This window comes from Myxocyprinus asiaticus, chromosome 9, assembly GCF_019703515.2.
Source record: "Myxocyprinus asiaticus isolate MX2 ecotype Aquarium Trade chromosome 9, UBuf_Myxa_2, whole genome shotgun sequence".
NCBI lineage: Eukaryota > Metazoa > Chordata > Actinopteri > Cypriniformes > Catostomidae > Myxocyprinus > Myxocyprinus asiaticus.
In genome coordinates, this window is record NC_059352.1 from 17,399,363 (window position 1) to 17,467,061 (window position 67,699).

The following is a 67,699-nucleotide window of genomic DNA, read 5'->3' on the forward strand; positions in this document are numbered from 1 at the left end:
TGTGGTTGGCAAATTGTGTTTAGTGTAAAAGTAACTTGACAATTTATGTAAGGCCTAGTTGTTGACAGCAGGATTACAAAAGGACCTTATCAGGGAGTTCTTATGTAAAGGATCAGATCTGTTTGCTAGTCAGTGGTCATTGTCTATGCTCATCACAGTCCTGTTTTTTAAGACACATACAGTATCTCAAAATTTTAGCTTTCTGCAATTAACATAAAAAACATAGGACACAAAGAACTACCCTCTCTCCTACGCCTCCTCATCCAAGTTCACAAGATCAGGAACATTACTGTGGTCCATCTGAACTGGACACTGAACTGATATTCAGTATATCCGAAACCTACTGAGAGTCTTAATACAGTACCTGAATACTCCCTTTTAAGATAAACTATGCAAACTCTTTACAGCTGTTGTGAAAAATTTTAAGATGAGAAATTCCTCCATTTAAATTTGTCATCCAAAATGGGCTTTTAATTTTCATGTCCATGAATATTCTGTTATAAATCAACATCACAATTTCAAGTCAAAATTAGTATGAACGTATAAAGGAAAGTGTGAAATTTTACAGGAAATGGTCTTGTGCAGTGACAATTTAATTTTTAACAAACATACATACATACACATTCCAAGTAGTCTCTCAATTAATACTGCAATACAAACTGCATGCCCAAATAATGATAAAAGATAAGATACAGCTTGAGGCTTTACACAATGTGTGCTGGAAGGGTTTCCTCACCAGTGATGCTCTGTGAGGAACAGAGTGATGGAAGAGAAAAGATGATTAAGCAAAACTTGCATGTTTTTAGTTAAAGGCTACAACAACAACAAAAAAAAGAAAGAAAGAAAGAAAGAAAGAAATTATCTTAATATTAACAGCTGGCAGCCTGACAGTACCTAGTCTCTACCTCCACCTAGTGGTAGGGTCGACCGAGTACAGTTGTAACGGAGTACAATTGTAACACTAAATATTTCCATTCTCGTGCAAGTTATTTAAGGAACTGTCGTTATCAGTGTGCACATCTGCATTAGTGTCCTCTCTCCCTACGTGAGAAATTATTGCAAAAATATTTAAAAAAAAATCTTTGCTTGCGGTAGTTATTGATTTGTTTGCTTAAAATGAACGTGTTTTGGGACATGCTAGGATGCGACGTCACTGAGAAAATCAAGCAAACATGCAAGGTAGTCAGCGTGGGACAGATGTAACACTGTGTTATAACTGTACCGGTGGCATAAGAGACATGGTAGCAAAGAAAGAAAGAAAGAAAGAAAGAAAGAAAGAAAAAAGAACATGCAGTGGGATTTTTTTTTTTTTTTTTTTTTTAAAAAGGAGAGTTGACCCAAAAATGAAAATTCTCTCATCATTTACTCCCCCTCATGCCACCCCAGATGTGTATGACTTTCTTTCTTCTGCTAAACACAAACGAAGATTTTTAGAAAATATTTTCAATGCAAGTGAATGTTGGCCAGAACTTTGAAGGTCCAAAAGCATATAAAGGTAGCATAAAAGTAATGACTCTAAAGGTTAAATCCATGTCTTCAGAAGTGATATGATAGGTGTGGGTGAGAAACAGATAAATATTTAAGTCCTTTTTTTTAATACCATAAATCTCCACTTTCACTTTCACTTTCACATTATTCTTTTGTTTTTGGCGATTCTTTGTGCATATCGCCACCTACTGGGTAGGGAGAAGAATTTATACTAAAAATGATGAGAGAATTTCATTTTTGGGTGAACTATCCCTTTAAGTAGGTTTAGCTTGCTTGTGTGTGCATGTCACAGGATGCCTCATATCAGGGTTAGGAAAACCAGGAGAAGAGTTTCTGCTGATGTGTTAGAACTGATAAGCAAGCATTAGAAATATTTGAAAACAGAGTATAAAATGTGTTCGTATATTTCACTTAGGTTTTTAAACTACAGGCCTAATACGTTATTTAGCACATTACAAATGAGCATAATAACTGTGCCAATGCCGGCATGCGCTCCTTGTCTTCAATCACACTAATTGTGTAAAATAGGAACAATATATGGTGTCAGTTTTCTGGTCAGTATTTGTGCAGCATAGCAAAAAGCAAAGTGTTACAACTATACTCGGTCTAGTTTACCATTTTAAATGTCATTATTAAAAACATTTAAATTGCATATTCTAATATTCATATAGAAACACAGACAAATATGGACACAAATCTCAGTTCTTTACTATTTTGGATGCTTTTAACACTCATGAGTATTTCTTTTTTTTTTAATCATAGCCTACAATTAATATGGACCTAACACTGAAAACCTTTTTTGTAAATATATATATATATATATATATATATATATATATATATATTACATATACATAGAATACATAGAATTTATACATAGATACATATACATTTATACATAGAATTAATGTGTAATATGTTCACAATTTTCTTAGAAGGGTGAACACATTTTTGTTGTCAAGTTTTAATTATCGTATTAAGGAATGGTTACTTAGTTGGCCTAAAAAAGTCCTGCTTTTACACTATTACATGTTTTGGTAACACTTTACAATAAGGTTCCATTTGTTTACATTAAACAACATTAGTTAAAATTAGCTTACAATGAACAATACTTATTAAGAATATATTAATCTTAGTTAATGTTAATTTCAGCAGGAATAGGAATACATTTTTAGTTGTATACGTTAACATTAGTAAATGCACTGTGAACTTACATAAACTAACAATGCACAATAGTATTTTATTTACTAACCTTAACAAAGATTAATAATGTAAAAATTTGATATTGTTTGTTCATGAAACCTAATGCATTAACTAATGTTAACGAGTGGATCCTGTAGAGGGCAGTGATGTTAAACTTGGACAATGCGTTCTTCCCAAGAAGTGCTAATGGAATGAAAATGTTCCTAATCTTTACCTAATCTTTGCTCATCGATATCAGCAGGATTACACCGAACATTTTAAACATCAAAGGTAGTTTTAAAAGGCCAGATCATAACATAATTTTATCATATTAGAGTTAAAGGTATAAATGTTTACTTTAATGGCTGAATCTCTGACCATGTGTTTGGATGACCTTATCCTTCACCATTTACCAAGAAGCCAGAAAGTCCTTTGATCAGTATTCAAAGAAATAGCTTCCCATTTTAGACTGCTAAGGCTAAAATCTACTGTATAGGCTTCTAACATGTAATTATGCAGTGTATGTATAAGAGAAAACAGCCCTAAATTGGTGGAACCTCATTACTATGCATCTCCATGGAGCATACTAGAACATAATATATAACATTCGTGTGTGACTCAGTGAAATGGAGAGACACTAGATACATTTAGCTATTGTTTGTGGAATATAGCCTTGAAAACAGAGACCACAGAGAACAAGTGGCGTAGAAAATGAGTGTGTGGTACAATAGGTGGGTGTGTGCTGCTCAGAAGTGGGCAATAGGGTGCAGCACTCCATGCTTTTGTGTGGCTGCCATGGCAACTTAACAATTATAAAGGCCAGCTACATTTCTGCATGTCTTTTTTGAATACTAACCTCTTGAGTAAAATCGAATAAAACAATAGAAATAAATGCAAGTGTTTTCTAATTGTATATTTATGACCAAGTCCTGCTTTAGGAATTTCTCATAAATAATTAATTTTGAAATCAGTTTATGTGTGGAGAGGATGAGGAGCTCAGGGTTCATCATAAGAGACAGGTGAGGTACCAGGTGTGGTTATTAGGAGGAACCCACTCGAACAGATGGGATATATTTTCCCCATGACAACACAAAAGGAGATGTCGGGGAAAATGTTCGCCTTTCAGTAACCATTCACTTTCATTGTATGAAAAAAAAGATTCAATAAAAGTGAATTGTGACTTACGGCTAATAATCTGCCTGACATCTCCATTTGTCTTCTACAGTACATACGAAAGAATGACATATGGGTTTGGAACAACATGAAACTGAATATATGATGATAGAATTTTCATTTTCATTTAAAAGGATGGTTTACCCCAAAATGAAAATTCTCTCATTATTTACTCACCCCCTCATGCCATCCCAGATGTGTATAACTTTCTTTCTTCTGCAGAACACAAATATAATTTTTAGAAGACTATCTCAGCTCTGTAAGTCCATACAATGCAAGTGAATGGTGACCAGAACTCTGAATCTCTAAAAAGCACATAAAGGCAGCATAAAAGTAAACTATAAGACTCCAGTTGTTAAATCCAAAGCTTCAGGAGCGATATGATTGGTGTGGGTGAGAAACAGACCAATATTTAAGTCCTTTTTTTAAATTATTTTTTTTACCATAAATAATTCTTCATGCGTATCACCAACTACTGGTCAGGGCTGGTCAAAAGTGGATATTTATAGTAAAAAAGGACTCACCCACACTTATCATATCGCTTCTGAAGATATGGATTGAACCACTGGAGTCTTATGGATTAATTTTATTCAGCTTTTATGTAATTTTTGATCTACAGAGCTGAGATATTCTTCTAAAATAATCTGGGATGCTATGAGGGTGAGTTAATGATGAGAGAATTTTCATTTTTGGGTGAACTATTTCTTTAAGCTGTTTACATACTGAACATTGAAGTCAAGAAAGGAGTCACATGTAAATCCTTAATTTTATCCAGACCTTTAAGTATCTAATTTCACCATTCTTAGCTGTATATAAAGGTCATGATTTATTTTTATGACGTAAAAGCAGTCTTTACAATTGTAGTGATACTAGAAAGATGTGGTGCAGTGCAGATATGAAAGGATATGACACTGCTCTTGTCTCTGTCCAACACTTAAATGCTCCTCTGCTAGATTGCTCAAAAACACAATCACTCTATGAGTAATCAGGACAAAAGAACAAGAGAGAGGCTTGATGGTGAGGGCTAGGATTAGGGTTACACACAACCACACACACGACCACACACATACACACTTTACTGCAATTACTGTCTCCTTGAATTTGAAATGCAGAGTGATTGGTGTGATTACACTAATCTCTTCATCACTTTTACCTAAATCATAATAGAAAGAGGTGGGGGATGTTGGTTGGTGTCAAAAAGCATTTTGGAACATGATTCATAAAGACATTTTTTTCTAAGGGGTGTTCAGATATCCCAAAAAAGTTTACCAGATGTGGCTCAAAAATAACTTTCTCTTTCAGGAATCATTGCTTGAAGAACTTCCAGGAAGGTTTCTTTTTGGTGAAGGGTAAACTGTCAAACCTAAACATCTTGGATGTTGCAGTTCATTGACATTTAAATCTAAGTTCTGCTAAATCTCATTATAATTTTAATATGCATTCTTTGTACTTTGAAATCCAATATATTTTCAAAGTAGTCTTCCAATCAGCTTAGCTGAAATGAATTCCTGTGATGGGTTCATTTTGGTCACCGAGGGAAGGTCGAGGCAGGTGAGTGTGTACAGTCCTTGCGGTTGTCATGACAACCTCTCATCACCCTAAGAACACTGTTCTCGTAATCAGCAAGTACGTCAAAAGAGGGAGAGCCTTCACTTGTTCTGAGGTTTACATGGAAACACAAAGACAGACACATTAACAGTTTGTATCAGGTGTCTAATGCAAAATCATAGTAGATCTCCCAATTCCATGAAAATTCAGATCTTTAAAGTTAAGGTAAAAAAACATTTGATTTATAACTCTATCTATCAAATCTGAATTCTCATTAAATTATAAGTAATATTTATTGTGTTACAGGATAACTATTGGACACTTTAGGTCAATTATAGTGACAGTTTACATGTACATGTTTGCAAATATAAGACTGATATCTTTGGTCATATTCTGATTATTCATATATCATATACAGTTGTGCTCAAAAGTTTGCATACCCTGGCAGAAATTGTGAAATTTTGGCATTGATTTTGAAAATATGACTGATCGGCGCACTTTGCTAATTTTTAATTATTCTCATGTTATAATCTGGTGAAATTCGATACACCCAGTTACACATTTGCTCTTTGAGGTAAAACATGGCAAAGAAGTCAAAATCCTCGGGCTCTGGAGACATTAAAAGACTGACATGTTCAGGATGAAAGCCCCGACAGGCCTACAGACCGGGGACTCGATTTAGATGGCGTGGCGGGAGAGGAGATCCAGCGTCAGTTGTCCAACATGTCGGTGATGCTGACGAAGGTTCTTGCTGACTTGGAGGATCTCGCTGTAATACGTCGATCGATTACGGTGATGAAAATAAAATTCTCTGAGTTAGTTACAAGAGTGGCAGATGCTGAGAAACTAATCGATTATTTGGAGTCTTCGGAGAGGGAATCATCCGCTAATCCGCCCGCGACCAAAGCTGATTTGGAACGGGTTCTTGAAAAGCTTGAAGATCTTGAGAATAGAAGCCGCAGGAATAACGTTCGAATAGTTGGAATTCCTGAGCATGAGGAGGGCAGAGATATGGTGAAATTCCTGGACGAGCTCTTCCCGAGTCTGCTCGACATAACAGGTCACAAGCTGGAAATCGAGCGAGCTCACAGAGTCCCTGCTCGCAGATCTGCTGAGGGAGACAGGCCCCGATCAATCCTGGTCAGATTTCTGAGATCATCCGATAAAGATCTTGCGTTGCACCAGGCGAGGAGCAAAGGAAAGCTTTCTTGGAAGAATCATAATATTTTCTTGTTCCCGGACTTTGCGAGTTCGACAAGAGAGAAACGCGATCGGTTCAGGGAATGCAAGAAACTCTTGCGTCAATGTAAGATCACTTTTGCATTGATGTTTCTGGCCAAGCTGAGAATAGAAGCGAAGGACGGTCGCAAAGTATTTACATGTCCCAATCAGGCAATGTCTTTTATAGGATCAATGGGTGAGTAAACCATCAGATGTTTCTCATGTGAGTAGGTCGATTCGTTGTACTTACTCTGGCTTTTGAGGAAGCTGGGCATCATTTTGGTTTCTTTCAGCGTTGGCTCCACCTAGCGGCTGGAGTTTATTTTGTGAATAACACTTTTCCTTAAAGAAACTTTTGCACTGATGGAAGGTCACTTTTACATTTAAGTTCCCAGCCAGTTTGAAAGTGGACACTACGGATGACCGAAAAAAATATGTACATGCTGCTCACACAAAGGATGTCTTTCATAAAACTGACGGTTTGAGTAAGTCATGGTATATACTTTTATGCGGCTTCCGAGTGAATTGACTTGATCATCCGGGGAACTGGGATGCTGAATTTGTTTCTTTTTGCGTTGGTTCCACCTAGCAGCTGGAGTATGTTCTGTTGAATAACACTCCTTTGGAAGAGCTGGGGATTAATCTTTCGTTCTTCGTGCTTATGCCTCCTGCTGGCTGGAGTTTGTTTTGTTGAGTATTTTTACGGGACACTGGAATGATTACGTCATCTGCTGAACTCATAACAGCTGGCTCACTGATCATTCGTTTGTCTGTCCGAGGAATCTGAATGGTTTTATATTGGCTGGAATTTGTTTTGTGGAGGATCACACCTTTGAGACAGTTCTGTGAATGTATCTACATGTTCTTTGTGTTTATTCTGCCTATTGGCTGGGGTTTATTTTACAAAGTATTTTCCGTTATGTAATTTTGCCTCACAAATTTATGAGGCAAAATTGTGCACTCCGATGGCAAAGTTGTCGTGGGGGCTTGTGGGCGTTCATGGACCTTTTGAGTTTAGAGGGATCGTCGCCGGTTGGCGCTGTCGTGCGCGGGGTTAATGCGCATGTTTTTCTTTTTTCTGTTTGTTTTGTTTGGGGGGAAGTTCGGGGTTTGATTGTTTCACTAATGGGGAATGTGGTCTGTATTATTTTATTTTTGACACACAATTTATTTTTTCTACTATATCAAAATGTCAGATGTTAAAACCACATGGAATGTAAATGGGTTGGGGCACCCTATAAAAAGAAGGAAGATTATTATTTTTCTTAAACGTAAGAAATATGATATAGTGTTTATCCATGAAACGCATCTTTCCCCGCAGGAAGCTGAAAAATTTGGGAAGATATGGGGTGGACATGTTTTTTTTTAGTGCTGGCTCAAGTAAGAGCAAGGGAGTCATTATATTGGTAAATAAGCATCTACAACTCAAATGTCTCAAACAGATTAAAGATAAATTAGGGAGACTAATTATTGTTTTAGCTGAAATTCAGGGGCAAAGGTTTATTTTGGCTAATATTTACGCACCTAATGCTGATGATCACGGCTTTTATTTAAGATCTTGAAGGGATGTTGGAAGCCACTGGCACCCCTCATGATATAATATTGGGAGGAGTCTTTAATCTATTGATGGAGTCAGTCCCTGATCATAGTGAAGTAAAAGTGTGTAAGCCCCCTAGAGAAAAAAAAAAATGTATGCTTCACAGGATGTGTAAAAATCTTGGTCTTATAGATATTTGGAGACTTTTGAACCCATCCGGTAGGGACTATACATTTTTTTCATCAGTCCATAAGATTTATTCTAGAATAGATTTTATTATTTTTTTTTTTTATATCTAAGTCCCTCATTTCATCTGTTACTGATTGCTCAATTGGAAACATCTTAGTCTCAGATCATGCCCTGGTGAGTTTAGAGGTGTTGCCACATATAGAGAAAAAGAAATCATATAGTTGGCGCTTTAATGTATCCCTTTTGCAAAATCCTGATTTCCAACAAATGTTAAAGACTGAAATCAATGTTTATATGGAGACCAACTGGTCCTCAGTATCCTCTGTGGGCGTGGCTTGGGAGGCACTTAAGGCGGTTCTTAGGGGTCGGATGATACAGCATGCCTCATTCATCAAAAAATCCAAAGCACGAGAATTCATGGAGTTGGAAGGAAATATTAAAAGTGCAGAGGCAGAGCTGAAGCGCTGTTTGTCGTCTGATGGCCACAGAGAATTGACCCGATTGAAATATAGATATAATACTATTTTGTTGCAGAAAGTGGAGTTTTGGTTATTCAGGGCAAAACATTCATACTTTGAGTCGGGGGACAAAGCAGGAAAACTTTTGGCTAGATATATAAAGCAGAGAGAGTCTTTCTCTACCATTCCCTCAGTGAAATCTGCTGGTGGTGAAATATTTACCACGGCCATTGATATTAATAATGCTTTTAAAGAATTCTACCTTGATCTCTATAGTTCCACGTCTTCGTCTACTGATGAAGATATTAGAAAAATTGTGGAACCATTAGAACTCCCTAAATTGATGACTGAGCAAAAAAATTCTCTTGATTCTGAGATAACATTGGAGGAGCTTGATGAGGTAATTAAGGCCCTGCCTACAGGCAAAGCTCTGGGGACTGACGGCTTTGCCACTGAGTTTTTCAAATCTTATGTTACAGAACTGGCTCCACTTTTGTCAGAATTTTATACGGAATCATTAAAGAATGGAAAGCTCCCGCCAACCATGACACAAGCCCGGATCAGTCTGATTCTTAAAAAGGAAAAAGATCCAAGCGAGTGTAAAAGTTACCGTCCAATTTCACTGATCCAGTTAGATGTAAACATTTTGTCAAAAATTCTGGCTAACTGATTAAGTAAAGTTATGACATCACTTATACATATAGATCAGGTGGGGTTTATTCAGGGCTGTATCTCTTCTGATAACATTAGGCGTTTCATCAATATCATGTGGTCAGTAGCGAATGATCAATATCCGGTCGCTGCCAACTCATTTGACGCCGAAAAGGCTTTTGATATGGTAGAATGGGATTCTTTTTTTTAAGATTTTGGAAATGTATGGGTTTGGGAGTACTTTTATTGGTTGGATTAAGTTACTTTATAGACACCCTGTAGCAGCGGTACTAACAAATGGACTAATTTCAGATTATTTTACTCTGGATAGGGGCACCCGGCAGGGTTGCCCACTTTCCCCATTATTGTTCTGTCTTGCCCTGGAACCATTAGCAGCCGTGATAAGAAAGGAGGATGATTTTCCAGGGGTCGTTGCGGGAGGTGTGGCGCATAAGCTTCTGCTTTACACAGATAATATTTTTTTATTCGTCTCCGACCCCACTAGATCTATGCCTTGCCTCCACAGAATTATTGATTCCTTTTCCAAGTTCTCAGAATACAAAGTCAATTGGTCTAAATCCAAAGCTTTGGCTTTGACAGCGTACTGTCCAGTAACGGCCTTCCAGCCGGGCACCTTCCAGTGGCCCAAACAGGGCATTAAGTATTTGGGAATTTTATTCCCAGCAAATTTGTCTGATTTAGTCAGAGTTAATTTTGATCCTTTAATAAAAAGGTTTTTGAATGATGTGGACAGGTGGGCTTCATTACACTTATCGATGATTGGGAAGGTTAATGTAATTAAAATGAATTGTATTCCAAAATTCAACTACCTGTTACAATTTCTCCCTATAGATGTCCCCCTCTCTTATTTCAGGCAATTTGATAGCATAGCGAAGTCCTTCATTTGGAATGGTAAGCGTGCCAGGTTAAATTTCAATAAGTTACATAGGCCGATGGACAAAGGTGGGCAAGGCCTATCCAAGATTTTATTTTATTATTATGCATTCGGTCTCAGATATTTGGCTCATTGGTCACTTCCACCTGAAAGAGCCCCTCCCTGGTTTTGCATTGAACAAGAACTTCTTGCCCCTATTTTGCCATTGCAAAGCCTTTCCATCAAACTAACCAGAGAAGTTAAATCACACCCCGTTATTTCACATTTGCACTCAGTATGGACAAAAGTGTCCAGAGTGTTTAATTCAGATATTTATCTAAATGTTGCCTCGAGCCTATGGCTAAACCCCCAAACTATGCATTAATAAGTCCCCTTTTTGTTGGTCTAAGTGGATTGCGAGGGAGGTTAATACACTCTGTGATCTTTATGAGTGTTGTGATGAGATCCTTTGAAAATTTAGTTCAATATTTTGGGATCCCCAGATCTCAGTTTTTTAGGTATCTTTAGCTACGACACTTGCTCTGTACTATTTTTGGGAATAGCATACATCCCCCTAGAGTGGCAGATTCTCTGGGAGAGGTGATTTCTGCTTGTGGAAAAGGCCATGAGGCATCAGTATATTACTCCTTATTAATTCAGAGACTGCTGGACAGAGTCTCAACCACTCTCAAAAGATTATGGGAGAGGGATTTAGACCTGGAATTGGAGGAGGGAGAATGGGCTAGGATTTTAAAAAACATAAAAAACTGCATCTAGTGATGCATAAAAAAAGATTGTTTAAAATCTTATACAATTCTAGATTTTACATCGGTTCTATTGGACCCCCTCGAAATTGTATAGGCTTGGTCTTAAAGACACACCCACCTGCTGGAGATGCCAATCAGAGTATGGAGATTTAACCCATGTCTTTTGGGGATGTGTTGAAATTCAAAAGTTTTGGTTAAAGGTGCAGAGTCTGGTATGCGAGGTGTTAGGTATTCAGGTATTATTCTGCCCCAGACTCTGTATCTTGGGTGATGGGGCGGTCATTGACATTGTAAGTAGACACATAAAGAATTGGCTCTTAACCAGTGTCATGATCACCAGGTAGATCATTTTGAGGGGCTGGAGGTTGGCTGGAGCACCGTCTTTTCAGGAGTGGTGCTCGGAGATGGGAAGGGTGGCGGCTTTTGAGGAAGTTACATTCAGAGGAACAGGGAGGTATAAAGTGTTCGTGGAGAAATGGGGCGGGTATTTGTCATTTGTGGATGTGTGATTATTGTTGTTGTGTTTTTTTTTATTTATTTTTTTTAATGTTTTTTTTTTATGTGTTTGCATGTGTGTCTATGTCATTTAAGACCACTGTTATGTTGCTGGGGATAGGGTGGGATTGGGAGGGGGAGGAGTAATAGTTGGGGTTAAGTTTGATTCTATGTATATATGTTTTGTTCTATGAGGTACATTTATGTGAATCAATAAAAATTGTTAATAAGAAAATATGACTGATCATGCAAACATTTTTTATTTAAGGATAGTGATCATATGAAGCCATTTATTATCACATAGTTGTTTGGCTCCTTTTTAAATCATAATGGTAACAGAAATCACCCAAATGGCCCTGATCAAAAGTTTACATACCCTTGAATGTTTGGCCTTGTTACAGACACAAGGTGACACACACAGGTTTAAATGGCAATTAAAGGTTAATTTCCCACACCTGTGGCTTTTTAAATTGCAATTAGTGTCTGTGTATAAATAGTCAATGAGTTTGTTAGCTCTCACGTGGATGCACTGAGCAGGCTAGATACTGAGCCATGGGGAGCAGAAAAGAACTGTCAAAAGACCTGTGTAACAAGGTAATGGAACTTTATAAAGATGGAAAAGGATATAAAAAGATATCCAAAGCCTTGAAAATGCCAGTCAGTACTGTTCAATCACTTATTAAGAAGTGGAAAATTCAGGGATCTCTTGATACCAAGCCAAGGTCAGATAGACCAAGAAAGATTTCAGCCACAACTGCCAGAAGAATTGTTCAGGATACAAAGAAAAACCCACAGGTAACCTCAGGAGAAATACAGGCTGCTCTGGAAAAAGACAGTGTGGTTGTTTCAAGGAGCACAATACGACGATACTTGAACAAAATGAGCAGCATGGTCGAGTTGCCAGAAAGAAGCCAATGCCACAAAAAAGCCCGGTTACAATATGCCCGACAACACCTTGACACTCCTCACAGCTTCTGGCACACTGTAATTTGGAGTGACGAGACCAAAATAGAGCTTTATGGTCACAACCATAAGCGCTATGTTTGGAGAGGGGTCAACAAGTATTATGGAAAAGAACTTTGCCGTGAGTATTAGCGGAGCCTTAACAATGCTGTTCTCTTCAAAGGAACAGCAGCACTGGGTCTAGTCTTCAACAGAGACAATAACAAGTGGTAATGAACAGTGTTGCCAAACTCTTACATGTAAGTGCTATTATATTCTTAGTCTATGTAGTTTGATGTAGTGTATATATGGTATCAGATCATCAGCAGGCCATAATTAATGCAGTGTTTGTGGCATGCTTTGTTTCAAATGAATGCAGTGTTTGCAGTATACCTAAATGTACAATGGCATTGTAAACAGTTACACACAGCAGCTGTTTACCTGCACTATTCTATTATTAATTCTATTATCTGTCATAGAGAGAGAGAGAGAGAGAGAGAGAGAGAGAGAGAGAGAGAGAGAGAGGGAGAAAAAAATTGAATGAGTCGTGAAAATATCATACCTCTTTAGGCTGAAATGAATAACCACTCAGAACATGCTTGGCAACTTTACCCTGATATTGTCTTAAAGTTTTTTCTCTGAAATATTTCACTGAAGAAAAAAAAGAAAAAAACAATAATGTCAAATTTTTCACACAAGCCCAGCTCAAATGGGAGTTTGAATCTGTTTATTGCAGCAGGTATGTGGGTGTCTTGCTGTCATTTGTAATACAGTAAAATGAATCTAATGACACAATACTGTCCGATTCATTTTTCTTGCATGAAGCACACAGGCATGTACGCCATAAATATGGGAGTTGAAGTCTAAGATGAAAGTAGTCAAGTTTTACCTTTCAAAACCATGGTGAAGTGAGTGATTTGGTGAGCGAGAGAGAGAGAGAGAGAGATAGATAGATACAAAGAAAGACTAACATGGCAGACAGAGGAGGAAGCTAAGTGTTCAGATATAGTGATTACCTTTACCTTCTGGCTGCTTGTGCTGAGGCTTTTAATTGATCCAAACGTTTCTGGACATGATTCCAAACAAAGAGTGTGGAGCTGTGTTATGGTATCTTTATCATCATCATTTAATTAGCAATAGTTACCTTAATTTTTTGATCCCACTTAATAATACGGTTGTAAATGCAAAAGGTGATTAGTTAATGCTAAAGGTATCATGATAAAAAATATTTCAGTCTGTTTTTAAGATTTATGTATTTCAATTATATAACAAATTTCCATAAAATGTAATCTTTAAATGATGTACATATTATGAAGTTAAAAAAAGTTAAGTATTTAATTATTAAAGTTATTTTACACTTTGCAAAGTTAAGAATATTTAAATAAATCTAATTTAAACCAATTGTTTAAATCTCTTTTCTGAGTGCACAATGAACAATACATTTTTTACAGCATTTATTATTCTTGGATAATGTTCATTTATAAATATATAATAATAATATAAATAATTTAGATTTTTTTTATTTGTAAATATTGTTTATTGTTAGTTCATGTTAGTTAATAAAGGATTAACTATGTTAATGTTCACACAAAAAATTTAGTGACAAATTTTCATCAAATTTCCGTAATCTTTAACAAAATTAAATGAATGAAACAAAGGTTTATTAATGAACTGTTAAAGGTTACTGAATTTAATTTGATGGAATGTGTTATGAAATTGAAATGCATTAATCTTAAAAATATTTTTTATTGTATTCAACTTTTGTTAAAAATGTAGTGGTATACATTAAACAAGATTAATAAATGCTGTAAAAGTTTGTCCATTGTTAGTTAATTTAAGTAACGTGAGACCAGATTGCAAAGTTGATTGTCTACAATATAATGAATAAACATAAGGTGCATTTAGGTTAATGACACACTACTTCTGCCAGCACCCAAGAGGCAAGTTAAAGGGATAGACCATCCAAAAATGAAAATTCTCTCATCATTTACTCACCCTCATGCCACCCCAGAAGTGTATGACTTTCTTTCTTCTGCAGAACATAATGAACATTTTTAGAAGAATATCTCATCTCTGTTGGTCCATACAATACAAGTGAATGGAGGCCAGAGTTTTGAAGGTCCAAAAAGCAGATAAAAGCATCAGACTCCAGTGGTTAAATCCATATCTTCAGAAGCGATATGATAGGTGTGGGTTAGAAACAGATCAATATTTAAGTCCTTTTCTACTATAAATTCTCCTCCCTGCCCAGTAGGTGGTGATATTTACGAACAATGCGAATCGCCAAAAATAAAATAATGTGAAAGTTAAAGTGGAGATTGATAGTAAAAAAGGATTTAAATATTGATCTGTTTCACACCCACATTTATCATATTACTTCTGAAGATAAGGATTTGACCACTGGATTCGTATGGATTACTTTTATGCTGCTTTTATGTGCATTTTGGACCTTCAAAGTTCTGTCCAGCATTCACTTGCATTGTGTGACCCTACAGAGCTGAAATATTCTTCAAAAATCTTTGCTTGTGTTCAGCAGAAGAAAGAAAGTCATAGACATCTGGGATGGCATGAGGGTGAGTAAGTGAAGAGAGAATTTTCATTTTTGGATGAACTATCCCTTCAATCAGTAAGTTGTAACACTGGTTGGAGTAGGAGTTATCTGAATATTAATACAAATCAAAGGCTTATTGTTTGGTCTGTCATTACGTGTTGTGATAATATAACACTTGTACACAAACAGTGTGAAATTCAGATGAGGCTGCATTAAACATCACCAGAAATGACTCTGCGTAAGGTCTATATTGAGACATAATGCAGACCGAGACAATTAGTCAGTTATTTATGGAAACTGTGTGAAAAGAAAATCTACATATGCCTATCCTCTGCAATGACATGAACTTTTGAGATATTTATGTATTTATTTATATTGATTGTCTGTATTACAGTGCTATTACATCATGGCTTTTCTCCAAATGCTGCAGTATGCAGGTACATGCTGTCTGCAACACTTAATGTCCTCATGGCATCAAAAGCTGAGCATCAGTTGAATTGAAAATGTTTAGCTACCCCTGAGATTAAAGGAGAGGTACTGTGAATATGGGCAGCACTGAGTAAATCACATTGGTGATATACTGCTTTCTGATCAATGGCTGTGTCTGACATATTATTCATAACCACATGGCTTTCCTTAAAGGAAAAAAAAAAGACTCCTTGAACCTGAAGAGACAGGGTAAGGAAGATTCAAACACAAAAGGTCTCAAGACACAGTCTTCATAGATTTTTATCAACTTTAGAATAAAGACCGAAATTCATCATTGTACTAATTTCTGTTACAGAATTCATAGCTTTGAATTACAAGCATCTATAGAGCTGCTTTTAATTAATTCCGACAAGGCTTGTTAACCTTATGAATTAAGCAAACACGTAAACATGTAAGGCTAATTAATACAACCACAGCCATCAAAACCAATTTTAATGGAAGACTTTAATTTTCATCGTTGACCATACAAAAATGGTGTTTTATGAACTTATAGTTGTAATTTACATTTTGAAGGCCCCTTAATGGAGATTCTATAAAGAGCTTTTATCCTGTGAGATTTGGCAGATTGGCTTAGTGCTTATTAAGGGAACTTAATAGTATATTATTGCCAGGTGACATGGCACTGAAAGTCATGTCTTGGCAAGAGTGGCTGTATACCATTTGATTCCTTGTCTTGTAGGTATAAATCAATTTCCATACTATGACTCTTTTGACCCATTGATGTAGTTAACATTATGCACTGTCATTTCTTCTTATGTTCTTCCTACTGCAGTTATGCACTATCCAATTTTTTATAGTTGAATTGTTAATATTGTTTTATTGTTAAAGTGATGATGATATGCTGCAACTATTGTCTAACTCTCACTGACATCTCCCTCATCTCTCTCTCCCACTCACAACCATAGAGCTCCCTTGAGATCAGAACTGAATTTTCTTCCTGCCTTTGGCTACCTGTTTTTTTTTTAACAGAGTTTAAAATGCAAAACCAGGCTCTGAGCATTCACTACGCGAGGTCAGTCCAGTTTAACTAGTGGACACACAGAATTTCAGGGGCTAAGGCCAAGAAAGAGTATTAGGTGGCTCAGATAGGTGCTCAGGCCTAATCTGGGATTAACGGCGCAGCTCCGCAGATTGCCTTTAAGATTTCTCGGGTCTCTTTATGATGACTGGGAGAGCCATGTTGATGTCAGGGCTGGAGATATCGGTGAGGTGCCACCGGCTGTCTTCCTCTTTTTCAGTCGATCTCTAATCTCTCAAAGTGCTGGTTCATCGGGACAAAAACACTTTTTGACACGTTTCGAACACCATCCAATTATACTTAGCCCACATAAATAAATCAAGAAAACAATCAATCAAAATCAAATAAAATAATTACAACAATAAAGCAATTCAAGTCAGAAAAAAATTACAAAACCAAACTATTTTGAAATTAGCATTAGGCTATTTGATTGATAGAAAATGGCAATTTGGAACTTAATAAGAACTTACATTTTTGCAATAAGGCATTGCTAATGAATATTAATGAGAAGACGAGGATTCCGCTCCGCCCACCTGCACATTGAGAGTTCGAAACTGTCGGTCATTGGAGGTGTTGAAGACTCCTCAACGCATCCTTTGTAGTCTATTTAATATTTGCATATTTAAGAGCCAAACATTAGTTATGTTATAGGAGACTGGAATTGAAAGTAAAAGTGAGTGGAATCTGATGGCCAAAAATGTAAACTCGAATTTGTTGTTCAAAGATGGGATTTTACATTACAGCATTGAGTAGGACCACCAACTGCTTCAACCAGAAAACCACTTGACTGGACTTGACAGGAATTTTGTGCTGAATCTAACATATCCAAGAGGGAATACTATATATTGTTGCATTGCAGGTGAGTTTAACGTAGATTATATGGTTGTCTGATGTTAAACATGATTTTTTGTGTTGTACACCGTCTCTACTAACACTTCTACGTTGTCCGTTGGTGTTTTTTCGATGATACCGTAGCCTTAATAACTTGTCAAGGCATTGAAATAATAATGCATTTACAACAACGAAACGACAGCTCGTATGTAAATGAGTTAACAGGATTCACTCTCTCTAGATACGCAGATTTCAAGCGTTTCTGGTGCACGTGCAGCAGTGCTCAGCTTTCCAACTAAACCGTTTAGTGTCATAATAAACCTGTCTAGATTTTCACTTGTCTTCTCATTACAGTGTCCATGTTAGAAGCATTTTACATGTAATTATAATTAATTACTTTAGTAAAAAGAAAAAATATGTGTAAGCCTATTTACAAACAGCTCAACAATGTAATTACATATTAAGTAGGCTACATGCAGTTCATTAGCTTGCTCCAGTGACGTGCACAGACCTTAGCAGGACAGGGGTGAAAGGACAAAAACAGGGCAGTTTTTTTTAAAAAAATTTTTTATTAGTAATTCTAAATATTTAAATAATTTATTTGCTTTTTGAGTATTTAACCATTTTCTTGTATATATACACTTTACATATTTTTTTTTACATTTTCCTTTATCACAAATAATAGCCTATTCTGTTATATTTCTCACAAAAAGCACCATGGTAATATACTTGTTTATTTATTTATTTTCAGAAATGGTCTGTGATAACCCCATGTTTTTGACATGTGCCATAGTAAAACCATGGTATTTTTTTTAAAGCACCTTAGAGTACCATGACAGTATCATATCATATGAATTTGATCTCGGTTACGTAGGTAACCATCGGTTTCCTGAGACGAAGGGAACGAGACGTTGTGTTCTGTTAACGCATATGGGGAGTGTCACGACCTAGTTGAAACCTCTCTACAATAACGGCAATATTCTAATGTTGGCTATGGTGTTTGAGCCCCGCCCTTTTAGGTGCGAAGCAGGCGCGCAAACATTCCTCAGAATTTTCTGACTGAGGGACAAAGAGTGCATCACTCGCACCTCAAAGAACTCAGAGTCTTGTAGTGCGGCCAGCATTCGCAATGACTCGTTCCCTTCCTCTCAGGAAACGTATATAACTGAGACGTTCCCTTACGACGTTCACTTAAGACGTTCCCTTATGACATTGCGCACTGCTTACGCATATGGAGTCCCATCACGCTGTACTACAGGACATAACCTTCCAGAGAGGAAACATGATGCGGCAGTCCCACGGGACGGCGACCGACATGAGTATGCTGCAAGTGAGTGACCCTCATGTTGGGCCAAGAGGGTAACACTCAGAATGGATATATGAACTATAGTCATATAGTATGAATTAACCCCTTCACAAACCCAGTTGGGAAGGAAGCTTTATTTACAATGAAAGTGCTTGTGACTTTATGGGAACACAATGGTCCGAATGCTGGTGGTTGTGTAAAGTGACAGGGAGCCCGTACTTAAAAAGAGGAGCATAAGTATATATTTGGCCAATAAAATAGCAAGCGCTCTCGACAGAGAGGACTCGTTTTGAGAGACACATTACGTCTAGGTTGTAAAACCTTGTGAATGTGTTTTGAGAAGACCATCTTGCTGCAAAACATATGTCTTGTAAGGACACACCATTCGTCCATGCCCATGAAGAGGCCAAGCTTCTAGTTGAGTGTACTTTATCACCAATTGGGCAATTCACACCCTGTGACTCGTAAGCCAGTGTGACCGTATCAATGATCCAGTGAGAAAGTCTTTGCTTGGAGATGGACATTCCTTTTGTGCGTCCTCCATAGCACACAAAGAGTTGGTCAGACAGTCTGAACTAGCGTGTGCGCTCAACGTATGTGTGTGGCACTCACAAAGGGCATAACAAATGCAAGGTCTGTTCCTCATCCGAATTAAATGGAGGGGGGAAAAAGTCTTGAAAGTGAACCACCTGCGCACTGAAGGGTGTGGTTATAACTTTAGGCATATAGCCTTTTCTGGGTTTGACAGTGGTTTGAAAGACCCGGACCAAACACCAGATATGAATTGTCAACTGACAGTGCTTGCAAATCACCAACCCGTATTACTGAGGCCAAAGCCAGCAGTGATGCGGTCTTAAGAGAAAGCACACGCAATTCAACACAGTCCAATTCTGGCTCGCCCACTGTGCTCCATTCAAAGGCCACACATGTAGGCTTCGCAGCTCTGGCTGGGGATGCCAAACCATGCCTTTTGTTTGAGAGATAAGATCTTTCTTCAGCTGTATTTCCCATGGAGGCCCATCCAGTATTTCTACTATCTCCAGAAACCAGGACTGATTGGGCCATTTCAGCGCAATTAACAGGACTGTTTCCATGTCCACTCAGACTTTGCTGAATGACAGAATGAAGGAGGGCGCACCGAGGGAAACTCATACTTGCGTTTCGCCGGCCATACTTGGGCCAGCATGTAATGGCAACATATAAATGCCTCTACTGTTGTGTTGTCCAAATAAATCAGAATGTGGTGATTCACAATCTCTGAATGAAAAGCTCTCAAAGCTAGAAAGACTGCCAGTAGCTCTAGGTGGTTGACATGTCAATGCCGTTTCGCACCTGTCCTGGTGTCGAAAGCCGGGTGTCCATTACATACCGCGCCCAAACCTGTGTTGGATGCATTTGTGGTCAGCACTTTCCTTCTGAAAACTTGACCCAGCATAACACCCTGTTGGTAGAAGGCTGGCGCTGTCCATGGTGCTAGAGCGGCGAGTCACTCAATTAAATTACTTCAGTGGTAATGTTTTTTTCAGTTTGAACTGAAACAGACACCGAAGAATGGTCTGTACATGCCCGTTCATGAGGTGCGCACGCATGAACTCCTAAAAAGTAGATTTACTGGTTGGGGAAAAGTGTGCTTTTGACCAGTTGACATTAGACCAGATTTTCCATATGGCAAAGCAGCAAGTCTCTGTGTTTGGTCAGTAGTGCCTCTGTTTGGCTAGTAATAACCAATCGCTAAGGTAATTCAAAACACACACACCGTTCATTTCAATGGACCGAGCACCGCATCGATACATTTCATGAACGTGCAGGGAGCCAGAGACAGACTGAAATGAAGGACTTTAAATTGATACGCCGTTCCCTCGATCACAAATTTAAAAAGCCGCCTGTAACGCGGTGCAGTTGGTACATGAAGTACGCATCCTTCAGATCTATTGATGCAAATCAGTCCTGAGAATGGATGTGCGATAAGATCTGTTTCAGAATTAACATTTTGAATGGGCGCGTCATGAGCGTGCAATTCAAGCGTCTCAGAAGTAGCATGAGTCGAAGCCTGCCATAGTTCTTCAGAACGAGGAAATAACGGTTGTAAATCCCACTATGTGTCGCAGTCTGTGCACGCAACACTGACACATCCTGTGGTCGGACCACAGCTTGTGCTTGATTGTTGTAAACACCAGCTCTGACACACCCGTGAGGACTTGCCACACGTTCGCACAGCGGGACAGCAGGTTTATTAATTCATATGAAACAACCTCTAATGCGGTCTTTGCGAGAAGATTGTGTATTTCGGCTCGTAAAACTGGCGCGTCTTTGGATGGAACCGTGGAAGACAGAACACCGCTGAAATGGACAGAGGGTAAATTGGTATGTTCATAACATGATATATTGCGCCACTCACCATTGGGAAGCGGTTGCGTACAGTGTGTGGGTTTTGAAGTGGAAAAGCCCTTATTGAAAAGGTGTGAGCGTCTCGTGCGAGTGCTGTACTCTTTTTGCAATCATTGTATGTTCATACATGATATAATGCGCCGCTCACTATTGGGAAGTGGTTGTGCATAATGTGTGGGCTTTGAAGTGGGAAAGCCCTTATCGAAAAAGTGTGAGCGTCTCATGTGAGTGCTGTACTCTCTTTGCAATCTATGCATGTTCATACATGATATAATGCACCGCTCACTATTGGGAAGCGGTTGTGCATAATGTGTGGGCTTTGAAGTGGGAAAGCCCTTACTGAAAACGTGTGAGTGTCTCGTGTGAGTGCTTGTACTCTTTTGCAATCTTTATATGTTCATACATGATATAATGCGCTGCTCACCATTGGGAAGCGATTGTGTCTAATGTGCAAACTTTATTGCATGTGATTAATGTGAGACACAGAAAACAACATTTTGAACAACAATATTCCTTTCCTGACAAACAGCAGTGGGGAAGAGGGAAACAGCATTTTGTGTGTCAGGAGCACTTTTGCTGCACAGGGTTTTTTTCCCGTCTGTGCGGTGCTTGCGCTGAGGTGGCTGCCTTCGTTTGGGCCACGGCTTACGTGGCTTTACCAGTGGCTCGACAGTGACATTTGGCTGTGCTGAGGCAGCTGGTGTGGGGTTTTTAGCTGGGCACTGACCCGAGACAGCTCCGTTTTGGCATAAAATGTCTCATAGCTTGTGAGTGTTACTGAGTCGCGACGAAACGCTCGGCAAATTTATCGACAGCCGCCGAAGAGGCCAGCTGGAGACACTGGAGCATCCAACAGAGCATCTTTTTCCTTGTCACGCATTTCCGTGAGGGTCAGACAGATTTGTCGATCCAGAACTACCAGGTTGCTCATTGAGTTGCCAATAGCCTGTGCAGTGACTAAGTCGCTAAGTCCGTAGCGGTGCAGAGCTCTTTGAATGTCTCTGGATCATAGCCTTGCTCGTCCATTTGTTTTAGGAGCTTAGTTTGGAAAACTTGGAGCACCGTCAACGCGTGGGGTGCTGAACCAGTTTGGCCCACCTCTGAGTATGCTTTTCCAGCCAGTGCGGACATTAGTCGACATGGCTTAGAAAGATGAACGGGGCGTGAGTTCCAGTCCCTGCTACTCGCCGGGCAGAGATGTGCCGCTACCGCCTCTTTCAGAGGGGGTAGTTGGGCATACATTTTGTTTTCCCCGATGTCCACTTTACTGAGAAGAGTGCAATAGCTGTGCGAGTGAGCTGAATAGGGCGCGCGCCAGGATTTTGTCAGTTCGTTGTGAACTTCTGGGAAGAGCGGGGCAGATCTGCAGAACGCGGTCGCTTGATGGCGTCCAGACTGCACGAACCATTAATTAAGGTGAGATTTCTGGAGATTACTCGAGCTCTTTGACCACCCTTGAAAGGACGCAAACCAGTTCCTTGTCAGTGGCGCGTGCACGCTCCTCGCCCTCGCTGGGGAAAGGGGCGGCAGCGTCATCCACTGACCACTCACCAGATGCAGCGAGAGACATAACATCATTATCCCCAGCATCAGAACTGCTGAACGCAACGAGGCGGTGCACTCCTACAGAGGGCCGAAACTCGTTACGCACATACTGTATCGAAGCGTCTTGAGACTCACGCCCTCACAGTGAGGGCTGTCTGTCTCCATGAGAGCTGTAAATGCAGCTCTCATGCTGATCTGATGGCGGGATGTGTCCCTCGCATAAGAAATCACTTACAGAACGACATCTTTAAAAAGACGCAGACACGTAAGTAGCTCTTTTAGTTATATATATATATAAAAACACACACATACATATACACAATAACACAATAACTTATAAGGATACAAAACTCCTGCTGAAGCGCTGCGGGGAACCAGGAAGCTGAAGTGGCCCGTTCACCAGCGAAGCGCCAAGGCGGAGTAAATGTTCACTGGAACACTGCAGGGGAGCAGAGAGTCTTCTCATGTATACTCATGTATATTGACGCCGAAATAGTAGAGGACTAGATGAGAGATTAATCGCTGTCATGAAAGAAGAAAATTCTGAGGAATGGTGTTTGCATGCCTGCTTGTATAGCAGACAGTTTCACGCCTAAAAGGGCGGGGCTCAAACACCATAGCCAGTATTAGAATATTGGCGTTATTGTAGAGAGGTTTCAACTTGGTCATGTAGAAGGACACTCCCCATATGCGTTAGCAGAACGCAATGTCAAGTGTACGGAGTTGTAAGGGAACAATCATTCAGTACCATGGCATTACCCTGGTAACGTGGTGCACGGTGCGAAGGCGTGATGAAAAAGTGTGAGCTTGAGGCGATTGACTGTGTTCCACGAATGCTACAGGGTCCTTGAATAACGTGTAAGTAAGGGCAGCCGGTGGAGTTCCTGGTGCCCCCTAGGGTATGATGGTGCCCCCCTAGGGAGTTGGTGCCCTACGCAGACTGCGTAATATGTGTATAGGGAGCGCCAGTACTGTGGTAGCCTAATGGTATTTTTCTGAAAGTGATTAGTCTAATGGCTTACTCGTTTCAACAGAATCAAACTGGCTTTGGCATAGTGCAATAATCTCACCTGTAGTAATTCAGTCTGTCGAATAGCAGCTTACTACAACCTTTGGAATGTGAAGATGCTTTTTACTGTGTTTTTATGTATAACTTGCATATCAACGGAATGAACGATTGGACACCGCCTGTGTTTAAGCGTAGTGGGTGGAATTTGCAGATGGTCCCTTTCTACCTTAAGGAACTAGTTCTTTTTTTGTTGTTTTTTTTGTTATTAAAAGTTTTTATTGATTCCATATAACATATATAAAAAAACAAATATATACAAAAAATAACAGAATATTTGGAATCACATTATATAATTTACAGCCCTTCCTCCCGAACATTAACCACCCCACCCCACCACCCACCACAAACAGATACCCCAGTGGTCAAATTCAATTGACAAAGACACACAAACAAACAATAAAACAGAAGAAAATATTTAGAAATACATTTAAAAAAAGTATATGTTCAAAAACAAAAAGGCTACAACATACACATTTAAAATAACACGTCTCCCTCCACTGTCCCTCCCCGAGAGCCATCCAAAAAGGCCAAATAGCTGCCCCACCTCCTGATGAACATATCCATGTTGCCTAGCCTTCTATATGACAACTCTACCCAAGCTGCCACCCTGCCATCTCCTCGCACCACTCACGAAACAAGGGGGCTCCAGCTGACTTCCATCCTCTAAGGATAATCTGTCTGCCCACCATAACACCGGCCAGGATCCAATTCTTCATGTACTTATCTCCTACATCAATGACTGCCCCGTCACCCAAAATACAGAGCCTGGAGCAAAAGGAGATCCGAGTACCCAATACGTCGGCCATAAAATTCTGGTCCCTCATTCAGAACTCCTGTATCTTATGACACCCCCAAAAAACATGGGTGGTGTCTCCATCTTCTAAATGGCATCGCCCGCAGGATGGGTGTGTCCTTAAGACCAAGTCTATACAATTTAGAAGGGGTCCAATAAAATCTATGTAGAATCTTAAATTGCATAAGGCGCACTCTTGCATCTCTAGATGCAGACTTAATGTTTTTAAGAATCCTAGCAAACACTCCCTCCTCCAAAAACAAATTTAAATCTTCCTCCCATAATCTTTTGAGGGAATTTAAAGCTCCGTCCCCCAGACTCTGAATTAGCAGGGAGTAATACACTGATGCCTCATAACCCTTTCCAAAAGCAGTAATCACCACTCCCAGAGTATCTGCCGCACTAGGGGGGTGCGTGCCACTCCCAAAAACAGTGCAGAGTAGGTGGCGCAGCTGTAAATACTTTTAAAATTGAGAATTCCAAAATCTGGGAATTCCAAAATTTTGAACCAAATTTTCAAAAGGTCTCAATACTCCACTCTCATATAGGTCACTGAGTGTATTAACCCCCCTACTGACCACATGATATTGATGAAACGCCTGATGTTATCAGAAGAGCTGCGGCCCCGAATAAACCCCACCTGATCTATAAGTGATGTCATAACTTTACTTAATCGGTTAGCCAAAATTTTATACAACATTTTTACATCTAGCTGGATCAGGTAGATTGGACGGTAACTTTTACACTCACTTGGATCTTTGTCCTTTTTTAAGAATCAGACTGATCCGGGCTTGTGTCATGGTTGGAGGAAGCTTTCCCTTCTTTAATGATTCAGTATAAACTTCTTACAAAAGTGGAGCCAGTTCTGTAGCATAGGATCTAAAAAATTCTGCAGCAAAACCATCTGGCCCCAGAGCCTTGTCAGTAGGCAGGGACTTAATTACCTCGTCAAGCTCCTCCAAGTTTATCTCAGAATCAAGAGCGTTTTTTTGTTTAGTCTTCAGTTTAGGAAGATCTAATGGTTCCACAAAGTTTCTAATATCTTCATCAGTAGACGAAGACGTGGAACTATAAGGATCAAGATTGATCTCTTTAAAAGCATTATTAATATCAATGGCTGAGGTAAAAATTTCACCACCAGCAGATTTCACTGAGGGAATGGTAGAAAAAGACTCTCTCTGCTTTATATATCTGGCCAAAAGCTTCCCTGCTTTGTCCCCCAACTCAAAGTATGACTGTCTTGCCCTGAATAACCAAAACTCCACTTTCTGCGACAAAATAGTATTATATCTGTATTTCAATCGGGTCAATTCTCTGAGGCCATCAGATGACATACGGCACTTTAGCTCTGCCTCTGCACTTTTAATATTTCCTTCCAACTCCACGAGTTCTTGTGCTTTGGATTTTTTGATGAATGAGACATACTGTCTGATCCGACCCCTAAGAACCGCCTCAAGTGCCTCCCAAGCCACGCCCACAGAGGATACCGAGGACCAGTTGGTCTCCATATAAACACTGATTTCAGTCTTTAACATTTGTTGGAAATCAGGATTTTGCAAAAAGGACACATTAAGGCGCCAACTACATGATTTATTTTTCTCTATATGTGGCAACACCTCTAAACTTACCAGGGCTTGATCTGAGACTAAAATTGTCTCCTATTGAGCAATCAACAGCAGATGAAATGAGGGATTTGGATATAAAAAAAAAAAATCTATTCTAGAATAAATCTTATGGACTGATGAAAAAAATGTTTAGTCTCTACCAGATGGGTTCAAAAGTCTCCAAAAATCTGTAAGATCAAGATTTTTACACATCCTGTGAAGCGTCAGTGTTGCTCTAGGAGGCTTGCACACTTTTGCTTCACTATGATCAAGGACTGAATCCATCAAAAGATTGAAGTCTCCTCCCAACATTATATCATGAGGGGTGCCAGTGGCTTGCAACATCCCTTCAAGATCTATAAAAAAGCTCTGATCATCAGTGTTAGGTGCGTAAATATTAGCCAAAATCAGACTTTGCCCCTGAATTTCCGCTAAAACAATAATGACTCTTCCTAATTTATCATTAAACTGTTTGAGAAATTTGAATTGTAAATGTTTATTTACCAATACAATGACTCCCTTGCTCTTACTTGAGCCAACACTAAAGAAAACATGTCCACCCCATATCTTCCCAAATTTTTCAGCTTCCTGCAGGGAAAGATGTGTTTCTTGAAGAAACACCATATCATATTTCTTACGTTTAAGATAAGAAATAACCTTCCTTCTTTTTATGGGGTGCCCCAACCCATTCACATTCCATGTGGAGAGATAGTACACTCATACCAACATTCGACATTTTGATATAATAGAAAAAATAAATTGTGTGCCAAAAACAAAATTATGAAAACCACATTTCAACATTAATGCAACAATAAAACCCCAGACTTCCCCCCGAACAAAACAAACAGAAAAAAGAAAAACGTGTGCATTAACCCTGCGCACGACAGCGCCAACTGGCGTCAATCCCTTAAAACTCAGTCCATGTACGCCTGCAAGAGCCCCCGCGACAACTTTGCCATCGGATTGCTCAATTTTGCCTCACAAATTTGAAAGGCAAAATTACATAACATCAAATATTTTGTAAAACAATCCCCAGCCAATAGGCAGAATAAACACAAAGAATGTGTAGACTCATTCACAGAACTGTCTCAAAGGTGTGTTCCTTAAAACAAATTCCAGCCAATATAAAGCCATTCAGTTTCTTCAGTCAGACAAACGAATCTTAAGTGAGCCAGCTGATGAGTGCAGCAAATGACATAATCATTCCAATGTCCCACAAAAATACTCCACAAATCATACTCCAGCCAGCAGGAGGCATAAGCACAAGGAACTGACAGATTCATCCATAACTATCCCGAAGTAATGTTATTTAACAAAAACTCCAACCGCTAGGCGGAACTAGCACAAAAGAAAATGAAACACGCATCCCGGTTCCTCGGATGGTCAAGAGTCAATTCACTCGGAGGCCGCATTAAAGTATATCCCATGATTTACACAGTCCGCCAACTTTATAAAAGACATCCTTTGTGCGGGCATGAAGATATTTTGTGGTCATCCGTAGTGTCTATTCTCAATCTGCCCGGGAACTTCATTGTAAATGTGATCAGTGCAAAAGTTTCTTTAAGGAAAAATGTTAATCCACAAAACAAAATAAACTCCAACCACTCGGCGGAGCCAACGCAAAAAGAAACAAAAATGGTGCCCAGCTTCCTTCAAAAAGCCAGAGTATGAGAGTCAATCCACTCACAAGAAAAACATCCAATGTTACTCACCCATTGTTTCAATAAAAGACATTGCCTGATTGGGACATGTAAATACTTTGCTGCCGTCCTTGGTGTTTATTCTCAGTCTGGCTGGAAACATCAGAGCAAAAGTGATCTTCCGCTGATGTAAGAGTTTCTTACATTCCTTAAATCAATCGCGTTTCTCTTTTGTTGAGTTCGCAAAGTCCGGGAACAAGAAAATATTGTAATTCTTCCAAGAAAGCTTTCCTTTGCTCCTCGCCTGGCGCAACACGAGATCTTTATCGGACGATTTCAAAAATGAGGCCTTCCTCCCTCAGCAGATCTGCAAGCCGGGACTCTGTGAGCTCGCTCGATTTCCAGCTTGTGGCCTGTTATGTCGAGCAGACTCGGGAAAAGCTCGTCTTGGAATTTCACCATATCTCTGCCCTCCTCATGCTCAGGAATTCCAACAATTCGAATGTTATTCCTGCGGCTTCTATTCTCAAGATCTTCAAGCTTTTCAAGAACACGTTCCAAATCAACTTTGGTCGCGGGCGGATTAGTGGCTAATTCCCTCTCTGATGACTCCAAATAATCCAATTTTTTTCAACATCTGTCATTCGTGACTAGCTCAGATAATTTATTTTCAATCACCGTAATCGATCGACGTATTACAGCGAGATCCTCCGAGTCCGCAGGTACCTTCGTCAACATCACCGACATGTTGGACAGTTGACACTGGATTCCTTCTCCTGCCGTGCCATCCAAATCGAGTCCCCGGTCCATAGGCCTGTCTGGGCTTTCATCTTGAACCCGTAAGTGTCTTTTAATGTCTCCAGAGCCCGAGGATTTTGACTACTTTGCCATGTTTACCTCGAACAGTAAATGTATAACTGGGTGTATCGAATTTCACCAGATTATATCATGAAAATAATTAAAAATATTAGCAAAGTGCGCAGAGCTGTCTCTCACACGTCTGCCCTTCGCATGGTGTCACCGTACTATCTCAAGGAACTATTTCTTACTGATTTAATAAAAATGTGTTTTGTTGGTGTAAACTAATCTATTCAGGATGAATCCGTAATGGTAATTAATATTTTTAATATATTAATATAGTTTGATTTAAAACAAGTTAATTTAGATGTTACCATGTAAAGCACTTTTTAGGTTAAAATTGTTTACGTACATTACATTGCTCGTTTAATTAGCGGGGTAAAGTTAGTTTTAAGGTCGATATTCATTGGTTATTCAGTTTTTCTTACCCGCACTCTCTGTAGGCGACAATCTTACCAATATATCACTAGCACAGTTGGGTTAAAGGGTACATAACAATACTATACATGTATAAATCATTGCACTCAACGTTTGGTGCGGCTGGAGAATAAAGCTTGAAAACGCTACGATGCGCTTTCGATGCCTAGCGCAAGCAATTGCAGGTTACCACTTTTTACAGTGTAAAGTGTGACTAAAACGTAAAATAAATCAATAAATATATTTGAAAAAAATCTAAAGTGTTTGTTTGGTCCTATGTTTATGGTCACAGCACAAAAATTCAAAGAGGGACCATCCCAGGCCTGTCAGGCAAGGTTTTGATGTATTATGTAGGATGAGCAGTGCAGAGTTGATAGATCCTGGTTGGTGGAATTCAGGACTGCAGACAAGTTGTGCTACTTGTCCTCAGCATTAGTATCATTCTGGTTTGGAATAGATTACACAAATAGCGTTGGTGGTGTTAGTCTAATTAGAGTAATCTCCCCTTAACAATATAATAAAACTAAACATAATTTGGTGGCAAAAGTCCCCAGACACCAAATGCAATATTCTGGTGTGCAAATTCATGGACATAGTTTAATGTCTCACAATAACAAAAGATCTGTAATCCGTTTAACCTCAAAACTATATTAGAACCAAATGGAGAATAATTTTTTTCTCGCAATAAGACATCTGTATATATGATGGTTTGATACCATGTGGGTTGACTGAAGTACATCTGGGTAGTGATCTTTCAGAGAGTTGGGTGGCATATCCTGTTGAGTGTTTAAAGCATAAGCAAGGCAATGTTGTCGGTGCGAAAATTGGTTTGCTTCAGATCTCTTCAGATTTTAATGCCATAAACATCTCCAGTGAACTTTACATTAAACCATCTTGGATTATAATAGCAGGAGCTGTATTCTGAGTGTTCTAATATCAGTTCCCTTTATTTAGGCGAGAGCCATTATTAGTGTACTATGTCAGAATCCACTGACATGCACAGAACGGGGGCAGCAGGGGCACAAGACTTTTGTTCACAAATCTAAAGGTGCCCTTTTGGTTGTCCAGAAAAAGGGAGAAATTTTTATATTTACATTAAAATAGTTAAATAAAACGAAATTAAAATCTCGTCATAATCTCAAAATAACAGTAATAATGTGTAATAAGATTTCTTTGTAAATCGCGGGCGTATTAAAGAAAATTAAGCGGATGTGCCATTAAGAGTGCGCGCTACAGCAGATTAGGGCAGATACCAATCGCAAGTGATCATCCCTATGCCCTATACTCACTCCGAACTGCAGAGCCCTTGAAGGGGGTACTCTGAAAGAAACATGGCATTACTGTATGAATGTACCTTTCGCTAACAGTCTTGTGTAAGGGCCCTCCGAGAAAATATTTATTTTGAGCTTTCGTTTTGAACGAACTTTTGAGTGGTGTCGCCTCCCGCAGCAGTGCCCTTCAAGAAAGCAAAAAATGCAGTTTTGGCGGCCTTTGAAGAAGGGTGATTTAGAAGACTAGGGGAATTTAATTTGTTTGTGGAGAAATGGGGCAAATATCTGACGTTGCTGGATGTGTGATTATTATTTATTTTATGTGTGTGTCTATAATCATGTACAACCACTGGGATGTTGTTGGGGGCCAGGGTGGGGTTGGGGATTGGGAGGGATAATAGTGGGGGTTAATTGTTGATTCTGTGTATATTTGTTTTGTTTTTCCGTGTTCAATATGTGAATCAATAAAAAAATTGTTAATCATAAATAAAAAATGCGGTTTTGAATTTGCCCCGGAGCATCGAAGTGCTAGTACCTCTGACGAGTAACAGGTCAGATAAATAGTCCACTCCATTTATTGTGCTATAAGTTCATCAAAATAATAATACTCGATTGCTAGCACATTTCCGACATCGCTTACCAATATTGTAGACAGATTTATTAATTATAATGGGAGCAGTCGCGTCACTTTCAGTGATATAAATTCAATTAGTCATTTATAGAATACTGTCATAAACTGAAGGAGCTGTCTGGTTCAGCCAAAGCCAGTTTGCTTTTGTTGAAACTTATAAGCCATTAGACTAATCACTTTCAGAAAAATACCATCAGGCTACCACAGTACTGCCGCTCCTTATATGCATATTATGCAGTCTGCGTAGGGCACCAACTCCCTAGGGGGGCATCATCATACCCTAGGGGGGCACCAGAAACTCCACCGGCTGCCCTTACACGCATGTTATACGTTATTCAAAGACACTGTAGCATTCGCGGAACACAGTCAATCGCCTCACGCTCGCACTTTCTCATCGCACCTTCGCACCGTGCACCACGTTACCAGGGTAATGCCATGGTACTGAATGATTGGTCATGTTCATATTTCATGTTATTGTCATGGTACTCCAAGGAGCTTTAAAAAATACCATTGGTTTTACTATGAGACATGTCAAAAACATGGGGTTATCACAGACCATATCTGAAAATAAATAAACAAGTATATTACCATGGTGCTTTTTGTGAGAAACATAACAGAATAGGCTATTATTTGTGATAAACGAAAAATTTTAAACATTATGTACAGTATATATATATATATATATATATATATATATATATATATATATATATATATATATATATACATATATCACACACACACACACACGAAAATGGTTAAATACTCAAAAACAAATATAGGTAAGTATTTATATTTACTACTCATTCAAAAAAAAAAAAGAAGAAAACAAAAGTGACCTTTTTTTATCCTTCTGCCCGTCCCTGCTAAGGTCTGTGCACGTCAGTGATCAGACACAACGAAACTACCGGCAATGATTTCATTAATGGGAGCCTACTAAAAATAGCCGTATTGGTGCAATTCCAGCATTATAGACATGACATTTGCAGTGAAAATGTGAAATTTACCTTCATATATAAAGTACTCATTGTCGTTATATCAAACTATTTTTATTTACAATCACTGACCCCTGCAGATAGAGTTCAGTCACCAGAAAAGTTTCAGTCTAGACAAGTTTTTTTTCCTGTGTAGATTGGGAAATGAGCATTACAGATGTTACAAAAATAGACATGAGTTTTTGGGAAATCTCACACTTTGTAAAAACTCTGTGAATTGAAATGCAAAATCCAGAGATAATAATAACCACAGAATGTAGAAGGTTCAGCACTCCTGAGAACATGTAAAATTGAGTTTTAAATGTATTGTCATTCTCAAAAAAGGCATTACAGATGAGGAAACCATCCAAAACCCTTTGAAACCTGCAGACTTCAGCCTCTGAGACATTGTTAAGATATACATCTAGGCTGAATTGAAATAAGATTTAAATCGCCATTTTTTCAAAGTATGGTTGACGTCCATGGAATTGCCCATTGCCTTTTCTGTAATAGGGCAAAGTTTTATGTTTGTGAGCACAATTATTCAAATACATGCTTAACATGTTTCATAAATCCTTTATATATATTTTTTTTTTTAATGATTTTGACATTTGTTGACATGCTATATCAAGCACTGGATGCCTAGAGTAGGCAAAGAGAAGGAGAATGGCAAAGATTTGTACAGAACAGTCCTACCCACCCCAGCACAGGCTCTCAGTCCGAGCCTCTGATGATGAACTGGACAACAATGAAAATGGCGCAACCAGGTTAGAAATAATACGTTTAAAAGTCAAACAACACCTTAACACTGAGAAAAAGACTCACCTATTCCACATAAAAATCTCAAACAAGGTGACATGTTCATGGCAAAACATTTTCAATAATTACAACTAAAATTGATAATTTGGTGCCAAATATTTTCCTGAATATTCCCCAGAGCACACTCTATTTGTGAGGACAATTCCTCTGACATGCAGGGGATTGTTTCTACTGGAACTAGCCAGTTTCAGGAATCCAGGAGAAGTTCTTTCACAGGTGCTGGCACGATGGCAAGGTAACACTCAATCTAACACTTCGATATTGTTCACCATGTAGACCCTGACCAGCACAACAGTGTTAACTAACCTAAGTTAAATGCACACTCAGCAGTTCTGGACACATGGTCTAACTTAATACATCTGACAAACAAGCTTTATGGAGAGGGGTGAACCACTAACCATGGGAACTATACAAATACAAATATGTTAAGTGTGCGTTTGGCATGGGTGTATCAGAAAACTACATACTGTATGAGCAGCTTGGAAGTGTTTTTGTTTGACATCTATCAATCTCCCAGGCTAACCCACTTCCTGGTAATGCTGCAGAACTGGGCATCTCACAGGCTTCACAGAGAGGTTGAGCGTCCCGACTCCTTCTTGGAGCGATTCCGTGGACCAGACCTCAAAGACTTATCTAGCCAAGGAAGTAATGCCCATTCCTCTATAGGTCTTCCTGACAGGCCTCATAAGAGGAAGTAAGTCAAGAAAAAGTGAGATTGCATGTTCAGTTTCTCTGTACAGACAGAGAAATGTCAGAAAAGTCCTTGAAAATGAAACAACAGGGAATCGTGCAGCCTCTGTGCAGAAAAATGGATGTATCTAGTGCAGAGGATTCATAAAACAAATCAGAGGAGTGGATTCCTTTTTTTTTTTTTTTATTTGCGGAAGGTTGGGTTGGTCCAGAGATTAAAATCTGAAAACAGTATGTAGATTTCTACTTAGCGTCCTCCTTTAGGTAAAACAATATAGCAGTAACTTAGAATAGAGACTAATAGAATAGAAACAGATGTTCACTAGATACAGTAGATAAACTAAACAGCAGTAGTAATGGTCAATAGATGTAGATGTAGATGTAGATTCTGCAGAATTTAATCCACAATAATAACATAAAACTTAATGCCTTTTGCTCCTTAAGAAAAGCCAATCACTGGCCTCTGGCAGTTTACAATACGAACAATTGCAACAACACAGATGAGTAAGTACACTCCAGTAACAGTTCACCTAGATGTAAACCCTTAATTAGGAAACTATATAAATGACAAAAGTAACCCAAAATTGTCCAACTAACCAGTAATATAATTATCTTTAAAGAGATGTTTTGAATCTTAAAGAATGAATTAAAAGAAATGTTCCAGATATTGATTTCCACATAAAAAAAAAAAAAAAAACATTTGACTGATCCATCCTTTATATATAAAAAAAAAAAAAAAAATTGCTGTTACAGTAAGGCATTTACAATGGAAGTGAATGGGGCCAGTCCATAAACACTAAAATACAGTTTCAAAAGTATAGCCACAAAACATAAACTTTATACATTTTAGTGTGATAAAATCGCTTACTAGCCTTACCTATGTAAAGTTATATCTTATATTACATATTTGTCATCATGACAATGAAACCTTGTGATCCCGTCATTGGATATAAATTTACACAGATAAGGCTAGTAAATGATTTTATCACACTAAAATCATGTTAACATATAATGTTTATGTATTTTGGCTATATTTTTGAAACTATGTGTATTTTAGCATACATGGACTGGCCCCATTCACTTTCATTGTGCCTTACTGTAACTGCTTTTTTTTTTTTTTTTTTTTTTTTTTTAAACGAGGGGTGAGGCGAAATTATTTTTTGTGGCAGGCAGTATTATGGCACAAATGCTCTTGATTGAGCTTAATTTGTATTGAGTCCTCCTGGTAATATATCTAGAAATTCCAAATGAATAACTACAGATGGTAGTCTGACATGTTTTGATGAAATTAGTACATTACCGAAACATTGTTTAGTGAATATTGGTAGTGTTAATGCTGCCATCTGCAGGTTAACATGAGCCTGCATGATGAGTTCATTAGTTGAAGTTATCCGGCAGCACCCCGTAGAAACCTGACTAATTTAAACAAGCAAAAATGTTACCTTTAGCAAAAAGGAAGACAAACAAGAGGAAATAAAGAAAGATGAGAAAAGAGAGAAGGATGAAAAGGATGAGAAAAAAGATGGTGACAAGAAAGAGAAAAAAGATGAGAAAAAGGATGAAAAGGATGCTAAGAAAGACGATAAAAAGAAAGAGGAGCCCCCGTGAGTATGCTACAAATGACATTTAAGTAGCAATAGTAGTTTTAGTAGTAGGCTATTAGTCAGAGCACAACATTGATTATTTCATAGTAATTTGTCTTTCCTAATAAGACTTGTATTTTGTAATTTAGTATGTGTTTTTCTTTGAAAGAGGTCTGAAGATAAACTAGTATTTGTGTTGTAGGAAAGAAATTTGGATCATGGACCCATCCACAGACAAATATTATAGATGGCTCTCAGTCATAGCAGCACCGGTTTTTTACAACCTGATGATGCTGGTGACAAGGTCTGTTCATATCTCTAATGAAATCGACAACTTTAGATGTGTGGATAGATGTGTTATGTGCATCATTGTCCATATTTGTTGCAGGGCCTGTTTCAATGAGCTTCAGAACTCATATACAACGCTTTGGATGATCCTGGACTTTACCTCAGATGCAATCTACTATACAGACACATTTGTCAGATCAAGAACAGGTATGGTCACTTTTATAAAAAGAGTCATTCACAATGCAATTGAACAACTTGTGTTATTTTGATATTTGCATAGTACAGTGGTTCACAAAGCTGGAGCTAATGAGCTGAGGAGTTGAATCTTGCACTTTAAAAAAGACTTAAAATTTGGAGTGCTGGGGTACTCTAGGACAGGGATGGAGAAGTTTTATTGTCCTGTAACATTTTCTTTTTCCTCATTCTGTCGATTTCAGGTTTCTTGGAGCAGGGCCTTCTTGTTAAAGATGCCAAGAAGTTGATGGATCATTACAAGAAAATCCCCCAGTTCAAATATGACATGCTTTCCATGATTCCAACAGATTTATTGATGCTCAAAGTTGGATACAACAATCCTGAACTTCGTTTAAACCGTCTCTTCAAAATGGCTCGTTTGTTTGAGTTCTTTGACCGCACCGAAACCAGAACAAACTATCCGAACATTTTCCGTATCAGCAACCTCGTACTTTACATCCTGATTATTATTCACTGGAACGCTTGCATATTTTTTGCCATTTCCAAAACTATAGGCTTCGGGACTGACACGTGGGTCTATCCAAACATCAGCCACCCTGAATATGGCCGTTTGGCCAGAAAATATATCTACTGTCTGTACTGGTCCACTCTCACCCTCACCACCATTGGAGAAACTCCACCACCAGTTAGAGACTTTGAATATTTGTTTGTCGTTGCTGACTTCCTCATTGGTGTGTTGATTTTTGCTACCATCGTTGGTAACGTTGGTGCCATGATCTCCAACATGAATGCTTCTCGAGCTGAATTCCAGGCAAAGATTGATTCCATCAAGCAGTACATGCAGTTCCGTAAGGTCAGCAAAGATTTGGAGGCTAGGGTCATCAAATGGTTCGACTACCTTTGGACGGAGAAGAAAACATGTGATGAGAAGGAAGTCTTAAAGAACCTCCCAGACAAACTCAAAGCTGAGATTGCCATCAACGTCCATTTAGACACACTGAAGAAGGTGCGAATCTTCCAGGATTGTGAAGCTGGACTGCTTATTGAGTTGGTGTTGAAGCTTCAGCCTCAGGTGTTCAGTCCTGGAGATTACATATGTAAGAAGGGTGACATAGGCCGAGAAATGTACATCATCAAAGAAGGAAAGCTTGCTGTGGTGGCTGATGATGGTATCACACAGTTTGTGGTGCTCAGTGATGGTGCTTACTTTGGAGAAATCAGTATCCTTGGAATAAAAGGCAGTAAGGCTGGAAACAGAAGAACGGCAAACATTCGTAGTGTTGGCTACTCTGACCTTTTTGCCCTGTCTAAAGATGACCTCATGGAAGCACTTACTGAGTACCCTGATGCCAAAAAAGCCCTGGAGGAGAAAGGAAAGGCCATCTTAAGGAAGGACAACCTTCTTGATGAGGCTGTGGCAGCCGCAGGCACGGATCCCAAAGATCTGGAGGATAAGATTCACCGCCTGGAGGGCAACATTGATGTTATGACTTCCAAATTTGCCAAACTCATGGCAGAGTACATGTCATACCAGAGCAAGATCAAACAGAGGATCGCTAAAATGGAGAACAAAGTGAAAACACTACGAGTGGAGGATCTGTCTGAAGTGGTCGAGGACAAAAAGACAAAATAATCAAGTCGACATATATGAAAACAGCACAGACTTTGGGGTTAATGGGGTTTTCCTATGTACATATTTCTTAATATATGACAATACTTTTAAAATGTTTATACTTATTTATACATTTTAAATATATGACATTGTAATAATTGCCCCATATATGACATATTTATTCAATACATGCAGTATGGAACAGCTCAAATGACATTCATTAACATAAAATGCAGGATCTTATTTATCTGTCCCAGGACAGTCACTGTTGCATGACTGTCAAAAATCTTTTTTTTTATGACAAAGGCACACACTATATCAAGGGTACATTTGCAGTTTAGGCAATGGCGTAACAGTCGTTGATTTATCAAAACTGTGATATCAAATTTAATTGATTCACAATTAATCTGTACTTTTACAATGTTCTGATTCTGTTCATTAAGCAATCACATTATTCCAATTGTATTGCTAATGGTGTTGCTCTCAGAAATGCAAGAAAAACATGGACTGTTCAAAATCATCCCCAACTCAACACAAAAACAAATTGTTTTTAGTATGCTAAGAGCATTCATATTTTCATGCGTTCTTTAATAAACATTTGAACAACTACTGTATGTCTTTTAAAATAGTAGCAAATTAATTTTAAATGAAAATGTAAAGAAGATATACAGATGATTGAAATAGAAGTGTGTTTTAAGTGAACATATAATGGATTCCTGAGACATTCTGCACTGATCTGCTCTTAATGTTATATGACATTTCTTGCAAAGCCAGGTTACTTTCTAAGTTAGGTTACCTGGCTTTGCAAGAAATGTCATATAACATTAAGAGCAGATCAGTGCAGAATATCTCAGGAATCCATCAACTGTAGATCTATGTTACTGAACTTAAAGCAGCCTCATAAAATTCATCCTTCTACAGGAAGAAGTGAAGAGCTTGAATATGTCTTAAGACTAACTACTGATTCATTTTCATAAACAAAAGGTCAGTCTGATGCCAAACACCAGATCACTCCTAAAAAAGCACTAGATTGAATCATAAAAAAAGATCAGAATATCAGATTTCAGGAAAGAGCTTTGTTTCTATGGACTGTAGGTGGAAGGTACAATGTAAGGGAGAAAACTTTCCATTTGGACATTTAGAAAAGTATTGGATGGTGGATCTGCTGCTCATTATAGCATATCTGAAACCCATGATTTTTAACCTTTTCTGTCTTTCATACCATTTTGGATGCATTACAACATACATAGAAAATAGTCATTTCTGGTTTCAATTCCACCGCAGAAGAACTGAAAGCTGCATCACATCATCTCTGCATCACATTTTCACACTTGGTTGTTTGTTTTTCAGTTTTGAATTTATTTAAGAATAACTTGAAACAATCAAATGTTTTCATTCTCAATATCAAGTTCAGTTTCCCACTTTTATGTTAGCGCCATCAGCAGTGGAACAAACCACAGTCACATATCATATGCAAGAGGGAAAAAGAAAAACAAACAAAAAATGTAGAGGGCATTGCTAATGTGGGTTTCCAGCTATGCCTTGATAAACCGGAGCAGCGATTCTCAGCATAAATGTCTGGCACAACAAGATAGTGGTACAATTTTGTGCCAAATTCCCCTCATTTTCATCCAACAGTATAGCAATTTGGGCCAGACACTGTGCAGAGCAAAAATAAAGCAACTAAAATATAAACACAGCTTCTTCATGAGGCAATGTCATTTAGCTTTCATTGACTAAAAGCCTGCCATCTTGAATTAAAACAGAACACAAAACGAAACACTTCGTGGAAGTTAGGCTTTGCAAGAGTCTTATGAAAGGGTTCAATTTCTCTTTTGTAACACTACTCAATTTTTATCAAGAGTGCACAGTGAGAGTAGACTGATAGCTAAAAGATCAAATAGAGAGAAAAAAAAAAAGAAAAGAAAAAGAGAGCCGAGCTCTGAAGCAAAATGCAGAACACTGGCCAAAAAGGAGCAGCATAACTTGCCAAGAGGCATTACAAACAATGCAGTTCCTCAATAAATACAGATTCCTGAAAAATCTAATCGAGACTGGAGCTGCCCTGTACCTTTGAAAGCATTGCTGCAAGTGCATATGGACTAGGGAAGACCTATTAAACGTGATGGAAAAAATGGCAACGGGCAGATGACAATAAACAAAAACAAAAAAGCTAATAGACATTCTGAATTTTGAGTTAAGTGCACTTTCACAGTTCAACCATAATATGACAATAAGCTTCCACCTCCTCTATTTGATCTTTTTGTTTTATTAAGTTTAGATGGTGATCAGTCCTGCAGGTGTTGAAAATGTCTAACCGTCCCTCCTTTTTATGAACTGATACCAAAGAGTGAGTCGATTTCCTGGCAGACATGACAGAAGAGATTTTATCCCTTCAAATAAATAATGCTATATCTCAGTGCATACAAAAAGGGAACCTTAACACTTACATAAGATGGAGCGAGCCAAGAGTTCAGTGTGGTTTTATCTACTATTTAGGCACAGGCACACGGTCACCAGAACTTTCCCATTTTAACCTATTTCAAGTTGCCTTACATTTAAACTTGATATTTACTTTTTAGTTGTCGATGTTGCTGATTTCTCCTTTGATGGACAAATGAAACCTCTGAGGGTGAGTGAGTTCTTTTGCGGATCCTGATGCCTCAGAGCATGCCGAAGCCTTTGGCGTATGTGATGGCTTTAAGAAGTCTCTCTTTTAGTTTCTCGTTGGTGGAGTATTCAGGGAGGAGCAGCACATTGAAGCAAGTATGAGAGGTGGGTAACCTGATCATATGAAGAAAGGAGGTAGAGAAAAATGTTTACCATGCATCCGACATTTACTCAGATGAGTGTGGTAAAACTGTAACTATGCTTGAATGATGCCACTGTAAGTAACGAGTCGTAGCTCAGCTTGTAAAAAACAAAACAAATGTGATTACAGAAATATAATTAAAATGGAAGTCTACAGGGCAACTGTTGGTTGAATGGTTGCCCCATAGACCTCCATTTTAAGTGCATCATTAACAACATATTTTAGTTTGCTTTTACATGTTTTGTCTGATCGTGTATATATGTTTGTAGCTTTTCTGGTTGCTATTGTTTTGAGGAAAACAATTTTCTTTCTCAACCTTTCACTAGAAGTTTGATTTTCCTTTATTTAATCACAGTGAAAGGTTGAAAAGTAGAGTTATTCCATGTCAAATTAATCAAATTTCAGAAACTTCAGACATTTTTGATTTTGTTGATACTTTTTCTGAAGAAAGTTAAACATAAATGATGATGAAAGCCAAAATATTACATACCGTGGATCTTTATTTATTGAGTAATCCATTATTTTGTAGAGGGGGCTCAAATTCTTACTACAAGTGTATTTTTGGACTAAAGAAAATAGTGATTTTGACATGACTGTTTTTATGTCAATAATTAAAGGGACATTTCTAGTTTTAACATATTTGTACTTAAGACCTTTGTTTTGTTGAACAAGAAAAACTAGTTTCATACCACGTGACCCAAATTCGATTTTCGACCATTGAAAATGGGTAAAATTTAACAATTCATGGATGTAACCACATTGAGACACATATCTCTGAGACTGAACCATATAAGGCCTTGAAGAAGAAACAAAAAGGAACATTTGTTCCTAACCAGAATTTAAAACAATATTAAGACACCTTTAATACTTCAGGAGTTACAGGCACTCCAACTTTGGGAGAAAAAAAAAGAAACAATTCCCCATTTTTGGACTCACACCTTTGGCATATAATGGAAAAAGGGGTGGTGAAGTTGACTGATTTTAGTAGTAACCTACCTATTTCACTGTAAAAATAAAATGATGATGTTGCCACCTTTCTAATGTTATATTTTTACCTGTAGTTTTGAGCCAGGGACCACTGGTTGAGTTGACAGAATGACCCATTTGTTTTTTCCCACCAAAACAAGAGCGACTGACAATGCAGTGCTACAGACAAGAGTTTTAATAATGTACGGGGCAAAAAAACAACACCATCTCTGACCTACAGTGTAGAGAGGCAGCGCTTGCCTCTATAAGAGTTTACCTGTCTGAGTCAGGGCCATTTTTGGCGATAATCATCTTGAGTTTGCCTAAGCCTCCAACTGGAGCTCTATCTGTGCCAGTGGTGAACTGAAGAAACAGCCTCTTCTGCTCCTGCCCAAAAGAGTGCACCGTCTCCCAGAAATCCCTGATAATAGTAAAGAATAACACCTTTTTTCATGATCTGCATCAAAAAACGCTATCAATACGGTCATATCTCTTCCCCCACTTAGATAAGTAATAGTTATAACAACCAGTGTTTGACTGATATGTGTTTTTCAATGTCCAATGCAACATCTAGAGAGCAGGTTTCCTGATGGATGATATAATTAAGATATTTACATAATACAATTCAATGATAGAAAATGAGATGTTTGCAAAAAGAATTAAATTTATACTTCTCTTACACAATATTAACTTCATGAAACACATCTGAAATTAAAGTATTTATTTTCCATTGACAAGGCTGTTGGTACATATAAAGAACTAACACTTCTATTATGGGCCAAGCGAGCACAGCTTTTGGCTGATAGTCTCAAAATCGCCAAATATCGTCCAATTAATTGGCCTGGCCAATATTTAGGTATATCATAAGAGGTTAGTAACAGCTAAACACAGAAAGTCACTATATAAAGTTAATATAAAGTTACAGTATAATAAATAACATTCCATGAATCCTTAAAATGATGCAAAAACTGTATATTAAGAATCCACATACCTAATAATGCGGGAGTCTTTGCTGTATCCACCATCATATTCTGTACTCTCTTCAAGCGCTTGAAAGTCTAGATTCTGTATGAGAAAAACAAAGTCACAGATTAACATGTATGAATGTACCACTTATGTAAGAACAGCCTGGAGGTTCATCTGTAGTCTACTCACCCTGCTGCCACATATAAGCAGCTCAATTTCCTCTGGTCGAAATAGATACTTCAAAGGAGACTCGTTAGTAACCATGTGGAATCCTCTTCTGAAGGCCTTGAACTGTTTCTCCACACTTTTGTTCAGCATGTACTCTGCATAGAGTGCAACAAATTCCTGCAGAGACCCACCGGATGTTAAACGTACATTGGCACATATGAAAAGGTTTGTAAATGTCAAAGTAATTCTGATTGTTTCTTTGAAAACTGGACTGACCTTTCTGTTTTCATTGGTAATTGGGATTTTGTCACCACCTTCCTTTAAATCATACATTAGTGGGTTTCCAAACAGGTCTGTCTGTGAGATCTGAAAGGTAATCATCATATCGTCTTCTACGTTACCCTCATACTCCAATAGATCCTTCAAACTCTGATAAAGAACCTGCAGAAACAGATGTCATATCATTTAGCACTATTATGAGTAGCTCAGGTCTAGTGTAGTAGCAAGTAGCTCACTAAATTGCTAATGAACCTTCCTTTATCCCTCCCGGACATTCACTGCTCTAAATCTGCCAGTGTGATGTACCAATGAGGACAGACAGCTACTTCTCAGTAGGCCTCCAATATGAATGAGGACAGGAGAAACACATTTAGGGGCCGTTCACACTGAATGCGAACTTGTGCTAAGAAAAGATTGACACAGCGCCACGAATAGAGCAGAACACATGTGTCTCAAGACGTGTTTGCAACAGTTGAAATTCTTTGAAAACTTGATAAGGCGTCTAAAAATGCAGTGCTCCTGCTCGAGACACTGACAAAACAGCGTGACGCAAGGGTCAAATATGTACTTGTAAAAAAGCTGAAAAGTTACTTTTTATCAAAACAGACTTACTGTCAACAATTTCCAAGTAGTGTATATGTTTAAAAACAAGCCTACCTTTCAAACAAGCCATAAATCCTTGATCTTTATCGTAAGACCATGTTTGCAAAGACATGCCATCTATAAGTCCTTTAATTAATGCTATCATTACTGTCATCCCCCTACTCCAGGTAAATAATAGTGGTTTTCTGATATGTGTTTTTCAATGGCTGATGTGATATCTAGTGAGCAGTGTGTCTGATGGATGATATAATTATGATATTTAAAGCTGAAGTTTGTAACTTGTTCTGTGTTAAAATTAGAGCTGTCAAAATTAATGCATGCAAATAATTTCAAACTTTTAACACGTTGATTTTTCTGAATAACGATTAGCTGTTAGTAAAGCATAAACCAGCATAAACACTGGTTGGAAGGGCAAAACATTTGTGATGCGTCCATCTGGAGTCATTACACTGACGGACACACCACATACACACACATCAGTGATTCAGTATCAATGATACAGTGATGGGCAAAGGAGCTTTGTTACATATTCTTTCCCAAGAAGAAAATAAATGCATTTTGATAATAAAAGAAGTAAATTAAGTCAAATTTCAGCACTTTCAAAATCTGCGATTAATCGTGAGTAACTACGAAACATTATGCGATTAATCCCAATTAAAAATTTAAATCAACTGACAGCACTACTTAAAATACTTTCTCCTATCCCAGCTTAATATCCAGAGACAAATACTAGTAAGCCATTCATGGGTTATTTTTTTTCGAAAAATGTAAACACGGTGTTTCTGTTGACCAATGATAATTGCTTTTGCATTGTCAGTTGTGCTATGAAAATTGTTTGTTTTGAGTGACCCATTTGGATCCGCCTCAACAATGTTATTCAACTAATGGTGTGAACTTGGGGCGGGATAATCTCGTTTGACCAACAGCAGACGAGGGGCATATTTAGAGAGCTGTTTTAAAAACAAAGCTTATTTTTGCAATTCCGTTTGGTGGCGCTAGTGTCGCAGAAATTACATACTTCAGCTTTAATAGTAAAATAATGATAGCAAATGAGACATACAAAAAATTGACTGCTTACATGTGTGTAAAAAAAACTAAAATATTAGGGTACACCTCTACAATTCCATTATCTTCTAACCTGTCTCTCTTTGCATTTAGATTTTTTGTTGTCTAACACAAAAGTTCTAAAAAGGAATATAAAGACATTAAACCAGGTATCTATTACCGGATGAGAGTCTGCAAGGTCTCGAAATGTTCCTTTCTTTCCCATTAGTTTTCTGTAAACCACCATAGGGAAGTGCACGTCAAGAATGCAATTATTGTAGATAGCTAGGCCCAAGACAATGCCTATCAAGGTGAACTGGCCTTCATTTTCAAATGATGAAGGATTGAACCAGAAAAGTTTTGTGCTTTCATCATAGGTAAACATGCCTGTGGATAAAAATGGAAAGAGAAAGCGTAAGATAGAGCTGATAATGGCCATCTCACAATCACTGAATCAAGATGGGTTAGACTGCATACCTTAAATAAGAATCATTTATGATAATTACCTATATCTGGGTTAAAGATCTCCTCTACAACAAGTTGAAAGAACTCTTTGGATACTCCTCCTTCGTCTACTCCTTGCTCACCCTCAAACTCCACATACAGCTGTTTCTTCAAGTCTGCTGGGTTTTCCATGGCAATCATCTCCAGCTAAAACCAATTAGACAGACATGGTCATGGAATACATTCATTTTACATCCACCAACAAACTTTTTACAAGTTTTCCATTTTTGTCCTCTTTAGTCATTAAAAATTTTAAATAATAAACAACACGCAATACAGATTAGGTTTTTATCATTCTTTTCAACTAATAGTTCACCCATAAATGAAAATTCTTTCATTATTTACTCACTATTCAAAACTGTTTGACTTACTTTCTTCCGTGGAAAACAAAAGGATCCTTTTTAAAACATCTTTGCTCTTCTGAAGTGCTACAATCATCGTGTGCGATGAACAGAAAAACATTCGTGTGCAATGAACAGGAAAACATTTAAAACTGAAGTGTGCAACTTTTTCTGTTAAAATACTTTCTCTTATTCCAGCTTAATTTGCAGAGACAACTAAAAGTAAGCCATTTGTAGGTTAATTTTCTCTAAAACGGTAAACACTGTGTCTCTGTGGAGCTATAACAATTCCTCTGTTTGTTCTGAAAGTCCCCCGTTCAAACCTACAACAACATTGACTCAACCAATGCCATGAGTTGGGGGCAGGACTATCTGTTTGTTTGATCAAAGGCAAGAGTATTCAGAAAGATATTTGAAAACAGTTTATTTTTGCAATTCCGTTTGGTGGTGTAGTAATTACACACTTCAGCTCTAAGTCTTTATTCACTCTCAAATCAAATCAAATACTTAATAAAGAGCTAAAATCTAATATGGGGGCTACGCCGCTAATTTTAAACCTCATTGGTTTTCACTGCACCTAGTGGCCAAGCACCATGACATCATGTCACACATTTGGTCTCGGGATGCAATGAGAGCCAAAGAGGTTTAATGTTATTAATATCTAATTCAACTTTTCCATAGAAGAAAATCGTACGAGCTGAGCGACATTAGGGTGAGTAACAAAATGACACATTTTTGGGTGAACCATTCCTTTAAGCAACTAAATACAATGTTCATTGTTCCAAGCCCTTCTGGACCTACCCTAACAAGAGCATCATCTATGACGTGGTCTCTGCGCACTTTGAGTCGCAGATAGGGGTTCAGCTGTTGTCCCTGCACCAAACTGTAGAGGGCAGTAATCCTGCGCTCGCTGTACATACGGATCCGGTTATCATAGTACAGGCCTAGATTCTTTGTCACAGCGTTAAGTATGAACGGGCAGGTCATAAAGGAGAACTTGCTCTCAGTCTCCACTTTAAAGAAGGTGTAATCTTTGTCCATTTCCAGCACCTCATTAAGTGGCTCATTGATGAAGTCCTCAAAGGGGATAAGGGGTTTTCGGCAGTCCGAAGTACGAATGCCCAGTTCTGTCTCCAGCGGGTCCACACGTGGGCCTTTCTTATTGCGTCGTTCCTCTCCCAGCAGCTCCTGCAGGGTCAGCTCGCTGGATTCTGGGATTGGTACATCATCCTCCTCCTCATTGTGATCCGTGTCCAGGTCACCGCCCAGCACGTTTGCATAGTACACAATTTTCAAGCACTTGGTTGCTGCCACCACGCCATCATCCTCATTGACCAGGTTATCACTGCTAAACTCGTTGCTGATAACCGTGTAGGTTATAAGCTGCTGAAAGGTCTCGACAAGACGACGGATCTGGTCCGTGCCGTACTGCGACCACAACCGCGCAAGCTTGGCCAGAGCCGGAAGAGGTAGCTTGCTCATGGCCTTGCAGAACTGAGGCAGGGCAATCTCCAGGTATTCTGGACTGTGGAGGTTACTGTTCTCCATGACAATGATGAAGACATTCAGGTAATTAGGGTCAGCGGCGTACACGTTGTGATAGGTAAGGTCACACTCTACGTTGGGCGACAGATAGACTAACGCGTTGAGGAATGCAGCTTCAATCTTCTCGTTTGATAACAGTCTGTCATACACTCTTCTAACTGCCTCAATGTCTACAGAAACTTCTACAGGGCCAAACTTTTGGACATTGTTTTCACCATGGGACGGCCCATCTCCACTTGATGCCGAGGCCTCAGGTTCCACCTCCATGGCAGTGGATGAACCAGAGGCCGTCTCTTTCTCATCTTCGTCCTTGTCCTCGTCCTTGGCCTGAAGTGACTTCAGCTCCTCCTTGGTGTGCCGTTTTGCTTTGCGGAAACTTTGGACAAGGCTCTCCGCGCTTGAGAAAACCCTACCGATGACACGGATTAGAGGAGAAAAGTCTCCAGTCTCACTACAGAGGCTCAGGATTTCATACACCTTCTCCTCTGTCAAAGAATTCAGATCTGTATGGTAGAGAAAATATAAACATATGGTAAATTTCTGGGTAACATATAAAATAATCTCAATATATTTGTTGGTGATACAAAATTAAGCAATATCGTAAACATCGCAATGATTTTAAAGCGCTTTTAATTTTGCCAGTATGTTTCCTAAAGAGCATGTCATTAGACTCATTTCAAAATCCTTCAGGGCTGCACAACTAAACATACCAACACAATTATCATGACATGGTCATATTTGATTATTAATCCACAAAATGCTGCGATTTAACCAAATAATTACACTACCGGTCAAAAGTTTAGGGTCACTTACTCATTCATTATTATTATTATTTTTCACATTTAAGAATAGTAATAGTCATCAAAACTATGGAAGAACAGAAATGGAACTATTGGAATTGTGTTGTTTTTTTAAAAAAATCCAAAATAAAAACTATGTAATATTTTAGCATATTCAAAGTAGCCACCCTTTGCATAGAATTTTCCGAAATGTACTCTTGACATTTTCTCAACCAGCTTCTTGAGGTATCACCCTGGGATGCTTTTTACACAGTTTTGAAGGAGTTCCCATCAATACTGGGCACTTATTAGCTGCTTTTCTTAATTATTCGGTCCAAGTAGCTATTGCATGGCTTCAGAATAGAATAGAGCACACCAGCTGTATGTAGGGATGTATGGAAAACGGTGAAAAAAATCAAGGAATCCAGTCATTAAAACAGAATGAATTATAAAACGTGGAATGTCAAGGAATTTTACATGTTTGGAATAAAATAATTGTATTAATGCACAATTAATCAAATAAAAATAGTGATATGTCCTTGTGTGAGTATTGAACCAAAAAGGCTGAGATTAAATTAAATAAATACAGTCTGCGTGTGCTGAGCGCTTCGAAGTGACTGTGTGAAGTTGTCTGTTTATACACTGAAAACAAACCGTGTTATGAGCATCACGTGTGCCCTGTGTGTAGTAACATAAGAGCAAAAAACTAACTTACCTTGAAGTACGCAGCACATGCAGACTATATATTTATATTATTCAATCACAACCTTCAGCGGTTTAATAAGCACATTAGGCCATATAGCAAACTGCTTATACAAAGGTATGGGCTACCTAAATGATAATTTAGTGGTGGTATTTTGTCCTTTTTTAAGCTTGGCAGTAAAAATCATCATCCACTGTCATTATGCGGGAAACAGAAGCAGACATTCTGCCAAAGATCTCCCTTTGTGTTTTAAAGAAGAAATAATATTAAACAGGTTTGGAGCAACATGTGGGTGAACGAATGATGACAACACTTGAATTTTTAGGTGAACTAATACTGTAAGCTCAATTCTAATAAGAAATTGAATAATCAGAAAGATAATCAGATGTAAAATTTAAGAAGAGCACCCACTTTACTATAATTCTCTAATGTCAATGCTCACCTCTAAAGTCCTCCCTTGTAGGTTGCAGGTCCTTATGGTTCATCTTCCCGTTACTGCATGCAGAGAAATTGTGAGCTCCTTTGGCACTATTCTCCGGGTAGGCTGAACTGGCTCCTTTCTTAGAGGGATGAGGATCACAGAGTTTGGCATTATTCTTATATAACTCCAGTGCCTTGATAGCCGCTGCATTGTTATCCATGCGCTGGAAACCCGGAGAAGACCCACAAGCCTCATTCGTGCAGGCCTCATTTCCACAGCCTTCTGTTAACTGGTGGTAGTAGCGCTCAATTAAATGCTTTGCAGCCGCTCGCTTCCTGTATCAGACATTCAAACAGGACAGCAGGGGGATTAGTATGGTTCAATCTCGAAAACAAGTTCACAACAGAGCAAATAGCACTCTACTAATCAAACCCAAAAAGAAAAAGTAAAAAGACAGCCAAATCAGTACCATCCATTTCAATAAGCAGACATACATTAAAACAAGACTACTGCATGTACACACAACAAACTTTCTCTCAAAATGATTCCAAAGACTTTATTTATTAAGCTGACTATGTTAACAACATATGATCAAGAATTGTAACTGAACAAGTGCTACAACATGTGCATATTGCTTAATACAAGCAATTTATTATTAGAAACTATTATTAGCATATTAGAAAAGTCTTATAAAAAACTGGATGACGGGAATATCCCTTGTGTAATTCTCACAAAACCTGCAAAGAAAATGTCCTGGTCATATTTTACTCCAAAAATCAAAAGAAACAAACAATAAATATTTTGCATATAGAAAATAAAGCCAATTTATATGGCCATTGAGATATTTTACATTGTGACATTTTCATGACAGTTACACACATTTGACCCATTTACCACAATGCGGAAAAAGATTATCACTGTGATATTCTCATAACCGCAATGTGAAAACAAAAAACAAAAATATTAAAATTGTAAAGTTTTTATATGGTACTGCCTTTTATTTTTCTTTACTTTAATGAGACAAAAATTATTGTACAACATAATATTTTTTCCTTGTAAAACAGTAAAAGAAATGACTGTCACAGTAATGCGAATCATCATTGAAAACAACCAGACACGATACATTAATGAAAAAAATAAAATAATAAATCTTAATGGTCCTACATGTAGGCTTCATTTTCTTTATGCAATTGAAAATGTTGTCCTCTTGTATTAATTTTGGGTTAAATATGACATTTTCTTGACAGGTTTTGTGAGAATCGCCCCCTAAAACATGCTCTAAAAATGCAGTTACCCATGCAAAACTCTGTTCGCAAGGAACAAAAATTAATCATGCAGTATTCAATCACTATGTATCATAATAAAGAACATTCAGTCCATATTCACTCCTTCATTTAATCATTGTTTTGCTTTATTATAATCTTGACTCTAACATGCCACTCTAACATGAAGGACTGCTTCAAAAGCTCTTAGGATAATGAAGAAATTGGCTACAAATAATGCAAAGTGTAAAGCAGATAATCAGGTGTGGATATACATAGCTGTGTGTACATAGTGTGGATAATTTAGAAACTGGCTATACATGTTGAAAAAAAAAAAAAAAACCCCACCAAACACATTACCAATTAATACTCAAGTAATCTGTGTATGTAAATAGAAGAGTACTGAAAAAAATATTACTTTGAAAAACAGGTATGTAGACAAAGACACTTACATTAGAATTGCTTAAGGTTTCCAATATCACACTCTTCTACAGCTCTGAACTCAAGGAGACCAAAACGTGGTCAGGTAGCAATCCTGCAGATGAACAGAGAAAACTATTAATGTCAGCAACATACATCAATATATTAACAGCTGTAGAGAGTAAAGACATCATCTACAGTTGACGGCTTAACAAACGCTCAAGACGATTTAGAAACACTACTGTTGGTAAACACGAACACAACGTGCTTCACGGCTAAAGTGGGACAGAATGTCAGCATGAACTGTTTCCCAAAAACTAATGAGCTACCTACCTAGACAGCATTTTGGGCATCATATGCGCGTTTAGAATGTTATTAGGCTAAATGCAGTATAGGTAGTCAGCTCTCTCGGTTTCGAGACACAATCCATGTGTCAGCATAAGAGTGGATAAACCTAAACAAAGCCCAGAACTAAACACACTGTGTGGTTTCTCAATGGAAACATCGTGTATGCAGGAGGAGAGGCCGCAGAGGGGCAGGCGGGGGTATGACAGTGCACAAACAACTTCAGCCCCTCACATACACCCACAATCTCTTATATATATATATATATATATATATAACTTAAAACATACTAGAACAGACGGAACAGCCATGAACAAAGTGTGTAGATCATGAACAGTGCGTTGAAGGAAGACTGAGAGCAGAACTAGTAATCTTGCAGCAACTGTCATGGGGAAAAATAGCAGGAAAGAGATGACCTACTAGTTGCCTAGTTGGAGCTAACCACGGTCTGACATTTCAAAGGCACGGACGGATTTTATTTAACGAGTCTCGTTGCATAATCGATCGCGATTGAAGTACTGGAGGAACTTACGCGATTGGCATCGGACTGAGTTCGCTTGTTTACCAGAATCTCTTCCGTCCCTGTCCGGAGCACGTTAGCGGCGCGGCTAACTGGCCTATTAGAGATTCGATCGGGCGCGATTTGGACGGGAGAAGCGTGATTTAATGTTGTGACAGCTTACTTGTGCGGGTGTTTTGATGCGGGCGTATAAATCTGGCCTCTCAACATCACAATCGCTCCGAGTTCGGCGTGTATTCAACTCCAGCCCCTACACAAAATATTCGCGGCCATCTTGATCGACTTGAGGCAAACACGGAGAGCTATCCCACAATGCACTGCTGGGGAGAAGAGGACGACCATCAGTATAAAAATACGGCACAGCAATGCTCTTGCTGCCAGTTTGATATTAAATGCCTAATTTTAGTGAGACTGTATATCATATATCAAATATAAGAGAATAAAGTAAAATGAAAGACAAATATTTACATCATAGCAACTGGATACATTTCTGCTGTGCAGTTTCATTGTGCAATATAATCTAATGAGCAATATGTAAATTCAGCTGTTATATACATACTCAGCCCTCTGCACATTACATTCCAATCTATCCATTTATCTATCTGTCTGTCTGTCTGTCTATTTATCTATACTATATACAGTGGTGAATTTGTAAAACAGTTTCAAAGGGGATGATGTCAAACTTTTATTTATTTATTTATTTATTTTTTGTGGGGGTGTAATTGATAAATAAGGTTGTCTGAGGAGTTAAAAATAAGAAATCTTTATAAAAAAGCTAGTTTAAATTAAAACACTTGTGTCAAGTTCTTAGAAATGTAATCTTTGTTTTCAATCTGGTCTCATACATTTTTGAAAAAACCTTTACAGCACTTTCCACAAAAAAATTAAAATAAAATGTAAATTTTAAAAATGTTGTGTGGTCTAACCATAGAGTAAAAGGTAATGTAATATTTTCATTGCACCTTGAAGAGAGGATAAACAACTTAATCTTTAATAATAAAAAGATAATAATAATTTTGAAACACATTTTTCTAGGTTAAAATATATATATATATATATTATACATATGATGAATTTCTTAGTCAAAAATATCATACATTTTCTCAGGGTTACACCACATGACCAGAACAAAATGTGCCTTTTCATAAAAAAATAAAAAAAATACATTTTTCAAAAACTTAACTTAGCATCACGCCATTGACCCTTAAACATGGCCATAATATACACTTGTTACCCTCCGTTATTGTATTTTATGATTCATTTTGTGAATAAATCTATGTTCATGAAAGAAACAGACACACACGCATTTGTTTCTGAACTAAAAGGGAAGTTTGGGCTGTTTGTATGAAGGATGCTTAAACAGTGGTGCAAAAAGTTGTATGAGCGAAACCCTGAAAATTGTTTGAATTAAAAACATGTTCATGTTGTAACTGTACATTTGTCATAGCAATATCTGTTCTCTTCTTTTTAAAGAAAGACAAATTATTTCCTCTAACTGTTCTCTTTGCCATTTCTGCAAGTCTGCGAAAACTTGCATTACCTTCAGTGGCATAAGTTTCTTGTGTCTCGGTTACGTACGTAACCTCGGTTCCCTGAGACGAAGGAAACGAGACATTGCATAGTAACGCATATGGGGAAGGCCTTCTCACGCGACCTAGTTGAAACCTCTCTACAATAATGGCAGTATTCTAATATTGGCTATGATGTTTGAGCTCCGCCTATCAAAACAGGTGCACAAACACCATTTCCTCAGAATTTCTGACTGAGAACAAGGAGCACATGGCTTGTGCCTCAAAAACTCTAGTCTTGTAGTGCGGCTAGCGTTCGCAATGTCTTGTTCCATTCATCTCAGGGAACCGAGGTTACGTACGTAACCGAAACGTTCCCTTATGACTCAGTACACTCGACAGTGTGTAGTAGTACTACACGACATAACTTCCCAGAGAGGAAACATGGTGCTGCAGTCTTGTGGGACGGCGACTGTAAGGCTGGCACCGGGATGTCTACACCCAAAAGGCGCCATTTCCGGTAAAAGTCAAAGAACTCTGCGAGAATCAACGTCATAGAACTCTCTCACAAAAGCTGAAATCTACACCTGAATATCACCACGTGTGATAAATTGCAAATCGCCTTTGCATTGTTTTACAAAGCTGAAATCTTCACCTGAATATCACCACAGTGTGATAAATTGCAAATCACCTTGCTGCCCTCTATTCTCTCTCTCCCTTCTCCCCTTCAACAGCTCTGGACCAACACAAAGACACAAGATTTATATGTAAAATATAACAAATACCATGAAAACAAAGAATGCAACTGTATGTGTTTGATATCATTTAAGAGGTCTCTGTGCGACTGGTATAGTGGTCTCTTTCCCATTTTGATAAAACTAATGGTAACAAAGTTATAAGCTCTTTGCCAAATACTGCATAATTCTGGAGGTCTATCCCCCTCCTTAACCTACAATTTAAATGATCTCCTGTACGTTAACAAGGTTAAACCCCAGGAAGTCAAGAATCCATTCACCCCCAAATTCTCATTGTTCAAAGGATAATACCATCTGGTACACAATGTTTATTCTGTCTGGGTATTTAAGGAAAGTTGGCAAGAAGCTCGGGGAATCTGTAGACAGATCTCCCGCACAATCTCTGTGTGTAGTTTTCATTGCCAGGTAAATATTCTTAAATTCCTTGATCTCTAAATTGTTGATATTGTATGCGATTGGCTAATGATTTTATTCTTTGAACTGGATTTTGAATTATTGTTTTGTTACCTGGTTAATAAATTGTTATGTTTGATTATTCTATTTAACACTTTACTTTACATTCTACATTCGTTCATCCGGATTCCTACAACACTTTGAGTCTCGCACTGGCCGGGTATACGATCTCATAATCACAGATTCGTCAGTCTTGGTCATTAGACAGAGGCGAGTGACTAATATCCTAGATGGCCGCACTCCACTTTGCTCATTCTAGAATATATTATCTAGTCCCCATAGATCTGAACACACTTAATTAAGGTAAGACTATATCTAACCAGAGGTCAAGACCATTACCATAGAACTAAGCTGACCAACTTAACTTCTTCTAATGGTAACTTTGTATAATCATGCCATGGTTTCCCACGTATACTTAGTTAAAATAATATTACAATAATCAGAGGTTGCGGCTCACCCCTATTTAGACTGGTCTGACAACACCTTGTTGTTCTAAATGGAAAAACCCATTATTAGCCTCTACAGTCTAAGTATACATGACTAATACCAGTGTGTTAGTCGGAGCTCTAAAACATCAGTCGGTGTGCCCCCTGAGCGTAGATTTGTGGTGCTATGGACTTAATGTAATCTACTAGAGTTAATAACACAAGGTCAATTAGAATAATTTTAAACATAACAAATTATTAACCAGGTAACAAAACAATAATTCAAAATCCAATTCAAAGAATAAAATCATTAGCCAATCACATACAATATCAACAATTCAGAGATCAAGGAATTTAAGAATATTTACCTGGCAATGAAAACTACACACAGAGATCGTGCGGGAGATCTGTCTACAGATTCCCCGAGCTTCTTGCCAACTTTCCTTAAATACCCAGACAGAATAAACATTGTGTACCAGATGGTATTATCCTTTGAACAATGAGAATTTGGGGGTGAATGGGTTCTTGACTTCCTGGGGTTTAACCTTGTTAACATACAGGAGATCATTTAAATTGTAGGTCAAGGAGGGGGATAGACCTCCAGAATTATACAGTATTTGGCAAAGATCTTATAACTTTGTTACCATTAGTTTTATCAAAATGGGAAAGAGACCACTATACCAGTCGCACAGAGACCTCTTAAATGATATCAAACACATACAGTTGCATTCTTTGTTTTCATGGTATTTGTTATATTTTACATATAAATCTTGTGTCTTTGTGTTGGTCCAGAGCTGTTGAAGGGGAGAAGGGAGAGAGAGAATAGGGGGCAGCAAGGTGATTTGCAATTTATCACACTGTGGTGATATTCAGGTGAAGATTTCAGCTTTGTAAAACAATGCAAAGGCGATTTGCAATTTATCACACGTGGTGATATTCAGGTGTAGATTTCAGCTTTTGTGAGAGAGTTCTATGACGTTGATTCTCGCAGAGTTCTTTGACTTTTACCGGAAATTGCGCCTTTTGGGTGTAGACATTCCGGTGCCAGCCTTACAGTGACTGACTTGAGTATGCCACAGTGAGTGATCCTCGTGTTGGCCAGGAGGGGAGCACTCATAACAAATATATGAACTATAGTCATTTAGTGTGAATTAACTCCTTATGAACCCAGTCAGAAAAGGAGTTTATTTATAATGAAAGTGCTTGTGACTTTATGGTAAATTATTATGACCTGAATGCAGGCGGTTGTGTAAATGATGGGGAGCCCGTACTTAAAGGGAGGGGCATAAGTATATATATTTGGCCAATGAATAGCAAGTGCTCTAAACAGAGAGGACTTGTTAAGAAAGAGACGTTACATCTAGGTTGTAAAACCTTGCGAATGTGTTTTGTGAGGACCATCCTGCTGCAAAACATACAGTATGTCTTGTAAGGACACACCATTTGTCCATGCCCATGAGGAGGCCATGCCTCTAGTTGAGTGTGCTTTAACACCAACTGGGCAAGTCTTACCCTGTGACTCATAAGCCAGGGCAATTGCATCAACAATCCAGTGAGAAAGTCTTTGCTTGGAGATAGACATTCCTTTCGTGCGTCCTCCATAGTATATAAAAAGCTGATCAGACAGACCGAACTACCGTGTATGCTCAACGTATGCGTGTAGTGCCCGCACAGGGCATAACAAATGAAATGGAGGAGGGAAGAAGGCCTGAAGGTGAACCACCTGCGCTTTGAAGGGCGTGGTTAGGATCTTAGGCTCATAGCCTTTCCTGGGTTTGACAGTGGCTTTCGAAAGACCGGGGCCAAACTCCAGACATGAATTGTCAGCTGATAATGCATGCAGGTCACTTACCATTTTACTGAGGCCAGAGCCAGCAGTAGTGTGGACTTAACGGAGAGCGTGCGCAAATCAACATAGTCCAAATGCTCAAAGGGGGGCCCTGCGAGAGCTTTTAGGACTAAAATTAAGTCCCAAGTTGGGACTGTAGCTGGCCGAGGTGGGTTTAATCACATTGCTCTCTTAAGGAACTTTATGATTAAATCATGCTTGCCTATAGAGGCGCTGACTTCATGTGCATGATACGCAGATATAGTTGCCACATACACTTTGAGCGTTGACGGGGTGAGTCCTGTGTCTAATCGCTCTTGAAGAAATATTAGAATTTCATATATGGGGCAGTTTACTGGGTCCTTCCCATGTAAGAGACACCAATCAGTGAACACCTTCCATTTTAGCACATAGAGGCGTCTCGTGGATGGTGCTCTGGCTTTTAAAATGGTGTTCATGACTGACTGTGTCAGTTCTAGTGCGTGTAGTATGCCCCGTTCAGGGGCCACACATGCAGGTTCCACAGCTGAGGCTGGGGATGCCAGATTGTGCCTTGCGCCTGAGAGAGGAGATCCCTCCTCAGCGGTATTTCTCATGACAAACTGTACAGCATCTCCATAATTTCTGGAAACCATGGCTGGTTGGGCCATTTCGGCGTAACTAATAGAACCGTTTCCTTGTCCTCTCGGACTTTGCATATGACAGAGTGAATCAGGCATACAGGGGGAAACACATATTTGAGTTTTGCCAGCCATTTGTGTGCCATTGCGTCCGTTCCCAGCAGGGCTTGGGACTTCGAGTACCAGAGGGGACAGTGGGCATTCTCCACTGAGGCAAATAGATCAATTTCTGCTTTGCCGAATATTTCCCAAATCCTCAATACAGTTTGAAGATGAAGTCTCCATTCACCCAGCATCACCCCTTGGCGTGACAGTAGGTCCGTGCCGTAATTCAGGTGGCCTGGGACATATGTCTCTCTCAGGGAGAGGAGATGATACTCGCTTCAAAGGAGGAGGCAACGCGCCAGTATCAACAGTGGTGGTGAATGAATTCCGCCTTGGTGGTTTATATATGCCACAACTGTCATGTTGTCTGAGCGAACCAGGACATGACAGCTCGCTATTTCTGACTGAAAAGCCTTTAAGGCTAGAATTACAGCCAATAGCTCTAAGCGGTTGATGTGCCATGCCCTCCTCGCACCTTTCCAGATGCCGAAAGTCAGGCATCCATCGCACACCGCCCCCCCAACCTGTGTTGGAAGCATCCGTGGTCACCAATTTCCACCTGACAACTTGCTGGTAAAATGCAGGAGCTGTCCATGGTGCTAAAGCAGCTATACAGCGGTGGGATATAGTGATGCACATGCACCCTTGGCGCCAAGCATGCTGTGGCACACGGCGCTTTAGCCAGCACTGAAGAGGTCTCATGTGTAAGAGACCTAATGGGATGACGGCAGATGCCGCCGGCAAAAATCCCAACGCCTTCTGAAACAGCTTCAGTGGAATGGGTTCTCCTCGGTTTGAACTGAAACAGACACTGCAGAATGGCCTGAACGCGCATGCTAGTGAGGTGTGAGGCGGACTCCCAAAAAGGAGATTTTTTTGGCTTGGGGAGAGCATGCTCTGCTGGCGCTGAGGTTGCAGGCATGGGTCTTTTAGCTAGGTGCTGGCTTGAAACAGAGCGAGGGCGAGCTGTCTGTGCTATGCTCTGATTGGGCATAAAGTGTCTTATAGCTTGTGACTGCTGCTGAGTTGCGACGTAACGCTCAACAAACTTACTCACCGTGCCACCAAAGACGCTGGCTGGAGACACCGGAGCATCCAACAGAGAGGTTTTCTCTCTGTCACTCATCTCGGTGAGGGTCAGCCATATATACCTATCCAGAACGACCAGGTTGCCCATGGACTTGCCAATGGCCTGCGCCATGACTTTCATGGCAAGCAGCGCTAAATCTGTAGTGGCCCGTAGCTATTTGAAAGTCTCTGGATCGAAGCCTTGCTCATCCATTTGTCTGAGGAGCTTTGTTTGAAATACCTAGAGCACTGCCATTGTGTGGAGTGCTCATCCAGCTTGTCCTGCCACTGAGTAAGCTTTTCCCACCAGTGTGGACATCCGTCTACATGGCTTAGAAGGATGTATGGGGCGTGATTCCACACCCTGTTACTCGTAGGGCAGAGGTGTGCCACTACCGCCGCCTCCACAGGGGGTAGTTGAGCATAACCATTTTTTCACCATGGTCCACGTTCGTGAAAACGGTGTCACCGTGCATGCACACTGAGAAGGGCACGTGCCAGGACTTAGATTGTTCGCTATGAACTTAGGGGAAAAATGGAGCAGATCTGCGGAATGCGGCCACTTGACGGTGTCCGGACTGCAAGAACCACTCATCAAGGCGAGACTGCCCAGGTTCCTCTGGGGGAGACCACTTGAGGTTGAGTTCTTTGACCGCCTTTGTAAGGACGTGAAGCATCTCCCTGTCAGTGGCGTGTACACGGTCCTTGCCCTCGCTGGGGGGAGGGACGGTAACATCATCCACTGACCACTCGCTTGATGCAGCGAGAGACATAACATCGTCATTATCCTCCTTATCATCCCCAGCATCAGATCCACCAAACAAGACGAGGCCGCACGCTCCTTCAGAGGGCTGGAATTCATCTAGCACATAGCATATTGGGAAACATGTGCTTCGTGGAGATTGAGGGGCTCGCAAGGCGTGTGCCGGCATGAAATCCACCTCAAATTCATCCTGCTCAACCTCGTGGCCCCGCCGTGCCTCCTCGTGTGAATCCTCAGGTATCACAGAAGAGGCGGGTGGGAGGGCATGAGAGGTTGAATCGTCCCTCAGAACGAGGACAATTCATGAGCGAAGCGACTTGAGCCTCATGTCCTCACAGTGAGGATAGTCTGTCTCCATGAGAGCCGACTCTGCGTGGGCGCGGCCCAGACAGAAAATGCAGCTCTCATGCTGGTCTGACGGCAGGATGTTTCTCTCACACAATGAACACTTACGGAACGACATCTTGAAAAGACATACACAAAAGTGGCTCTTTTAGATATATAAATATATAAATAAATATATATTTATATTTATATCACACAAATTATGCTTTTAAAGGATACTCTACACCTGCCGACGCGCTGCGGAGAATCAGGATGCTGAGGCCCGTTCACCAGTGAAGTGTCAAGCGGCGAGGTGGAGAGATGTTCGCTCCAGCACTGCAGGGGAGTGGAGAGTCTTCTCGCTGCCGTGAAGATTCCGCCCGCTGACTCGTGTGTATCGACGGCGAAGGGTAGAGGGCTTCTAGACAAGAGATGATTGTTGTAGGAAGAAATTCTGAGGAAATGGTGTTTGTGCACCTGTTTTTATAGCGGACAGTTTCATGCCAAAACAGGCGGGGCTCAAACACCATAGCCAATATCAGAATACTGATGTTATTGTAGAGAGGTTTCAACTAGGTTGTGTTGGAAGGCACTCCCCATATGCGTTACTACGCAATGTTGGGTGTACTGAGTCGTAAGGGAACTGGCGCCTTTTTGTGGTGGATAGAGAGCTCACGTGCCCATGGTTGCCAGATTGCACAACTAAAGTGTCACACTGGCAGAATATTTCCAAACTGTGTAAGTGTAAAGATCCGGTTGGGGGAATTCACCTCTTAAAATCTGGCAACCCCAGACATGTTGAAATCTAATTCTGGTCAGAAAATCGCCAATATTTAAAGTCTGTTATTTATCAAACGTAGAGAATTAAATATTTTACTTGCATGATTAGTTCTAAACTCAGCAAAAAAAGAAATGTCCTCTCACTTTCAACTGCTTTTATTTACAGCAAACTTAATACGTGTAAATATTTGTATGAACATAAAAAGATTCAACAACTAAGACATAAACTGAACAAGTTTCTCAGATATGTGACAGAAATGGAATAATGCAGGAAGGGTACTACATGAGGGAGGAGGATGTCTTCCCTGTAGCGTACAGCATTGAGATTGCCTGCAATGATAACAAACTCAGTCCAATGATGCTGTGACATACCGCCCCAGACCATGATGGACCCTCCACCTCCAAATCGATCCCGCTCCAGAGTACAGGCCTCGGTGTAACGCTCATTCCTTTGACGACATTGAGTCCTACCATCACCCCTGGTGAGACAAAACCGTGACTCGTTAGTGAAGAGCAATTTTTGCCAGTCCTGTCTGGTCCAGCGAAGGTGGGTTTGTGCCCATAGGCAACGTTGTTGCTGGTGATGTCTGGTAAGGACCTGCCTTACAACAGGCCTACAAGCCCTCAGTCCAGCCTCTCTCAGCCTATTGCGGACAGTCTGAGCACTGATGGAGGGATTGTGCATTCCTGGTGTAACTCGGGCAGTTGTTGTTGCCATCCTGTACCTGTCCCGCAGGTGTGATAATCGGATGTACTAATCCTGTGTAGGTGTTGTTACACGTAGTCTGCCACTGCAAGGATGATCAGCTGTCCTTCCTGTTTCCCTGTAGCGCTGTCTTAGGCGTCTCACAGTACGGACATTGCAATTTATTTCCCTGGCCACATCTGCAGTCCTCATGCCTCCATGGAACATGCCTAAGGCACTTTCAAGCAGATGAGCAGGGACCCTGGCCATCTTTCTTTGGTGTTTTTCAGAGTCAGTAGAAAGGTCTCTTTAGTGTCTTAAGTTTTAATAACTATGACCTTAATTGGCTACCGTCTGTAAGCTGTTAGTGTCTTAACAACCGTTCCACAGGTGCATGTTAATTAATTGTTTATGTTTCATTGAACAAGCATGGAAAACATTGTTTAAACTCTTTACAATAAAGATCTGTAAAGTTATTTGGATTTTTACAAAATTATCTTTAATTATTATTTTTTTGCTGAGTTTATGTAATACATGACACAATTGATCTAAAGGGGATTGTAGGGAGATGGTGGTTTTACAAAAGGGATGGTATTTGGTATTTCTTGAAACAAGGGGGTTGGCATCCCCTTGCATCCACCCTCAACTCGAGCCCTGACTATATACCAGCGGTCGGCAACTTTTTTGACATGGAGTGCTATTTTTTTATTTTCCTGGTCAATGGCTATGCCTCTAGTTTGCATTTTTCAAATGTAATCGTTTATTTTTCATTACAAATTATATTATAATCATAACAGTTTGAGTGAGAAATTTGTCCAAAACACGAAGATTATGATATAATCATGATCCTGCATGTGAATTTTCACAGAGCATCTTGTGAAAGTGCTTTAATGAAAGAAAACCTGTCCTTTAGAACAAAATGAGTTAACACAGTTAATGTCATAAATTTGCTTATTTGATTACTGATCACGAAATTGTGTGGAATCTTACATTTTTTTATATTATGTCATACATTTTTCAAAATAACATAGAGGGGTAATCACTAGTACGCAAGCAACGGCAAAAGAGGAGCAGGCTATTTTATTTATATGAAGTTTTTCACACCTGCATTCAAATCTACATCTTGATGTAATCCTTCCTCATGATCACACAGCGTGTTTTCATGAGCTGAATGGGAGGCTAAACACTATTAAAGTGTGACGAGACTTGCGCTGGGCGTGCAAGCTGATCAACTATTTAGCCCATTTAGGTGAATCGCACCTGCAAAATCCAAAAAATATATTTCCAGGTTTAATTTATATTTTTAATATCCTCAGATCTTTGAACCCCACGATGTAGGTTTATGTTTTCTCTTATAATCTTTTAATGTAATTTCAAGTGTGACCATGGTTTAAGGACGGTGTACCTGTAAGCTGGGTTGGAATCTCAAGGATTAATAGTGGTGTTTTCCTTATTACATTACGTGTTGTTCTGAAAGCAAAAAGAAACAAATGAAACACGGAATGTAGGCTGTCATCTGCACAGCCTGACCGAAGCAAAGCTGGCGTGTTTACTCGTGCGATTAACCGAAAGTGAAGCGCTGCCAGCTTGTGATGCGCGAATGGCTTGCATGTGCTGCACGAGTCTGTTGGGTATACTGCAGTCTCGTCACATTTTAACTTTTTGTTTGGTCTCCCATTCAACTCATGAAAACAAGCTGCTTGATCATGAGGAGGGATTACATCAAGATGTAGATTGGAATGCATGTGCGGCATTTCATGTCAATAAAATAGTCTACTCCTCTCTCGCTGTTGCAGGTGTGAGAGTGATTACCCCTCTGTGATAAACCACTGTATAATGTGTGAAAGAATCCAATGTCTAGTCTTGTTTAACACTGAAGCTTTACTGAACCTTTGTCAAACTCTTAACAACTGTTAGGCAGCAGTGCCATGCACACACACTCAACACGCTCTGTCTGTTGCTCCTCTTACACGTCATCACGTTACATCATTTCTACAACATAACTAATCCTCAGCCTATTACATCTCCCCCTTTTCTCGAAACTCTTGGTTGAGCATTGTGACAGCAGTTTCATTATGTTTCTTCAAATATACATAACAACTTTTAAGCATAACATTTTCTCTTCTCTTATGTAGAACTTATACAATCTCAAATTAACCAATGTTAACTAGACATGGTTTAATTTGTTAACAGAACTTTGTATATTACGAGCTATAATCAACATTTCTCTAAATAACTATACCATGCATTTCTTATCTTTCTTTCTCTCTCCTCCTCTTTTCTCTATAGGTCTAGAATTTGTGGCGGTCTGCTAATCCTACCAGATCTGGTTCGTATTAGTCCATCAGGAACCTTTGGTTTTGTTCCACTTTGTTCTGAAATATTGTCTTGTGTTTTGTTCAGTGTTTTATCAACACTCTGCGTAGTTGTGAGTGTGGTCTCTTGCAGTGGATGATGTACAGATGTTGTTATTGGTGGTTTTTCTGCTGGCACCTCCTGTTGCGGCGTAATATGTCCCCCTGTTCTGTCTCCAACAGGTACGATTGTGGTGTGATTCTTCCTTTGGTCACAACTGCCTTTGATAGCCAGGCTCTCTGAGTGTCCACGTTGGCAAGGATCTGAGTCCCTGGATATAGGAGGGGATATACGTTTTTTACACCATGACGCTGGTTATAGTAGTGAGCCTGTTTCCTTTTTCTTGCTGCAACGTTTTGTCTGATGTCTTTTTTGTTTGGCCATTTAGGTAACATATTTCTGTCAAGGGTGGGTAGGGTTGTTCGGATCTTGCGACTCATCAGGAGTTCTGCTGGACTTGCTCCTGTACTGCTGCATGGAGTAGATCTGTAACACATGAGTGCTAGGAGGGGGTCTTTTTGCTTTAGGATTCTCTTAGCTATTTGTACGGCTCTTTTAGCATGCCCATTCCCTTGTGGGTGATGTGGGCTGGAGGTTATGTGTTTAAAATCTAGCTCACGAGCCATTTCTTTGAACTCTGCACTGGTGAATTGTGCCCGTTGTCACTGACCACTTCCTTTGCTATCTCATTAACGGGCAAAGGTGGCTTTCAGTTTTTGCACTACCTGTGTACTGGCAGTAGTGAGCATGTGCATTACCTCCAGAAAATGTGAATAGTAGTCCGAGATGACTAGATAGGTCTGTAATTCTTAATAGGACTGGCAAGACAATACTTTGAGTTTAATCTGGGTCAATATGCCGGGCCACCATACTGAGGCGTTTGCTCTTTCTCTGCATTTGCTCAAACCCTGATGTCCATCGTGTATGCGATGCCCTCAGAATTTTAGGTATGACCATTCTGTTGTCCCTGGTGACAATTACATCTTGAATTGACAGTTAATTTCTCATGGGAAATAATTATTTAGCCACCAGGTGTATTTTGACTATGTGCTCAGGCCAACCTGACTAGATGTACGTAATTACCTTTTGCAGGCTTTCGTCTTTGCTTTGACACCGGCATGCTATCAATAATGGACGCCACATAGCACTCCATGTCTGAGTGAGTGTCGTTGCAGTCCTGTACATCGTCTGAGGGACTCCTGAGAGTTTTTCTGGGTGCATATTCTGCTGTGGGGTTATATCTCATCAATCGCATCAGTAGCCTCTGGCAACGAAGCGGGACCATGTCCAGGTCTTTGGCATTATTCAGTGGCACTAACGGCTTATGATCACTGATCAGCTTAAATTCCTCCAGACCATGCAGGTACTCTCACACGACCATACACCAGCCAGGCACTCTTTCTCTATTTGAGCGTACCTGATTTCAGCATCACTCAGTCATCTGGAGCAATAGGCCACCGGTCTCCACTTTTTGTTGTATAGCTGCATCAGTACGCCACAAATTCCATAGCTGCTTGCGTCTGCTAACACCATGGTTGGTTTTCTTGCATCATAAAATGCTAATGTGGGTGAGGACATGAGAAGTCTTTTTATCTCCTGGAAAGCTGCTTGTTGCGCTGGACCCCATGTCCATGTTGATTTGGCTTTCAGCAGATCATAGAGCAGCCGTCCCACCTCTGCTAAGTTGGGGATATACCTTCCCAGGTAACTGACCATCCTGAGAACTCTTTTTAACCCCTGTGCATTGTCTGGTGGAGGCAGTTTGTTAATAGCTGATACTTTGGCCGGGTCGGGCCGCACCCCGTCTGCACTAAGTGGAAGTGTAGCTTTTCTTGCCTCAACCTGCACTTTTCTGTGTTCAACCTCAGCCCTGCCAAATGCAGTCGTTCCATCACTAACTGTAGTTGCTGGTCGTGCTCCGCCACATTTCCTCCATAGACGATAATGTCATCCGTGTAGACGTCGGCCCCTTCCAGGCCTTCCAGAATTTCCATCATTTTCCTTTGGAAAATTTCAGGGGTGCTGGAAATTCCAAAGGGTAGGCATTTGAACAGTACCTGGCAAAAGGAGTAATAAAGGTTGTCAGTCTCTGGCTGTCATTATCCAGCGGTATTTGCCAGAACCCTGCAGCTGCATCCAGTGTGGAATACACTGTGTCTCTGTTCAGCTTTGCTGTGATCTCCTCTGCAATGGGTAAGACAAACCTTTCTCTCTTGACAGCTTTATTCAATTTCCTGAGGTCGACACATATACGCACCTGTCCCAACTTCTTGGGAGCTGGCACTATCGGCGTGCACCATTCTGTGGGCTCTGTCACTTTCTCTATGATGCCCTCAGCTTCCATCCTGTCCAGCTGCTCCTTAACCGGTTTCATGAGGGGAATTGGGATCCTGCGTACAGCATATACTGTGTAAGGCTTCCATTACAGCACTGTGCACCTCCTGAATTCTTTTCACCAGACCCATCAGCTCAGCTACCGACCGACTAAGAAGGTTGCTGGTGGTCTCCCCTCTGATAACAAACACTTTAAATGAGTACCGGTTGTTTTTGTACTCTGTGTGTGCTGTAAAATGGCCGATACAGTTCAGACGGCTGCCTGGGCTATTCAGTACAGTCTTAGCCATGAGCAATCTTTTCTCAGACTTGAGCATTCTAAATGCTTTTTAAGTCATAATGCACACATCGGCACCAGTGTCTATTTGAAAGCCAACTGGTGTACTACCGATTTCTAGTTGCACTGTCCAGTCATTATATGAGGTTGTGCTACCGACTAAGCCCAGAAAGTGGTAATTATGCTCTTCACAATCTCTTATTTCACTCACCACTTTGCTTTTGCACATCTTTTCCCAGTGTCCTGTTTTCCTGCATCTGTTGCATGAGGACTTCAATGCTGGGCAGTCTGATTTTCTGTGCATTTCTTTTCCACATCTGCCACATACTTTCTCTCGTTCGTTGTCCCTGAAACGTTGTTTGAACTTTGGCCCTGTGTTGCTTCCGATGTGTGTGTCTTTTGTGTGCAACCTCTTGAATAGTGCATGCAGCCTCTCCCTGTGTGCTAACTTGTGCTTTCACCTCCTCCGACTGGTGGGTTTCCTGCACCGTCATTTCGAGTGTGAGATTTAGAATGAGCTGCAGATTGCATGACAATTCTTTGTCCTGGATTCCTACCACGATTTGGTCTCTAATGTGTTCCTCATGAGCAGACCCGTAATCGCAGTGCTCCGACAGTTCATAAAGAGTGCGGATGAAAGATTCCGCTCTCTCCCCTGGATGTTGTACACGCTGATAGAAGCATGCCCTTTCGTGGATCACATTGCGCTTTGATATGAAATACACATCAAACATATTGAAGACCACTTCGAACTTCTTATCATCTCCTTCCGCTTCGAAGGTGAATGAGTTGAAGATATTCTCCACTTCGCCCCCCAAAGCATAGATAAGGGTGCTTACTTGTACGCTGCCATCCTCTTTATCCAGCTTTGTCGCCATTCTGTACCATGTAAACCGCTTTTTCCAGTCGGTCCATTCCGCTGGTCTCTCGAAGCAAAAGCTTTCCAGTGGGTTAAACTTCGCCATCCGATGATCGGCACTTCTGACACCATGTGATAAACCACTGTATGATGTGTGAAAGAATCCAATGTCCAGTCTTGTTTATCCTTTGAAGCTTTACTGAACCTTTGTCAAACTGTTAGGCAGCAGTGTCACGCACACACACTCAACACGCTCTGTCTGTCGCTCCTCTTATATGTCATCAAGTTACGTCATTTCTACAACATAACTAATCCTCAGCCTATTACACCCTCCGCGTGTCAATGCTGGCACGTGTGCCATAGGTTGCCGATCCCTGCTATATACAGTATAAATGTATATATATATATATATATATATGAAAACAATAAAAAAATTAGTATCAAGAATACGATTTTTGCCCTAATATCAAAGGTCTTACTAGAAAAAATAAATTATGATCCAACGTGAATTTTCTTGTTAAAAAAATATGATTGTGACTGGTAACGTGCATTTAAAAAGCTGACAATTTACACAAGGTTTATTTCTATTTCTTCTGCTCCAAACTTACTTCAAACTTACTTCTCTGTCTTCTCGTATGAATGTAACACATCATAAGAAAGTGTTTCACAGCTGTTCAAATGCACTTTGGATCGCATCATTTGTATGTATAAATGTTTTCCATCTGAAAGCACTAAATATTAAATGAAACAAATGACAATAAAATGCAAAGTAATCTCTTCAGTAATCAAAATACTTTTTGAATGTAACTGTATTCTAAATACCAATTATTTAAATTGTAACTGTAGTGGAATAGAGTTGCTTATATTTTGTATTTTAAATACGTAATCCCGTTACATGTATTCTGTTACTCCCCAACACTGTGTGTGTGTGTGTGTGTGTGTGTGTGTGTGTGTGTGTGTGTGTATGTATATATACATATATATATATATATATATATATATATATATATATATATATATATATATATATATATATATATATATATATATTGTATATTCATAAATGTAAGTATATGAAAACAAATCCTTATTGTTGAGTCTTTAAAAGAGATTTTTTACAGCTAACTATTTTTTATCCTTAAATGTATGAAAAGTAACATTTTGTTAGAATAGGAATAAAAAGAACCCCATTTGCTCTGTTTTTTTTTTTTTATTTAATTTTTCTAATTTATTTTATTCTTTATACATTTGTATTGAGGTACTAATGTGTGTACAAGGCTTTAAAGGAATATTTCACCCAAAATTAAAATGCTCTCATCATTTACTCACCCATTATTCCTTTCAAGATGTGTGTGACTTTCTTTCTTCTGCTGAACACAAACAAAGATTTTTAGAAAAATATTTCAGCTCTGTAGGTCCTGTAGATTAATCTTTATTGTAACATGAATTTTAACCACAAAAAAAACACACAAAAAAAACAAAAAACACAAAGCTCATATTGGACAGAAATTCAGCGTCCCATTTGCTTACAAACAAAACAAAATTTAACTGTACAAAACTGGGTATTCAATTTTGCTTTAGTACATTTTTCTAAAGGTTTTTCATAAAAGAGCAGCCAACCAGTCGCTCCATGTGACTATGGATGTGTGGAAAACGTCAAACTGTTTTTTATAAATTTTTGAAGCTTTCACTTTATACATACATACAACATGTGAATGCAGTCCATGTCCATACACATAGGCCTACACAGTATAAAACCAAAACCATTGCAATATTAAGCTTCAT

The 67,699-nt window shown here is 39.3% G+C and overlaps 2 protein-coding genes across 3 annotated transcripts; one reads left to right on the forward strand and one right to left on the reverse strand.

Moving 5' to 3' along the window:
- Positions 1 to 31,754: 31,754 nt before the first annotated feature.
- On the forward strand, positions 31,755 to 37,406 carry LOC127446166 (cyclic nucleotide-gated channel cone photoreceptor subunit alpha-like). Of its 2 annotated transcripts, XM_051706871.1 has the most exons (8): positions 31,755 to 32,677; positions 32,848 to 32,964; positions 33,247 to 33,423; positions 33,864 to 33,923; positions 34,868 to 35,023; positions 35,205 to 35,306; positions 35,391 to 35,497; positions 35,728 to 37,406. In XM_051706871.1, the coding sequence occupies exons 1-8, from the start codon at positions 32,577 to 32,579 to the stop codon at positions 37,116 to 37,118; spliced, it is 2,211 nt and encodes a 736-aa protein (XP_051562831.1). In that variant the 5' UTR covers positions 31,755 to 32,576; the 3' UTR covers positions 37,119 to 37,406. The 2 variants fall into 2 exon arrangements, with proteins under 2 accessions (XP_051562831.1, XP_051562830.1); XM_051706870.1 differs by lacking the exons at positions 33,864 to 33,923; positions 34,868 to 35,023.
- Positions 37,253 to 52,086, reverse strand: LOC127446165 (ubiquitin-protein ligase E3A). The gene is made up of 11 exons (XM_051706869.1): positions 50,939 to 52,086; positions 49,943 to 50,025; positions 48,250 to 48,563; positions 45,582 to 46,828; positions 44,442 to 44,586; positions 44,117 to 44,322; positions 42,286 to 42,450; positions 42,031 to 42,186; positions 41,867 to 41,940; positions 41,153 to 41,296; positions 37,253 to 39,881 (listed from the first exon to the last, which is right to left on the reverse strand). Coding segments are annotated over exons 2-11 (2,574 nt in total). The 5' UTR covers positions 49,945 to 50,025; positions 50,939 to 52,086; the 3' UTR covers positions 37,253 to 39,760.
- Between the last annotated feature and the right edge of the window lie 15,613 nt (positions 52,087 to 67,699).

What these genes read in the sequence shown, in the direction of transcription:
- LOC127446165 (XM_051706869.1), bottom strand. An exon ending in AAAGACTCCCGCATTATTAG is followed by an intron (nt 41,297 to 41,866) that starts GTATGTGGATTC and finishes TACTATTATCAG; the next exon opens with GGATTTCTGGGAGACGGTGC. An exon ending in AATGGCCCTGACTCAGACAG is followed by an intron (nt 39,882 to 41,152) that starts GTAAACTCTTAT and finishes TCATATGATCAG; the next exon opens with GTTACCCACCTCTCATACTT.
- LOC127446166 (XM_051706871.1), top strand. Translation starts at nt 32,577, where the DNA reads ATGGCAAAGATTTGTACAGAACAGTCCTACCCACCCCAGCACAGGCTC. An exon ending in GGTGCTGGCACGATGGCAAG is followed by an intron (nt 32,965 to 33,246) that starts GTAACACTCAAT and finishes TCAATCTCCCAG; the next exon opens with GCTAACCCACTTCCTGGTAA. An exon ending in AATTGCAACAACACAGATGA is followed by an intron (nt 33,924 to 34,867) that starts GTAAGTACACTC and finishes TGTTACCTTTAG; the next exon opens with CAAAAAGGAAGACAAACAAG.